The sequence below is a fragment of the Nyctereutes procyonoides genome, unplaced genomic scaffold, assembly GCF_905146905.1.
Source record: "Nyctereutes procyonoides isolate TBG_1078 unplaced genomic scaffold, NYPRO_anot_genome, whole genome shotgun sequence".
In the NCBI taxonomy this organism is placed as follows: Eukaryota; Metazoa; Chordata; class Mammalia; order Carnivora; family Canidae; genus Nyctereutes; species Nyctereutes procyonoides.
The window spans coordinates 2988265-3060353 of NW_026575139.1; the positions used below are offsets into that span (position 1 = coordinate 2988265).

Below are 72089 nucleotides of genomic sequence, written 5' to 3' on the forward strand. Positions count from 1 at the left end.
CCTTGGGAGATGGCAGCAGAGCCACCTCACCTGCCTCGAGTCTGCGCAGCACCTCCCTTCCTGGCTACTGTTAGAAGCTTTCTCCCTGACTCGGACATCGTGGAGCCCCTGTTACCCCGGTGGCTGGCGGGCTGGCCCACTCCGCTGTGGCCGTTGTGAATCCGTTTCTTCTCTAGCCTCTACTTCCACGGTGATCGTGGGCGTGCGTGTCTCTCCAGTACCGTGAGCTTTTCCAAGGCCCACCGCTGTTTGGACAAGTGAGTCTGGGCTGCCGACCTGCACAGCCCAGGGACCCTGGGGCACCCCCCCCCCCGCCGTTGCTGCGCCCTGCGGAGGGGCTGCACGTGGCACGGGCTCCAGAGATCCAGCCGTGAGCCAGCGTGATTCCCCGGGCCCCCAAGTGACTTCTGACCTTAATCCACCCCTGCGGTAAGATTTATTAATCACTACGCTCGAGACAGCTTTGTGCCAAGAAGTTCAAAGCGTCTTCCAGCCTTAACCCGTTCATCCCAGGAGCATCCCAGGGAGAGCTGAAGGTCTGGCCGGCCTGGGCTGTCATTCATCCGTCGGCTACTGCGCGCACACGTCGGGAGGGGGCCGGGCCGACCCTGGCGGCGGGACTTGGCCTCAGCGCCCTGCTGAGTCAACCCGGCAGGCTGGAAAAGAAGCCCGAGTTCCCCGGCCTGGGCCTGGGGCCACGTTGCCAGCGCAGGCTTCCTTCCTTACAAAACAGCCATTGTCCACAGCTCCAAAGACGCACCCCCCTCCCCACCATGGCCGGGCGCGTAAGTGGTTGTCACTATCTAGGTGCCAGCAGCACCAGGGCGGTGTGCGCCGAGCTCGGAAGAGAGGCGCTTGCTCATCGGGCAGCAAAACACGGCCCTCGCCCTCCGTGAGCATCCGTTCAGAGCCCGGCCTCCCCCACAGAAGGGCTTGGCCTCCGCCGACCTGGCCACCTGTGCGAGAGCGCCACAGCTGTGCGATCCCCAGGGGCTACCTACCGGGGCAGGGCTTCTCCCCGGGGTGCTCGGGAGGGCCCCCCCCATCCCAAGCAGCTGGATGAGGAAGAAACAACATGTTCTTTCTCCCATCTATCTCGCCCCTGGGTTCTCAAGCTTCTACATTGTTTTTCGTGTTCGGCCTCATTTTCGTCCAAAAACTTGGTAAAGCTGGAGAAGACTCTTAAACCTTTTTCTTTCCCTTTCTTTTTCTTTTCCTTTTTCTTTTCTTTTCTTTTCTTTTTTTTTTTTTTCATAAACAAGTGTGCTTTTCTGGCCAGATGTTTCTTTTTTCCTGGTTCTTACGGGGCTGTGCCATTGAGCTGTCCGGCTGAAACTGAATAAATCTTTGTTTTACGGCTTCTTTGGTCCTTTACAAACTAAGGACCTCAGGGAGGAGTCAGATCTTTTAATCCTTCTGGTCTTAGCCTCGAATGACCTCGCAAGTGCACGGTTAGCTCAAAAGTCTCAGGGATATTTTCGTCGTTGACCTGAGAGAGCCAGAGTCCGGGACCCTCATATTGGAAGGGTTAATCGTGCCCGGAATGTAATAAACTGGCACCGCGGGCCCCAGCAGGTGCCCAGAAGATTAGAGAGCATTCCTGTTTCCACCAACGGCAGCGCCTTGCGTGATTAGGTGCACCTTAGCGGCGACCTAGGCGGCAGCTGCCCATCTCCGGCTGGACGCCCCGTTTCCAGCTGAGCCCCAAGTCGAGCGGGCCTCCCTGCGGCCCCTCGAGGCTCCACGCTGTGGTCTCCTAGGGGGTGAGTGGGGGGATAGGATGACACGGCAGTAGGTGAAAGCTTGAGGGATGGCGAAATGTTTTCGTGGTTCCGGGAGAGCGGGCTCATTTCAGCTATTTTTACTTCTCAAAGGACCCTGGCAGAGGGACAGCCTTGTAAAATCTGTTGTGAGATGCAGCTGTGGCCAACCGCCGAGCACTCCAAGTGTAGGAGAGAGCAGGCAAGCAATCTGGGCCTGTGTTTTGGACAGGTTTTCATCTGGGAGGAGAAAACGCTATTGCTCAATCTTGGAAGTTGGGTTTTAGATCCCGGCGGCACAGCAGACCGCAGGGCTGGCCCCGGGCCGGCCGCGGGCGAGACTGCAGGCGGGGCCGTGCCCACGGCTCGCCCGCGCCCCTCTGCCTGCGGGTCTGCCCCCCGCCCCGCAGCCGGGACACCCCACGAGCTGGACGTCTCCTTAGAACATTCAGCAAAACGCGGCCGCGTCCTTCTCCCTGCAAATGCACTGTCACTGTGCCTTCTCCTGTCCCCCTCCCGCAGGCGTGGTGCCCCCGCCCCGCCCGTCCTGTCACCACCCCTCCCCACCTCCCTCTCCACTCCGTCCTGTCCTCCCACATTGAAGCCACTGTCCAGTCACGTCGACTCTACCTCCGTGGAGTCTCCATCACCCAGGCCCTGTCACCAGCCTCCTGCTGGCGCGTTCCACTTCGGAGCTCTTGGGACATCATCTGTCTGCCCTGCTGTGGACCATGTTTCCTGAGCTCAGCCCTGACTGTGGCACTCCACGCTCATCAGTGGCTCCCTATGACCATGGACATGGGCCAGTCACCTCCCTCATGGTTTCAGGCTCTTCACCACGCCCTAAACTCACCTTTCTGGACAAGAAGTCGCCTTCCTAGGGCCCTGGCCACACCAGACAGAGGCTCCTGCTATCCCCACCCCTGCCTTTGCTCCCTTTAGTTCTTCTACCTGGAGGGGACCCCTGCCCTGACCTTTTGAATGTCTAGAGAGAGGCTGCGAGAGAGGAGGTGGCTCTGCACACGGGCAGAGGAAAGTGGATGACAGGCCTACTCAGCTCTGAAACAAAAAGAAACATAGAGTCCCAAGGAAAACCGAGGAAGATATTTTGATAGGGCCCCTCTCGTGCATCCGCCCGGCGTCAGGGACACGGCAGCCCTGAATCGCAAGCCGCTCCATTTCAACTGCAGTGCGGAGAGGATGCCCTGGCCTCCTGCCTGAGCCTGAGGTGGAAGGACAGAGGCCACAGGGATCCCGTGGGACCCGGGTACCACCTGGGAAACACACGACAGAAACTGAGCACCCGGGGTCTTCAACACTCTTCGTCCCAGGAGTGCGGTGGGTGGGCGAATCGCCACAGCTCCTTGGCAGCTCCTCCAGTCGGAAACTGGGGTCTATTCCCCGCTTACCCCCATGCTTGAATCTGGGCAGCCTGACCTGTTCTGACTGGTAGGGTGTGGTAGATGAGGCTGTGTCCTTGGAGCCTTGTGCCCCCTCCCCTGTCCCCCCAGGTCCCTCTCTCCACCTCCCTGCCCAGAGATGAGAGACCACAGGGAACAGAGACCAGCCCCCCTGGCTGAGGCTCCCCAGCCAGCAGGCCCCTGATGGCCCCACACAGGGGCACGGCCCCGTTCGATCCTGCAGCCTCCAGCGGCCTCCCGGCTGACCACAGCCACGCGAGGGAACCCAGACCAGAACAGCAGCACGGCCAGCCCACACAATGGTGAGCCTATTTGTCTCAAGCCACTAAATGTCCAAGTGGTTTGTTAAACAGCAAAGCTAATAGTACGGGAGCCACTGTGCATTCAAGGCAGGGTGTGTGCTCATGATCTGTGCTGTGCTCCAGGGATCCTCAGGGGTTGGGCCCCCGTACCTTGTTTCTTAAATGGTAAAATTCAAATGACATAAACATTACCATTTTGACTATTTTAAAATGTATGATTCGCTGGCATTCAGTGCATTCGTGATGTACAGCAATCACTCTTAGTTCCAGACCTTTTTCATGGTCTTCAAAGGAAACCCACGCCCATTAAGCACTCACCACTGTCAGCTGCTATCCTGTCCACCCTCTCCAGCCCCCGGCAATTACTAACTACTTCCTGCCCCTATACATCTGCCAATTCTGGGCATGTCATGTAAATGGAATCATACAACCTGTGTTCTTTTGTGACTGGCCGCTTGTACCTCACACAATGATTTCAAGATTCATCCGTGTTGTAGATGAATCAATACCTTATTCCTTTTTGTGGCTCAAGGGCCACTGTTCCTTTCCAGGCTGTCTGGCTCTGTCCCCTTATTGGTCGTGTGCACAGGGATGGCCCTGATGTGCTGGGTACCCCTTGAGGCGTTTGGCCTCATTCACTCCTGCCGGGCACCTGATGAGCTTGGGCCTTCTCTTCAGATGAAGCCCTTGTTGGCTGAGGACAAAAGGCTGCATCTGGATTGGTCCTCATCACTCATGAGAAGTGGAAAAACCACTCTGAGAGCATGTCCTGCTCGTGGTCTCTACAACATTTACTTCATTTGATGCTCAGTGAATTTGTTGCCACTGTCTGATGTACAGTGGTTTTAAAATGATGCCCAGTCTTCAACCCCATGAAAGGCTTCCTTTGACCAGCCCCTCCTCTGACTCCTGTTTACATTTACAATTATTACAATTACAATTTACACTAATGACCAATTTACAATTAAAGACTTATTTACATGTGCACGTATGAAAACACAGATAGAAAAAGGAAGCAAGGCATCGAGGCAAGGGTACATGGTAATGAGTCAGAGGAAAAGTTGGTGCACTGACAGACGGGCTGCCTGGTTCATACAACCACCAGAGCTGAATTCCTGGCGCCCAAAGCAGAGAGAAGACTGTGCATTCACAGGACGGCTTTTCCTATTTGTTTTCCTCTGGCTTTGGGGATTCTCCTCTGTGCCACTGGCTGGAAAATCTGGAGTGTATCCAGGGCCACCAGGTCATGGTTCCACTGACCTTTCAGTAACCCAGGCAGGCCATTGGCTGAAGGACGCATGTGTGGTTGTACAGGTGGGGGGTTCTTAAACTCTTGCTCCATATCACAGGAAATAGGTAGGGCTCTCTGTAAAGACATAGCAGTTCACAGAGCACCAAGGAGGGGAGAAGATCCTAGAGACCAAAATGGGGAAAATCCTTTCATGTGGGCACAGTAGTAGGTACAGAAGGAAGAGCCAGAGAGCCCCACGGAGGTTCATGTAGCTTTGGTTGGCCGTTGGTGCATCTGTCAAGTATAAGCCCGCTGGATCTCCTTGAAAATGGATGACATACATGCATGTTTTTCATCTTCCTTTCCATATTTTCTTTTTTAAAATCAAAGTAATATTGTTGTGGACAAGTGGAATTAATGACCAAACTTATTGCCATGAATTAAAAAAAGAAAACATGGGATAATTGCCTCCATATAATAAGATTTTAAAATGGAAAGGGACCCCAGGGATGTCATGGCAAGAGAAAAGGAAATGAGACATGAACTTGCAGAACTCAGGAAAATGTGGAACAGACAAGAACGGCCATGAGCAGATATGAAGGCCACGTTGGAAGCAGCACACGGAGCAGATGCTGCCGAAGCTGACAACACGGGGAGGTGTGTGGAGGATAGGACTGAGGAGAAAGTGAACAACACAAAATGGAAGGAAATAAGGCATTTGGAAGGATTTGAGTGTGAGGAGGTGGTAGAGAATATCCCAGATGTTTGTAACCAATGAGAATAAAGAACAAAAAAGCTAAGATTATGAAAGAAAAATAATTACAAATGACAATTATAACTTAAGAAGTATTTCTAGAAGTAAAAGGAAAACCCGAGTCTACATATTGAAAGGAAATATCATGTCCCAAGGGAGATAAATATGGTGGTCTACACTACGGCCTTCCTGATTAAAGTCACTACATGTCAGAGACAAAACAGGAATCGAGGAAAGGCGATCAGGTTAGGTGAAAAACCTGGAAGGGGAAAGGCATCCACGGGCTCTGCTCAAGAAAGCCATTTTATACCTAACCAAACTGTCACGCACGTATAGAGGCAACAGAATGGGTAAGGGCCCAGGAAATATGCTTCGTGTAAGCCTTTCTTGAAGAAGCTACCGGAGCTAAGACATTAGCTAACCAAGGGAAGAAAGAAAAGACTTGGCTCTGGGTGTTGAATCCACTTAGCTCTAGGGTTAAGTCATAAGAAGGTGATGAAAATATCCCAGCAGAGAGAGAAAGTGAGTCGTGTGGGAGAGGAGCAGAGAATGTCTGGAGCCATGGCCTGCAGGGGATGTGGAGAGACGGTTCTGGAACACAGGTGGACTTGCCTTCAGGTTGGGGCATGAAAAGTTCATCGCTAGAAGTAAGGGTGAAGACTGAGTGTGTGGGTGTGGTGCTGGCACGTGGTGGAGGCGAGCTTGGCCACGGTGGAAGATTTCTTCTGGTTGCTTCTGGTTGCAGTGTCTGCTGAGCTGGAGGGAGAAGGCAGAGGGGCCGGCGTTGCAGGAGCGAGGGGAAGGCATGAGACAGTCTTTTCCAGTTGTGGTGTCTCATTTATTGGTTGATCCACCTACCCAGTTAACGATTTCCAAAATTGTGTCTTTCATTTCTAGACATTCCTTTTGGTTTTTTTTAAGCCCTGCATGGTCATTCCTCTCACAGGCCTTTGTTTGCTTATCTTTAGGAGTTGATCCTGGTTTTCTTCAAACATGCCCTATGTACCTCTCCTATATTCTGTTTCTACAGATTCTAGTGGCTTCAGGCCTCGGGATCTATGCCACGTTGTCTTTCCTGCTGACTGCTTCACCTGCCTCCTGGGCCTCCTTCCCCCTTTGCCTTTGGTCTCCAGCTGCTCTGGGCTCAGTTCACTGCCAGTTTCCTTTTCACTAGGGTGGGGGTGGGTGGCTGTAGGGAGTGGGCATTGGTCTTCAGAGATTCCACCCACTTCCTGTGAGATGAGCAATGCCTCAGAGAGGGTTTCTCCCTTCTTCCTTTGTAGATCTGGGATCTGGCTGTTTCACAGTGTTCCCCACAGTCTTTCAGAAGTGAAAGAAGAGAGCTAGCTTTCACTTTTTACCCATGGAAACTTGTACCATAGTTATGTATCCCCTACCAGGGTAAATAAATAGAATAATCTGTTTAAAACGGCGCGTGTTAGCAATCGTGCCCCACTGATTTACAGAACAGCAAGTCAAACGTAGCTCTGAGCAGACTGTGTGGGGTATTTGAACCCACGGCCTCCTCCTCCCATCACACCACACTGTTTATGCGTCTGCTTTGCTCCTCTGCGTCTATGGCCTCACTCACCCTGATGACTTTTCCTGAAACAGGCCTTCTCTGGTCACACCTTGTTCATGGGTAGCCCATTTCTTAAACCCTTGGCTTAGCTCACCTCCTCCAGAAGTTTTTCCTGACCCCCTTGCCTCTTTGCCCTCACTTTCTCTCTGTTCTCCTTGCGTCCTGCACCACCTGTGGGCTCCCTGGGGCCAGGCTGGAGCTTCCTCTCCTCTCTTACCTTCAGGTAGTGTGGGACCCAACAAAGGGCAAACATATATTTTGGGGGGATGAATGGAGTATCTAGAGGACTCCTGGTTCCTGTTCAGTTCTACCCACCTCAGATTCTCTCTGATGTTTATGAAACAATTGCCTACAAAAGCAAAACACTGACTCCAGAGAGGCATGCATTCTGGAACTTGCCCGGCCCAGGGAGCTGGGGTTCCTGGCATCCAGAAGGGCGTTGGCAGGTGGTGTAAGCCATATCCCCACGAGGGTTCCTCTGGCGATGCTGATCTGGGGACTGATGGGAATGTGGGGGAGAGAAAGGAATGCTCATTTAGGAAGGACTTGTGGTTACTGGGGGCAGGGTCAGACGGGGCTGCACTCAGTCTTTCTGGAACCTACTGAGGGACCCCATCCAAAAGAGGAGATACTGCATGAGTCAGCGCAGTTCTGGTCAAAAGCTTGGACCCATTGACGTGGACTTTTATCCCCTGTTTGGCATCTCAGGGAGCAAACAAGGGATTATTACAATTGTATCTGCCTGTCCTTGTAGACACTCCTTACTGGGAAGGCTGATGCTGGCCTGACCTTTTCTGTACCCTCTCGCTGTGGGTCTTTGGAGGCCAGAGATGACAATGGCTACCTTAGAAGACCCAATTTCACTCCTGAGCTGGAAAGGGAAAGATGTATCAGGGCTTATTTGGAGATACTAGCTGTTCACTGCTCTGTTCCCCTTTTCTGAGCAGCTGGAGAGATGGCATCTGGAAGAGATGCAGGGCCATGTTTCCAAGCTCCTGGATCTTTAAGATCAGCTGTGTCTGCATCATCCAGAAGGAAGCATTGTTCCTGCCCTTGTTTGAGACCTATTCCCACCCCCATGCTTGTTATCTATTCACCAGGTGTGTTTCTGGGGCCATGCATTGTGCTGTGCACAGAGTTGTCCACAGTGTCCTGGGAGTGACCCACATGATGGTGCTTAGACTAGGTTGATCGTGAGTGCCAGTCAGACTGCAGGCAGGCATCCCAGGTCCTACCATGCATCACAGGAAGATGTCTAGAAGGAGCTGACTTTTGAGCTGAGTTTCCTCAAACCAACAGCAGTTAGCTGGGCAAACAGGGGTGGCGAGGGGAGGAGAGGAGAAGCTTGTATTAATCTGAGTCCTGTGGAATAGGCAAGGCTGGGTTTTCCAACACCCACAAATATGCCAAGCTGGCCCCAGGAATGCCTCTAAAATCCTCGTTTCCTGCTTAGAGACTATTTCTTAATCTTCAACATGAGCATAGCATCACTATTTAACAGAAGCATAGATATAAGTTTTAAGTTGTGTTTTGTAGTTTTATTGAAATATAACTGAATTATAATAAACTTTCCATATTTAATGTATACAGCGGATGAGTTTTAACATATGTTTATGAAATCATCACCACAGTCAAATGGTGAACACAACCATCACCTCCTAACTTCCTTGAGCTCCTTTGTAATCCATCCCCCCATGCTCACCCACCCTCGGATAACCACCAATCTACTTTCTGTTGTGATAAATTAGTTTGCATTTCCAGAATTGCTTGTAAATGGAATCATCCAATTTGTATTGGATGGAATCCAATGGAATCCAATTGGATGGAATCATCCAATACATCTGACTTCTTTCATGCAGAATAATTATTTTAAGCTTTATGTGTCTCTGTAGCTCACTCCTTTTTATTGCTGAGTCATATTCCATTGCATGGCTATGCCACAATTTGTTTATGCATTCATCTGTTGGGCATTTGAAATGTTTCCAATTTTGGCTATCCCAAATAAAGCTGCTGTGAACACTCATATCTAAGACTTTGCATGGACATATGCTTTCATTTCTGTTGGCTTATTACCTAGGAGTGAAATGGCTGGGTCACATGGTACATGTATGTTTAACTTTTTAAGAAACTGCCAAACTGTTTTCCCAAAGTGGCTTATTTATTGTATAGCTGTGTAGAGTTCCAGAAGCTTCTCCATCCACCCTGGGACTTGGTGTGGTCAGTCATGTCTTTCCTCTTTCATTTTCTCTCTCTCTTTCTCTTTCTGTCTTTCGGCATGTGGTACACTTGCTTATTTTAATTAGCCATTGCATTTTTCCCCTTTTTTAAAAATTGAAGTATAATCGCCATACAGTGTTATATTAGTTTCAGGTGGACAGCACAGTGATTCGACAATTCTATACATTACTCAGGGCTCCCCTCCAATGGTAAGTTGGCTCGCCATCTGTCACCAAACAACATGGTTACAATATTATCGACGATATCCCCTATACTGTACTTTTCACCTCTGTGACTTGTTTTATAAATGAAAGTTTGTAGCTCTTAATCCAATTCACCTATGTCACCCATCTCCCACCTCTGACAGCCACCAGTTTGTTGTTTGTTCTCTGTATTTATGAGCCTGTTTTTATTTATTCATTTTCTTTTTATTTTTAGATTTCATATATAAGTGAAATCATATGATTTCTGTCTTTACCTGTCTGACTTATTTCACGTAGCATTATACCTTGTAGGTCCATCTATGTGGAAGATGCCAGTCAAAACCACAACAAGATTTCACCTTATACCTATCAGAATGGCTAATATCAAAAGGACAAAAAAAATAGCAAGTATTAGTGAGGATGTGGAGAAAAGGGAACCCTCGTGTACTGCTGGTGGCAGTGCAAACTGGTGCAGTCACTGTGGGATATAGAATGGAGGTTCCTCAAAAAATTAAAAATAGGACTGCCATATGATGTGGCAATTCCACTACTGGTATCTACCCAAAGAAAACAAAAACACTAGTTGGAAAACCCAAATATCTACAACATTATCTGCAATAGCCAAGATATGGAAGTAGCCCAAGAGCTGATCAATAAATGAATGGATAAAGAAGATGTGATACACACACACACACACACACACACAAACACACCCCATGGGAGTATTACTCAGCCATAAAAAGAAGGAAATCTTGCCATTTACAAAGGTATAGTTATTTTTTTAATTTAGTCATTCTAGTGGGTGTGCAGTGATATCTCATTATAGTTTTATTTTGCATTTCCATAGTAACCAATAATGTTGAGCGTATTTCCATGTGATTATTTGCCATCTATATGGCAAAAATACTTTTGATAAAGTGTGTAATCAGATCTTTTCTTCATTTTTATTGGTTTGTTTATCTTATTGACTTGTAAGAGTTCTTTATACTTTCTAGATTTGAGTCCATAGATGGATTTATGCTTTCCAGATATTTTCTCTCAGTCTGTGGCTATTAATTAATTAGTAGCTATTAATTTCACAACACTGTTTGAAGAGCAAAAAGTTTTATTTGGATATAGTCCAATTTGTTTTTTCTTTTATGTTCCATACTTAGTGTAGTGTTTAAGAAATCTTTGCCAAACACAAGATCAGTAGAATTTGCTCTTATATTTCCTTCTATTTTTTTAAAAAGATTTTATTTATTTATTCATTAGAGACACAGAGAGAGGCAGAGACACAGGCAGAGGGAGAAGCAGGCTCCATGCAGGGAGCCTGATGTGGGACTTGATCCCAGGACTCCAGGATCATGCCCTGAGCCAAAGGCAGAGCTCAACCACTGAGCCACCCAGGTGTCCCTTATATTTCCTTCTAGAAGGGTTATAGTCTTAACTTTTACATTTAGAACCGTGATCTATTTCGGGTTAATTTTTCTTATGGTGTGAGATATCAAAGTTCATTTATTTTTTAACTTTGTATATGGTTGTCTAATTTTCCAGAATTAATTATTTTAAAAACAGTCGTTTCTTCAGTACTTTACCTTGGAACTTTTGTTGAAAATGTCTATCTCTTTTTTTTTTCATGGTGAAGAATACCTATTTATTTTTTTAATAATAAATTTATTTTTTGTTGGTGTTCAATTTGCCAACATACAGAATAACACCCAGTGCTCATCCCGTCAAGTGCCCCCCTCAGTGCCCGTCACCCATTCACCCCCACCTCCCACCCTCCTCCCCTTCCACTACCCCTAGTTCATTTCCCAGAGTTAGGAGTCTTCATGTTCTGTCTCCCTTTCTGATATTTCCTACCCATTTCTTCTCCCTGCCCTTCTATTTCTGACCACTTTTTTCTGCTGCACTGACCTGTATGTCCATATATATATATATATTTACATGATACTGTCTTAATTACAGTAACTTTGCAATAAATCTTAAAAACTTATCAGTTTAGGTTTAAGCCCTCTGACCTTATTCTTTTTTTGAAAGTTGTTGTTTTGTGTGTATGTGTGTGCACGTGTGTGGCTATTCTTAGTTTTGTATTTCAATATAAATTTTTTAGTTAGCTAATCAATTTCTATAGCAAACCTGCTGAGCTTTGATTGGGATAACATTGAATCTGTACATTAATTTGGGGATGACTGATATCTTAACAACATTGAGTCTTCTCCATGAATTCAGTGCATCTCTCTATTTAATAGGTCTCTTTCTCTCAGCCTTTCTCTCTATTTCTCTCTCTTGTTGTTTTCAGGGCACATAGTTTGCACATTGTCAAATTTAACCTCATGCATTTAATGTTTTGATGATGTCATAAGTGATTTTATTTTTTAATTTTGATTGCTTTTATTTCTTGTTAATAGGTGAAAATACAATACATTTTTATCAACCTGTATTTTGCAGACTTGGCAAACTCACTTATTAGTTCTAGTCACTTTTGTTTTACCTGGTGGATTCCTTAGAATTGTCTATGTCATGTCATGACCAAATATGGCAATTTTACTTCAACTTTTTCAATATGCATGCATTTCATGCCTTCCTTTTGCCATTCTGCATTAGCTAGAATTTTGAATACAGTGCTGAATGAAAGTGGTGAGAACAGACATCCTTGCCTCATTCCTGAAATTAGGGGAAAGCATTCAGCCTTCCACCTTTAGTGATATTCCTTGTAGCTTTCCTGCAGGTGCTCTTTCTCACATTGAGGAGATTCTTCTAATTTTAATTTGCTGAGAATATTTGTAAGGCATAACATGTTAGATTTTGTGAGATGAGTCTCCTGCATTTATTGATGTGATAATATGTCTTTTCTCCTTTATTCTGCCAATATGGTGAATTACATTGATTTTCAAATGTTAAAGCAACTCTGTATTCCTTCATAAACCCCATTTAGCCATGATGTATTATCCTTTCTCTATATTGTTGGATTAGATATGCTCAATTTTTAAAAGAAAATTTGCATCTATGTTCATGAGGGATAATACTCTGGAGCTATCTTATAATATCATTTTCTGGTTTTGGTATCAGGGTAATGCTGGCTTCATAGAATACGTTGGAAAATGTTCCCTCTTCTTTAGTTTTTTGGAAGGATTTCTGTAGAATTAATTTTGCTTCTGTCTTCAATACTTGGTGGAATTCTCCAGTTAAGCCATATGGGCCTGGGATTTTCTCTGTGAGAAAGTTTTTAACTACAAATTCAATTTCTTTAATAGATATAAGACTAGGGCACTCAAAACAAAACAAAACAAAAAGACTTGGCCATTCAGAATATCTATTTCTTTTTGAGTGAACTCTGAAAATTTATGTCTTCTAAGTAATTTCCTCATTTCATCTAAGTTACTGAATTTAGTTATATAAAGTTGTTCATAATAGTCTCTCATTATTATTATTTTTTGCCTGTAGGATTTGTAGTGATGTCTCTCCTCTCTCTTATTTATGATACTGGTAATTTGTTTCTCCTATCTCTTTTTCCAGATCTGCCTGGCTAGAGATTTATCAACCTGATACAACTTTTCAAATTCCTTGCTTTTGGTTTGGTTGATCTTCTCTACCACTTTTCTCTTCCCTATTTCATTTATTTGTTATTACCTTTATTATTTCTTGTTTCTTGCCTAATTTGTGATAAGTTTCCTCTTCTTTTTCTCATTTCCTAAGATGGAAGCTAAGGTCATTGTTTCAAGAACATTCTTATTGCTAATTAGGTGATCAGTACTATAACCTTCACGGTAAGCACTTTCAGCTGCGTCTTACACATTGGGCATTTCATGTTTTAATTTTTCTTCATTTCAGAATGTGCTCTAATATTCTTCATGATTTCTTCTTTGGCATGAGTTATTTAGAAGTATATTATTTAGTTTCCAAATATTTAGGGAATTTTTTCAGATATCTTTCAGGATTGATTTCTAATTTAATTTCATTGTGGCCAGAGAATATTCCTTGTATGACTTGAATTTTTTATAAATCTATTCATTTTTTTGTCCCAGAATAAGACCTACCTTGGTAAATGTGTATATGCACTTGAAAAGAACATATTCTTCTGCATTTAGGTAATATACTCTATAGATCTCAAATCAGGTCAAATTGGCTTACAGTATTGCTCAGGATTTCTTTATCCTTATTAATTTTCTGTGTACTTCATCTATCAGTTATTAAGAGAAATTTCTGAAGTCTCCAACTGTAATTGTTATATCTTCTTGATGAATCGACTCTTTGATCATCATTAAATGATTCTCTTAATCCTTGTAATACTCTTCACTTTGAAACCTACTTTGTCTGATACTACTATAGCCACTCCAGCTTTCTTCTGATTATTCTTAGGATGATGTATTGTGTTTCCATCCTTTACTCTTAATTTATCTATGTCTTTTTAATAAAAATGGATTTTAGACAGTATGTAGTTTGTTTTTGCTCCTTTATTAAGACAATCTATGCCTTTTGTTTGAAGTGTTTAGAGCATTTACATTTAATGTGATTATTGATATAATAGACCTTAAATCTATTATATTTATTCTTTTTCTATATGTCCCACATACTCTTTGTTCTTTTTTCCTGACTTCCTTTGGATAAATTGAGTGATTTTTATTATATCAGTTTATATACTCTGTTGGCTTATTCATTCTATCTCTCTTTTAAAGAGAGAGAAGAAATAGAAGTTGCTCTAGGGTTTATAATATAGATTTTCTTTTTAGCTATAAAGAAAATATAGTTGCTTTCATTTTAAAGTTTATTCCTAATTTTGGATTATACACTGTATTTTTTATGTAATAAAGGACATGATATCTCATAAGCTTAAAGTATATGCATCTCACACTTTATTTTTTTTTTATTATTTATTTATGATAGTCATACAGAGAGAGAGAGAGAGAGAGAGGCAGAGACACAGGCAGAGGGAGAAGCAGGCTCCATGCACCGGGAGCCCGACGTGGGATTCGATCCTGGGTCTCCAGGATCGCGCCCTGGGCCAAAGGCAGGCGCCAAACCACTGCGCCACCCAGGGATCCCGCATCTCACACTTTAAATGACTAATGGAGGGGCACCTGGGTGGCTCAGTCCATTAAACATCCAGCTGTTGGTTTTGGCTCAGGTCATGATCCTGTCATTGTGGGATCAGGCTTTGCATTGGGCTCTGCATTCACTGTGGAGTCTGCTTGGGATTTTCTTTCTCCCTCTTCCTCTGTCCCTCTCCCACTGCATGTGTGCATTCTCTCTACGATAAAGCAATAAATTTTTAAAAAAGTGACTATTGGATTTCTTGAAAATTTACTTTTTAAAGGTATAAATGTACTTTAAAAGTAAGTTATTGCAGTCTATCTTTGAGTAATGTTAGAACTCTTCACGTGTAGCATAACAATCTTACAAGGCTATACTTCTGTTCCTTCCTTTGCAGCCTCTATGCTAATTGCTGTCATGCCTTTATATCTACTTGTCTTTTAAACCCCACAATGTATTATTATGATGTTTACTTGAAAAAGTCAATTCTCTTTTAAACAATTTTTTTAGATAAGAGAAAATGTCTTCTGTATTTACCCAGTAATTACCATTTCTGCTGATTTTTTTTTTTGCTATACAACTAAATTTTTGATACCATTTGTTTTTCTGCTCAAAGGACTTTATCATTTCTTGTAGTAAAGGTCTGCTGGTAAAGAATTTCTTTAGCTTTTGTATTCTGAAAAAGTCCTTTTTTTATAACTCTTATTTTTGAAAGATATCTCTATTTCTAGGGAAATAACTCTAGATTGGCAGTTTTTAAACTTTTAGACATTGCTGTATTGTCTCCTGGCATGCATTGTTTCTGATGAGAAATTGGTCCTCACATTTATATTTGTTCCACTGTACATAATGTGCCCTTCTTCATGACTCCAGCTGCTTTTCAAGTTTTCTCTTTATAAGTGGTTCTGGGAAATTTTATTACAAAGCACTTTTCTGTAGTTTTATTCCTATTTGTTGTATTTGGGGTTCATTTAGCTTCTTGTATTTTGGGGCTTATAGTTTGCACCAAATTTAGAAACATTTTCAACCATAACTTCTTCAAATATGTTTCTTCTCCACCTGCCTCTCCTTCAGGGACTCCAATTAATGTATATTAGACTGAGTTTTTCCCAGTGTTCACTAATACTCTTTAGTTTCTTCTCATTTTTTTACTCTGTTTTATCTTGGATGGTTTCTCTTGCTATTTAGTCTTTAATTGCACTAAATTTTTGTTCTGTAGTGTGTAATCCTAGAACTCATGTTTTTTTTGGTTCCTGCCAATTCCATTTGTATCTTTTATATATATTCCACATATCTTTGCAACATGCTTATGTTCTCCTTTACCCTCCTAACATACAAAATCTAGTAATATAACTATTTAATACCTTTTCTACCAGCTTTATTATCTGTGTTATTTTTGGGTATGTTTCTCTTGGTTGCTTCCCCGTCTCCCCTAATTATGAGTCATGTTTTCCTGTTACTTTGTATTCTTAATATTTTTTTGATTGGAGATTTAATTCTACATTTTATTTTGTTGGGTGTTGGATATTTTTATATTCCTTTAAACACTCTTGAGCTTTGTTCTAGGAAGCTGTTTTATTACTTGGAAATAGTTCAGGCCTTTTGACCCTTACTCTTCAGCTTTGTTAGATAACACCAGAATGGCCATTAGCACAGGATGGATTTTCTTGAGGCAGTATCCTTCTGAGTATTCATCCTGGTGCCCTATGAATTACAAGGTTTCTCTGCTATTTCTAGCTTCAGAGTTGTTTCTGCCTTTCCTTCCGGGTGACCCTTTCCAGGCCTCACATGTGAATGCTGACAGGCACTCAGCTGAAGTCTCTGAAGAACTTTCAATCTCTCTCTTCCTGCGACTTGCTCCTCCTAAGCAGCTCCTTCCTCTCTCAAATGCTGCCCTGCAGCTCCAGCCTCCTTGGCTTCCCTGGATTCTGAGCTCCATCTGCTCATATGACAGAGAACCCCAAGCTCTCTTTGGGCAGCCCATCCTGCAGTACGGCCTGGAAATGTAGTAAGTGAGAGCAACCAAAGGGCACACCTCATTTGTTCCCATCTGGCAAGGATTACTGTCCTGTGCTGTTGTCCTACATCTGAAAATTATTATTTTATAATTTTTTTAGTTGTTTTATCTCATTCTCATTTAACGTGGAAGGGTAAATCTGGGACCTGTGACTGTGTCATGGTCAGAAGCAGAAATTCTACATATGCATTTTTTAATAGTGATAAAACATATATAAAATCTACCACTTTAAAAAACACTTGAGGGGCACCTGGCTCAACGGTTGAACATCTGCCTTGGGCTCAGATCTTGATCCCGGGGTCCTGGGATCGAGTTCTGCATTGGGGTCCCCACAGGGAACCTGCTTCTCCTTCAGCCTATGTCTCTGCTTCTCTCTCTGTGTCTCTCATGGATAAATAAATAAAATCTTAAAAGTAAAATAAAATGAAATAAAAACCATTTTAAGTATGCAGTCCAATGTCATTAAGCACATTCACGCTGTTGTGTTGCCATCACTACCATCCATCTCCAGAACCATTTTTTCATCTTCCAAACTAAAACCCTGTCCCCACTAAATACTGCCTCCCCATGACTCCCTTCCCCAGCCCCTGATACCCACATCCTACTTCCTGTATCTATGAATTTGACTGTTCTACCTCACATAAGCAGAATCATAAAATATTTGTCTTTCTGTGACTGGCTTACGTCACTCAGCATAATGGCCTCAAGATTCATCTATACTGCATGACATGTTGTGTGTCAAAACCTTCTTTATTAAGTTTAAGCTGAATAAGAGTTCATTGTATGGACAAACCACAGTTTGTTTATCCGTCTACTGATGGACATTTGGGTTGTTCCTATCTTCTGTCTATTGTGAATAATGCTGCTGTGAATATGGTTTGAAAATATCTGTTTGAATCCTGCTTTCAGTTCTTTGGGGTGTACATCCAGAAGTAGAATTGCTAGATCATGTGGTAATCCTGTTTAATTTTTTGATGAACCACCAGGCTCTTTCACAGCAGCTGCACCATTTCCCACCAGCAATGCCCAAAGTTCTGGTTTCTCTACATCCTTGCCAACATCTATTATTTTATGTTTTTTTTTAATAGTAACTATCATCATAGATGTGAGGCATATCACACGTGTGCAATCTGTAAATTTTTCCCCTGCAAACATGAAAGAATGGCCTCTCAGTTAAGCAGGGCAGGAGGATGATGGTCAGGGTGCTTTCCCGGGGTCAGGGCAGTAGGATCTGAGTGCAGCACCCTACATTACTTTTAACCTAGTGAACTGCAAACTCTCTGTGGCCCCAGAGATGTGGCCTCCGTCCTTGGCACCCATCACGGTGCCCTGCAAGCCCTAAGTACTATGTAAGTGTTGCTTGGTGGGAGGAACGGTAACGTAAACAGCAGGCAGCTTTGAGGACTGTGTTGTCCAGTAGTGTGTGGCCACAAAGGAGGTGGGCCGGAAAGAGGGGGCAGATGGTGCTGGACATCTCCTGGGGCCACCTTCCTACAGCCTTCAATGTGAAACTCAGGTGCTTGGTCTTTCCTCCAGGAACTAATGAAGGTTTTTAAGTAGGGGTTCATCGGGCTATACTTGTGTGGTTCAAAAGTCACCCTGGCCACCGCAGTTCGGAGGGCATTTGAGGAGACACTGTAGGAGACCAGTGAGAATACGAGGGGTAGAGAATCGGGTTGGCTCCACGGCAATGAGTGGAAAGATGGGAGAGCCCCCCATACACGGTGGCTGGGCCCTGGCCCTGGAGATCCTGTCTCCTTGTGCACAGCAGGTGCAGGAAATGCAGTCCGTGTTCGGAAACTCACAGATTATACGAAAACAGACTAACGTGTGAGAGGAGAGAGGAGCCTGTCTCAGCCTGGGCAGAGAGCTCTGGTTTCTAGAATCTGTGAAGGTGTTAAAAGGAATTTCTCAGAAAGTATAGTTGCTCATCTTGGGAGCTCAGCAAATGAGGAGGATGAGATTATCTCTGCTGCTGAAAATGTGTTCGTCAGGTTTCGGGTTTCCCTGTGTCCTCTCCCTATATGAAGATGACAGCTTGACACCATAGAAAATATGAAGTCGAAAACCAGAAGACTTCCACTTGTCTTTCACTGCGGTGCTAATGGCTTCTTCTGTTCTCAGATTTGTGTCTGCCTCTGGGTAATTGGCAAAGATGGATGTGCCATCTATCTCAAAAAATTAAAAACACTTGAAGTAAATGTGAGTTATAAGTATGCAATTATTATTTAAATGAAATAAACCTTCAAGTTCCAGAAACTGATAATTTTGGATTCATTCAGCAATGCATAACACATATAGCTTTAGGTTGGTGGATTTCTTTAAAAGGATAGTCAAGTTCAAAGAAGGGAACTGGAAAAGATAAGATTACATTGATGGGAAAACGTGCTGCCCCCACTCTGTGGGTTTCCGTTTCAGGGCATTTTACATAATTAAAAGGAGCTCTGTGACAAATCGCACCACCCAGTACACCCGTGACAGACATCTCTGAATTGCCTGGGGGGATGAGCCGGCTCCTCGGTGATGGGTAAGTGGCCCTGTTCCCTCCTTCTATTTGTTCTCTCTCTCTCAACCAGCCCCTGCCTCCCACCCTTCCTCTCCCCCACTCCCCCCCCTTAAGATCCCACTTACCTATTGCTTCATTCTTCTGGAATTATTTCTACCACTTATGAGGACTGGTAGTCATGTTCTCATAGCAATGACAGATGTCCAAACCACTTCCTCCTTGGAGAGTTTCTCTGCTTTTGAGAAAAGGCCTCTGGGTATTTGGAGAAGGCATCATCCGGGGAGTGGTGCAGGGCAGCTAGCACCTTCATTTCTAATGGTGTTTTTGTGATGTTCCCACAGGAAGACGTGGAGCTCTGTTGGGGGGAGAGGGGGAAGGCTTAAAACGTTGCCATTAATGCTGATGGAGCTTTTACTTATAATTGAATGAACAGTCCTAATTTTATAAAATATGGTCATTAGAAGCTCAGAGTTGAAATCTTCTGTGTATTCTGAAGCATAGCTAAAATATAACAAATCTAATTGACCTCTCTCAAACAAGCAGAAACCAGAAAGTTCCATGGAAAACATTTACTGGTAAAAAAAATTTTTTTTTAATATTGGGAAATGCAAATCAGTTCACTGTTCCTTACAGAAGAAGCATCCCTTTAGGGAAGAGACCTCACTGGATTTGTAAGGCCACATCAAGAGGCCACACGTGATTCTCACATAGAAAACATGGGCTGAACCCTGGACATCTATGATTCAGGGACACCTATGTCTCTTAGGGAGAAGTTGTGGGTCAGACGAGGGGGCTAGTGGCGTGCCCTGGGAGTCAGAAGACCAGGTCCTAGAAATGGGGCATTCAAGCCAGGGGGAGGAGTCAGAACCACATGAAGGGGATGTCGAATATTTCTGTGGATGGGGCTTTTAAACCCGTAACTTCTTTCCACCATCAGCCCACCTTCAATATGGTCCTTTCTTTGGACCCAACTGATGAACTATTTATTTTGGTAATTTATTAAGTATTTATGGATGCTGGGGAGCACCAGGGTGGTTCAGTGGTTGAGTGTCTGCCTTTGGCTCAGGTCGTGATCCCGGGGTCCTAGGATAGAGTTCTGCATGGGGCTCCTCAGAGGGAGCCTGCTTCTCCCTCTGCTTGTGTCTCTGCCTCTGCCTCTGTGTGTGTGTGTGTCTCATGAATAAATAAACAAAATCTTTTTTTAAAAAGTCTTTATGGACGCTGCGTTAGCACGGGGCAAGTTGTGGTGAACAGGAGAAAGTGAATATGCCGCCATGTGATGGCGCTTACCTTCCAGCCGCAGAAACGCCCCCCACACAACTAAGTAACAATTAATGACCCTGCCTCCGTTGTCAGTGGTCACCTGCAGGAGAGGGCTGGGATGGCCTGGGTTGAGGGACTCTAGCCCAGATGAGGGTCCAGGAAGGCAGGCAGCCTTCCTTGGGGAGTCTGCATTTGAATAGGGGGTGCATGAGTACAGGGCAGGGAGGGGTGTTCCTGGTAGGTGGCACGACCCCGTAGGGACCCTGATGCAGGGACAAGAGGCCTGGATGGAGGGAGTGGCTGTGACCCGGGTAGGTGGGTGGTGCATGGAGCCAGCCCATAGAGGTGCCGCACAGAGGCGCACCTGCCCCACTGGGCTGGCACAACTCCTCCGATCGTACAGTTGGACCAGTTGAGCAGTTTCGCCAGCAGGGTCGGGACATACCTGGGGATAGGATGGCGTGGCCCAGGAGCACAGGACACCTGCGCTGTCCTCGCAGCAGCAGCAGCACGCTGGCACACATCTTCCGGCCACGGCCTCTGTGCTCCGCATGCTGGAGGCCTCTCTCCGGGAGGATACATGGCAGCCGACGAGGAGTCGCAGTGTCTTCTTCGTCCCTGGCATCTGTTCCCGACACGCCATCTGCCCTGTACAGCAAGCCCACGTCTTTCTTCTTGTTCTCTCTTCTCTACTTCTTGTTTGGACCGCGCGTGGAGGAGGTCATTGTGAGCCAGGGAGATGTGTGCGGAGGGAAGGGGGCTTGGGAAGTCACTCCCTGGGCTCTCTTCTCTCCTCTCCTGGGTGCTCTTTGCTTGTGAGGCCCATCTCCGCTTTCCAGACCCAGCCTTCCAGATGGCCAGGATGATGCAGGGAGTCTGTCCTTCCCGACAAAGGCAGGGGGCTCGGCGGCACTCCTCTCGGCACAGGTGAACCCGGCCCCAGAGGGCTGGAAATGTGGGTGAGATTTTACATGGACCCTGGGAATCACCTTATGTTACCTAATACAAAAAAAAAAAATCCTACAAGCAAACTGGACAAAGATGCTGATGAAACCTGTTTTCTTCTCAAAGCGTTATCAGTGACACGCCATATGGTTTTTGCCAAATCATTTGGCTGCTGTAAGATTTTTCTATTCCCAATTGTAAAACTGAGCTAATAGAATTTGCCACCCCGCTGGGACATCACAAGCACTGATCAGAATATCTATAAATGCCTTTGAACTCCTTGGGAAAAAACACTCCGCCAAAATACCAAGTGAAATTTATATAAATGTCGTCCTAACCCTGGATCTTCATTTTGAAAGTGGGAATTTAGGGCTTATGTGGACACATTTATTATAGTCCTCACAGAAATTACACAAGACTGGATGCCCTGAGTTTTCATTTTTTTTTTCTTTAAACAAGACCATGAAATGTTCTAGGCTGAGGCTCAGAAAATGTTCAAACATAAGCCCCATTACAAAACCTAGTTTGCACGTAGGAGGCTTTCTGGGGCGCTGGGGTCCATTCCCTGTGCCACGGCCACTGGGGCCCTGCTGCGGTTCTGGGTTCCCTTGAACCAAAGGCAGGACCACCTGGTCTGTCATCCCTGAATCTCTGGGGTGTGCTGAGATGTATCATCGTAAAGCTCAGACATTTCCTTTTCCTTTCTGGGGTGGGAGGCAGGAGGAGAATCAAGGAAAAATTTCTACCGACAGATCTGCAACGGTTCACCCTTTAGGAAGACCCAGGAATGTTTATTTGACTCCCTGATACAGCTTAATTATACTTAAGTCCATGTGTTTACTTCGCAGATCTCCAAAAAGAGTAGAAAAGATCTAGCAACCCCAAATTAGTTTAGGAACCAGCATGTCCCTTGCTTTAAGGAACACAGTAAACATTTCAAAAGAGCATGCCAGCTCATTATCCAACTCTCTCTCTCCAGTGACTTCAGAGAGAACAGCGGTAGTTAAGCAATGTTTGCCAAAAGCAAATCTGGGGACGGGTGTTGATTTTAAAAGAGAAGGAAAGAAGAGCTCGCTGCTCCCCTGCAGGTTTTCCCGGCTCGGCTCTGCGGCGTGGAGGCGAAGGCCGCGTCTGCAGACTTCACGAGGAACTACGGCCCCTCCTTGACCTCCCTGCTGTCGGGGGTCCCCGATGGGTGAATGAGCGGCCGTGTGATGTGTCAGGACCTTCCCTGAGAGGTGAGACACTGCTCCCCAAGTCTGGGGACGGAAGAATGGATAAACAGTTTTTACTTGCCCTCAGTAGGTTCTCACACTCGAACCTGGACGGTTGGCCCCGTGCTCGGGAATCCAGGCCCCGTAAGGAGTGAGTATTTCTGTGCTTTGCACCAAGACACCCCCCTGCCCCCAAATATACCCTCCTTACTTATTCTGGAAAAACGTAATGAACACATCCTTTGGCTGTTGGAGATTCTGGTTTGTTTAGCAAGAAATAACTTTCTGGCACAGTAGAGTCCCACAGCAAAGAAAAGCTATTTTGCCATACGCGTCTGGATACCGAGGGCAAAAAAAAAAAAAAAAAAAAAAAAAAATGAGCATTAGCATTAGCATCCCCCCTCCCAGTAAAAGACCCTACAACCGAAAAATTGTGCAAAGGCAGTTCAAAGTCTGCCCCATTTCTTTCTAGGGCTTCCAGTCTTGTTCTTTCTTCCGCCCTGGGGAGTAGGAAGACCGGAGCAGCTGACCAGCCACCTCTCTCCCTTACCTCCTGGTGATATTTGAAAATCTTCATTTTGTTTCATAGGTCACAGGTCAGCCCGTCCATGTGGATTCTTGTAATTGCACAGGACGGGCTTTGTGTGGGCCGATTACATCTTTTCTTTCAGACCCAAAGGGAGCCATTCATTAGGACGGCGCTTGAGCCTAAAGCTGACCTGCCCCATCTGAAGGCAGATCGCCCATGAAAGCCCCCGGCGTTACTTTATTCCTGGAATCTTAATTACAAGGCAGCACCAGGACGGATGTATTAAGTAGCTTCAATTCACCCGGCCCGGCAGCCAATGCGATGGCGCCCTGAAGGCTTGGTGGCAGATAACGGCTGATGCGGAAGCGAGGTTAGAAACCCACCCCTGGCCTTGAGACCTTTGCAAACTCTTCCCCTCCTGCAGGTGCATGGTGCCCCGGAGATCAAAGGGAAGCGAGGTCTCAGGTGCGCCCTGGATCTCAGCCTCCCCATGTCCTAGAGGACGGACCCTCGGTTTTCCAAGTGGGAGGGCGGGATGGGGCAGGTGACACCCAGTGGGCACCATGCGTGTCTCACAGTGAGGCTGTGACCTCGGGCCAGACCTCAAGACCATCAGCAGGGAAGCAGCCCACCTCTTCAGAGTCCTTTTAGACAGACCATCACCTTGGGGCAGATGTTCTTGGTCTTTTCTTGTCGCTTTTGCCAACTTCTAATTTAAAGTGTGTTAGGCGGGTCCCCACTGCCTTGGGAGAGGCGACAAGGGGCCTCCCTGGCATTTCAAAGGCCGCCCTCCTTTTCTATGCTGGCTCACAGAGAAGGTTCTGGAGGGAGGTGGGCATGTTCACACAGAAGCTCTGGAATCTCCCATTAGAGAAGGGGTTGAGGTGGGACCCCCTTCCCTTTTGCTGCTCGGGGATGGACAGGCGGGCCTAGTGCCGCCTCGGGCTGCTGACAGGGACAGGTGCTGCTGATGCCAATGGAGGGAATGCAGGATGACACATGGGGCTCTGTATGGTCACGGCAGCATGTGCTGGACTTGGGAGGGTGGCTCAGTGGGAACACTGGCTGTCGTGCAGGGTGACCCAAAGGGGTCTTGCAACTAGGAACCTACTGAGGGAACATTGGCATGATGCACCTGCAAGGGCATCCTCTTGCTTTGGGCAAATGCCCTTTAGAGCAGGCTGGGGCACGATGGTGCTCCCCTCCCCAGGTAGTGGGTGCAGTCGCATCAGCTTCTCACCAAATACAGATTCAGTGTTCACCTTTCTCCCCTTTCCTCTGGGCCACCAGGGAGTTTGCATGTGACAGGTTGCAGACAGGATGCTGTGGACAAGTGCAGCGGGGGCTGGTGCGGGGCGGGGGGCTGTATGTGCCATGGAGAGCAGGGCGTGAGCAAGCAGCTGCCCCCCGCATTTCCCGGAGTGCTTGGCCAGGTGCTGCATGTCATCCTGGTCCCAGCCAGGGCCCCCTAGGGGATGGGGCCCGAGCAGAGCCTGCCAGCTTGCTCACTGTGACCGATGCTGTGTTTAATGTGGCAAAGGAGTCACCAGGGGCCAAATTCACGGATCACCAGAACCAGGTGGCAAGAGCCAGGCTCAGATGTGGCTTTCTGGAAGTGAATGGCTAATGACCAACCTCTGACCTGCTCCTGCCCCCCAAGAGTGCTCCAAAGTTAAGCTGCAATTTCAAAGAGACGGTCTCTGGGGATTTAATTTGAGTAGGAAAGGCATAGCGTTAGGCCCGGTGGATCTCTAACACCTCTTCTCTCCCCGGTCCAGCCTCCCTTCTCTCCTTCCGTGCTGCTGGTGGGGAATCCTGCTTTTCTGTGCTAGCGACCCCCCACCCCCCATCCTCAGGCACCCCATCCTCACATTATCACATGCACGGTACCTAAACAGGCTGAGCCTCACAGTTTAAAAATAACATGCCTTTGCAAAGAGGTACATCTGGTCTGAGATGCCAGCTGTGAGATCAAATGGGAATTGGGGATTACTTGTGTTTTCCAGTTATTCTGGCCCTTCCCACTAATTGTGGGGTGCAGATCCACTTAACCAAAATGGGTTTTATTCGCCGTATATCCCCTCAAATCTTTCTGGAACAAGGATAAATCATGTAAATGAGGTAATCCGGTAAGAATAAATCAAGTAAATAAATCTCCAACACGGGCAGTTGAACACAGACATCCTCGCAAATGCCTTCTCTCTTGACAACATCTGGAGCCCAGCTCCACGAGGAATGCGTCAAAGGGAAGCGCGGGCCGGGGGGAAAGAACTGCACGTCAGCCAATTGAGCCTCTCGATTTACGGTGCTTCAAAGAGTTGTTGGCTCTTAATGTCCTTCTGCAGTCGCTGCTGCTGGCAGGGAGTGAGGGAAGGGCTGTTTACACCTGAGCACCACCGGGGGTGGGGTGGGGGGAGCGCCGCTGGCGTGGGGGTCATGCTAGCGACGCCTTCTGAGCCCGCGCTAAGGCTGGCGGTGGAGTGCACCCCAGAGGTGCTTCCTCGTCTCGTTGGTTGCTCATGATGACCCTATAGGCAGGTGCTCCCTTCCCCTCTCTGGGATGACGGGGGTATGTGGCCAGCTGGTGCCGTGACACTTCGGGGTCACGGCAGGGGTGTGACAGAGCGGAGCTGGACTCACGTTCAGCATTTTTGTTAGATGAACTGTGTCCTCCCCAAATTCGCGTGTTGAAGCCCTAACCCCCTCTGCCTCCGAACGTGACCTTATTCAGAAACAGGGTCGCTGCAGATGTAATGGGTTTCGATGAAGTCATACTGGAACAAGGTGGGTCCCTAATCCAATGTGTCTTTATCGGAAGGGGAAGTTTGCATACACATGCACAGGGGGAGATCACCACGTGAAGATGGAGGTGGAGAGCCAGAGTGGGGGGCGGGGGGTGGGACGCTGTCACCAGCTGAACAATGACAGAGGTCACCAGGAAACACCAGGAGCTGGGGAGAGGCCCAAACAGATCCCCCCTCAGCCCCGGAGGATCCCACCCCCCGGCACCTTGATCTCAGACCCACAGCCTCCAGAACTGTGGGGGGGGGGCACTTCTGTTATGGAAGTGGCCCGATTTGTGGCACTTGGTTACGTTGGCCCTCTGCACCCTGTGTCCCTGAGCTCAGGTGGGCTAGGTGACAAGGAGACACATCTCCGGACGGAGGTGGCGGGAAGAAGGGAGCAGTTTTGCTTCTGGGGTCCCGGCAGCAGGAGCAGATCCTTGGTTGCCCTCCACTGTCAGACTCCTCCTCCTCCTCCTCTACCCTGGGAGGGGGGCGGTGAATGTCCACTCTGGGGGTTCCCTGAGCATCTATTCCTACCCCTGCACTTGGGCTGAGTTTCTTCAAGGGGGTTCTCCCTGGAGGCTGCTGGCTGTGACCCCGGGCCTGGATGAGGACAGTCAGTGGCCACGCACAGGAGAGAGGCCCAAAAAGAATCATTTAAATGCACCCCACCTAGGGGCTGTTGAAAACGTCTATAGTTTTTAATCATAGAGGGATTTTTTTGTTTGTTTCCTCCAGAAAACTCACCTCTTATTAGAACCGAGTCAACAGGAACTCGCTTGGACTTGGGTGACCGGGGAGGGCCTGGAGACCTGGGTGGGGGTGGGAGGAGGAGCAAGCCCCGCAAGGGGTTGCCAGGCAGGGGTCTGCTGAGCTGCAGGAGCCCCCTTGGATGGTGGTGGATCCGGGGTCATCGGGATCCCACGGGGAGCTCCTCAGGGACGGGTTTAGGCTCAGGCATGGAGCTGACGTTCTGAGGCGAGGGCTGTCGTAGTGGGGGTGCTGGCAGGGGCTTCGGGATCTGAGAGGCTACACTTTGGACTCTCGCCTGAACCCCTAGCGGCAAACCCTCCACATGTCACTGCCACCCCACCTGTGCACGGGGCCGGGGGTGCCTGTCCTGGGTTCCTGGGGTGTTAGGTGGAAAGCTTCAGGGCCCAGCCCTTACTGTGAACGCTGTGACCCCCTCTCCCTCTGTCTCCCCAGGTGGCCCCTGGAAGGGGGAGGGGGCAGGTGCAGGTGCAGGCTCCGTCTTTGCCCTGTTGGGCTTTTCTCTGAGGCCTTGGACAAACTGCTCGCGCCTCTGGTCTTGTTCCTCACCTCACCCGTACAGCGATGTCTGAGGTTCCTTTGGCTCCAGCAGGGTTTCCCGGGAAATTATGGAGGTGCCGTCTGGGGGGTGCCGGCCCGGGGAAGTCAGGTCCAGGTGCTTCTGGGATTGAACCGAAATCTCCACTTCTAGGGTTAACAGGCCCTCTGGAAGGAGATAGCAGCTCCCCGGGTGCACGTGTGTGCATGTCTGTGTGCATGTCTGTGTGCGTGTGTGTGTGCACCGACACCGCGGAGCCCTTCCAGCCGCGGCCGTGGAGAGCGGCCACGCTCTCAGGATGCTGATGATGCAGCTAGCACGTCAGGACAAGGTCAATATTTTTGCAAGCTTAATTCGGTGGTTTTAGTCCTTAACGCTGTTTCAACCCAACGGACTGCTCTCTACAGATACGGCGGAGATTCCAGATGTCAGAGTTACTACGTCCCTGGCCTTCGCCTCAAGCCTAGCGTCTGTGGCATAGAGCTAGGGGCTATATTATATATTTTCTTCTGTAGCAAAAATGGGAATCTTTACTAAAATAACTAAATATCGGGGTGCTTGGGTGGCTCAGCGGTTGAGCATCTGCCTTCGGCTCAGGGCGTGATCCCGGGGTCCCGGGATCGAGTCCCGCATCGGGTGCTCCGCAGGGAGCCTGCTTCTCCCTCCGCCTGTGTCTCTGCCTCTCTCTCTCTCTCTCTGTGTGTGTCTCATGAATAAATAAATAAAATCTTTAAAAATAAATAAGTAAAAATAAAAAACCAACTAAATATTATTTAACATCATGATGCAAAAGTGACCGCTGTATGGCGCAACTCTTAAAGAAATTTTATATCTAGGTAATTTTGACAGTTTATTAATGGTGGATGGCGTCCGCCCGTTACACCCCTCGTGTCACATGGCTCTGTGATTCGTGTTCTCCGCAGCTGAAGTGGCAGCGATCTTGGGACCTACATGGGAGTCTAGGGGTTGGGGGTGGGAGATTTCTCTCTCCCTAGTCTCTGCTGGTGATATTGGGACATACAGGCCTGTCTTTCCAGCATCTTTGCTCTGAGCCCCCCAAAGCCAGGGGAAAGAGAGAGACAGAGACAGAGATGGATGGAGAGAAGAGGTAGAAATAGCTACTCCCGGTCACGGGGTACTTCTGTGCCTTTAAGAGCATAAATTCCTGCAGCTTTCCCCCCGAGAGGACCGAGCAATTTTCCAGTCTCAGAAAGAAGAAAGAAGATTTCCCGCTCCCAGTAGGAGCTTGCAGGGGCTCTGTGCAGCTCTGGAAATTGCATAAAATGTCAGTGCTGTAGACAGGCATATACATTCAGCGCTTCTAGCTGGTTCCCTAACAACCCCTCTGGGGTCCACGGCCTGCCTTAGCGACACGCCGCGTTAGCAGTACAGCCCAAGATGCCAGTTTCAAAACGCTGCGTGTTTGTGGCACAGACCAGCTCGTGAGGACGTGTCGGGATTTTAAGGCGGAGTGACCGGGACCGCCTGGGCTGAGCGTGACCAGGGGACAGTCACCTGGCCCCTCGTGCGGTCTAGCTCGGAGAGTGTGTCGGCCGTGGGGTCCCCTTTCTTCAGCAGGACTCGAAGTCCGTGGGGGCATGTCCTGTCCTGGGCTTCATCGCTCAGCCTCCTCTGCACCCCCGGGACCTGCACCTTAGACGCGGGGAGCCTCAGCTCGTGGCTTTGCTGTCAGGTGCCTGGGTGCGGAGCGCGCGGGCAGAGTGCACCCCCACCTGCAGAACTAGGGGTGATTTTATTCTCACTGTGGGGGCCTTCCAGAGGAGGACCACTGCTTTTCCCCCTCTCTCTCTTCTCCTAAACTCTTACTCGAAGTGTGATGTGCAGAAAAGTGCGTATGTGTGCCTGCGACAGCCGGGCAGACCTTGGGCACCCGGGTCAGGAGACAGAGCATCCCATAGCCTCAGGACCCCTGGGCTCCCCGCAACCCGTTCCCACCAAGGGAAGCCACCGGCCCCACTTCTAACCGGGCAGATGAGCTTTGCCTGTTCTTGTACTTTACATAAGCGAACTTCTACAGTATGTCCCCTTATGTCTTCCTTCTTCAGTTCCAGCATTTATGTTTGTGAGATTTGGCCGCATCCTCGCGCGTCGTGCTAGAGCGTTCCTTCCCGTTTTCACACCGCGATCCATTGTGTGGCTGTGCCCCAGCGGGCCTCTGCTGCCAACGACGAGGAGCTACTAGTTTCTACTTTGGGGCCGAACAAATACTGCTGCTGGGAACATTCTAGTTCGTGCTTTTTGTCGAACGTCTGTGAGCCTTTCTGCTTGAGAACGCGCCTGGGAGCCTGCGAGGACCTACTTCAGCTGGAAGGGGTGGACTCAGCCGCGGAGGCCGTGTCCACGACACCCTGCCTGCGGGGAATGACTTGTGTCTGCGCCGCCACAACTTGGCCGACGTTGGGTGTTTTCGTGCTAGACCTTTCCATTGCGATCGCCTCCTCTGTTCCCTCCCCTCTCCTCCTCTCGCTTTGCCTTCACAAACATGGCCATTTTGTTTTGACAAAGGTGTAAAACAATGCAGTGAAGAAGGAGTAGTCTGTTCAACAAATGGTGCTTGAACAACGGGACATCAGTATGTAAAAAAAAAAAAAAAGAGAGAGAGAGAGAGGAGAAAGAAAGAAAATGAATCTTGACCTTAACTTTTCCTGTATGCTGCTTGCCTGTGTGCGTTCTTTTCAAACGAGAACGTGTGTTCTTTTCAAAAGTGCTTTCCACTTTTCAATTATAAAAATCGTGTTAGCAACGGAGTCTCAGTAGAGTCCCCAAAGCAGAGCTCATGGGGCTACTTTCTCCGACTTCAGTGAAAAACAATCAGAAATTAGTATAAAAAGAACTTGAGCTCCCAGAGGCAGAGGGTTTCTTTGGTGTTCCGCAGCTGTGTCCCTAGAGTCTAGAATAGTGCTGGAGACCTGTTTTTGAATTAATGAAAAATATAAGCAAGCATATCAGTTAGAATGCATTCAACAGAAATTAGCAGAGGACCTAAGGAAGGACATTTATTGTTCTTTGAGTGTCTAGAGGTGGGTTTTCCAGACTCCATTCAACATCTTCATTGAGGATCCAAGCCCTTTCTTTCCTTCTGCGCTGTGTTCTCTTTATGTTGGCTCTCTGTCCCCACAGTCCCAAGATGACAGCAACGATTATTATAGCATTAATAATTATTAATATTGATAATTAATTAATAATAATATTAATAATATTGATTATTACTATGGTAATGGCACTTTGTATGACTTCCTTGGTGTCATCCATTGTTTTGAGCCCCTTTTTATATTTTCACTCATTAAATTATCATACACTTCTATAAGATTTTCCTCTTTAAATGTGGGGAAACTGAGGCAGAGAGCTACGCAGTGACTTGTCCAAGTTATAGAGCCAATAACGGATAGAATGGGAGCTGAGCCCAGGCTTAGCCCACAATCTGGGTTCACCCTCTAAGCTGTGCCGCGGCACCAGGTATTTACTGTCAGAGCCAAAGCAGGACAAAACGGGCTGGATGGTGTCATGTGGCTGCCCTGGGAAAGCAGGCTGGCACTGTGAGTCACTGGCGATGGGAGACAGAAGCCCCAGGATGTCTTCAGACAAACCATGGTCCCTGCCTGAGAGCTGGGCAGACTGCCACCCCGAACAGAATGTGGGTTCCCTACACAAGGGAGAAGTAGGAAATCCAATCAGTCCTGGGGAATAACCCCTCTGCCACCTTAAATTAAAAAAAAAAAATCCATCCACTTGCAAATTACAGAACAATTTTCTAGATAACTTGGGTGGAAGAGCAAATGAAAAATTATTTAGGAATCATTGAGAAGGGATGAACTGAAGTGGACCCCCACTTTAGGAAAAACCTAAAGAGAAAAATAACCCATGGGAGAAATGGAAGAGGTGACCTGAAGACTTCCCGTGTCAACAGAACAACGATGATTGGCAGAGAACAGACCCAGGCCACTTGGCAGGCGCGCTCTAACTCCTTAAGGAGTGGGCGTCACCTGTACTATATAAACTGCTCTACAGAATAGAAAAAGATGATTTCCAGCTCCTTTGGTGAAGCTAGCATAATCCTGACACCAAATCCAGGCAAGACTAGGACAAAAAATATTTTTGGCCACCCCACTTACAAAAAATTCCAACAGAAACCTATGAGAGAAAACGTGGTCGTGTGTTGGAAGACCACATGTATCCGGGGAATGAAAGGAAGGTTCCACTTTGGGGAGTCCCTTCGTGCAGTCCCCGATCGTATCTGGTGAAAGAGAAACGTGATGTGACCATTCCTTCCCCTGACCTTCCAGGGTCTGCCCTATAGCTTGCATTTCCCGGACTTCCCTGCAACCCGGTCCCTGTTTAGTTTCTGCTAACTCACTGGTCTGGGAAACAGGAGAAGCAGCCGGGAGGGGGTGGTCTGGGATGTGGGACAGGGACAATGAGCGCCGTTGAGCAGGCCACAGACCGCCTGACACCGGTGACACCAATGTGGGGAGACGACATGAAGGCACCCTGGTAGCTGTGCGACTCCTAGACTCCACCCCGAGGGGTTCTGCAACATAGAGCAGAATTCAAAATATTAGGGACCGAGGGTCCCTTCCAAAAGATATACCTCCCTCTGTCAGCCAAAGTAAGGGAGAAGCGTAGGAGTTCCTCTTTCAAAGAATTCTAATTTAGATACTGCTTGTATTTGTGCGTGTGTGCACGCGTGCACAACAGTGCGCATATTTTTCTGAACGTTGTTACAATAAATTCACGTTTTCAACTTTTGTCTGCCTTCTGATTTTGTAGTGATCCCCCTCCCCAAGGAATGATTTACATTTTCATGAAATCAAAGTTATTAACTCTTTCCTTTACGGTATGAGATTTTGTATTTTATTTAGAAAGTTCTTTCTCATCATAGGTCTACGTGCTCTTTAGTTATGTTTTTTTTCTAGTACCTTTATGGCTTTTTCTCTTCAATTACATCCACCTAGGACCTTTGTGGCTTTACTTCTATTCAGATCCATCCAGGATTTAATTGGGAAGAGAGAGTAAGAAAGACATCTAAGGTTTTTTTTTTTCCCCCTAAATGGCTAGCCAACATGATTTCTTGAAAACCCATCTTTTCACTCAGCTAATTTGAAATGCCACCCATGTGTTTTAAATCATGTTTAAAATTCTCATCTGCATATGGGATACACTCAGATTTTCTTGGGGCTTATGGATAACATTTTTGGAGAGGTGCCTCATTTACTTAAACAGGTTAGTGACTTGTAGGAGCCTCTAGCTCTGTTTTGAATGCTTCTGTGTTCAGTAGTTGGAATATAAAGAAGATCGACACTCCAGCTTCAGGTCTCTCCAGGCAATGGTAGACACTATCATTTATTGATATTGAACAACTTTACACTGGCTCGGTTGCTTTACAAACATCATCTAATTTAGTCTTCACTGTTTATTGATTTATTCAGTGAATTTCAGAGGAGACGCAGCTACGTGAAAAACACTGGGCTCAGGTCAGTCAGATTAATAAGCTAGACTAGGTCTCTGCCCTCACAGAACCTGTGGCATGCCAGGTACCATAACTGGGACCGAGTCAGGGTAAGCACATGCCGCTGTGTCTCCCACCGATGGATGCTCAAACCTGGAAGACTGTGTGCAGTAGCTCTCTGAAGACTCCTCAAAGAAATGGCAGCAGGCTGACTGGGGAAAGCTCCCCATCAGGGAGCACCTATCACCCCCCACTTTCTCCTTTGAGTTCTGGCCTGGAAACTTGGAACAACAACCCTAATGTGAACAGGAAAAGTCCCAAGGAAAGCCTTCTCTTTCTGGTGTGAGGGACCACACGGTCCCTCCCCTCCTGTTGGTGGCTCTGGGCTGGCCCATGTGAGAACTGCAGCTCTGTGACTGCAGACCCTCCCACAGAAACCATGAAGGTCAGGGGCGATGGTACATCCTTAAATCGCTGAAGGAACATGGAACACACCCACTGAAAACATCCTTTAGGAATGAACATGAAATAAAGACATTCTCAGCAGAGGGAAAACTGGGGGAAGCTCCAATAAGCAGACCTCTTGCTTGTTTGATCCCCATACCTCTCCTTAATGCTCATAAATAAAATCTGCAATGACCACATCATGGCACCTGCTAGCTTCATCCTTGTTTCTAGGAATAGCATTGCATCTTTCAGACCCAGAAGACTGCAAATCTGATGAGCCAGCTTTAACTCACTGGCCTGAGGCCACGCATCCCATTGACGACAGAGGGAGATTGGGACTTTGAGTTTCGAACGTGTCCACCCAGTGACGTTGCTATATGGCAGTGTGGACTGGCCAGGGGCATAGCTGCACACAGTGCAGTCAGGATCTTGTTTTCGTAGATACGCATTTGTCATTTATTGATCAACTCGAAACCTTTATGTTTAATTTTTATGCGTTTGGTTGCTCCTCTAATTTGGCTTTATTGCAGTAAATGCCATAGTGAAGGATTTAATTGCAAGCATAATTATTTGTGGACATTAAGGAACAGAGTTTATTAATTCACTTTGGAGAGACCGTATCCCTTTCAAAAGTAAACTACCCATTGAATATGGGTCTGAAATTTTTATTAATCAAAGATATTAAGGTATAAGTCCGTGAGGTTTGACAGATGTGACTTGTGGTAGCTACTGCCACAATCAAGACTGAATACTTTCCCTCCATAGGTCTTTCGTGTCCCCTCCACCTCTTGCCATGACAGCCACTCAACTGCTCTTTGTGCAAAGATGGAATCATATGTTATATATGCTTTCAGCTTGGCTTATTACATTGAGCATAATATTTTCGGTATACACCCATGTTGCTGTGAGTATCGCTATTTTTCATCTTATTGCTAAGTGTATTCCAAGCATGGATACGCTATAATTTGTTTATCTATTCATCCGTGAATGGACATTTGGATTGTTTTGAGTTTTGGGCTATTGTGAAAGAATATACTTCAAATATTTGTGTCTAAATTACTTTGCGGACATATATTTCTCTTTCTCTTGGGCAAATGTCTGTACATGGAATTTCTAGGTCATAGGGTAAGTGTGTATTTAACCATGAAAAAATGATCAAACTGCTTTCTGAGCTGCTTATACTATCTTACATGTACAATAGCACGGACATTTTTGTTTGTTTGTTTGGTTTGTTTGGTTCTGACGGTTCCGGCTTGTCCATCTTTCCAAGATGTAGTATTATGTAGTGGCAGCTCATTGGGGTTTTTACTTGTATTTCACCTAGGACTCATGATGTTGAGGGTCTTTTCATGTTGCTTATTAGCCATGTATATATCTTCTCTTGTTAATGGCCTGTGAAAATCTTTCATCCATTTATAAAATTAGCTTGTTAGTCCTAAATTTTAGAAAGCAACAAGAATAGAGCTGAGACCAGGCTCTGGAGGCCACTCACAGACCCATGGACAGGCATACCCAGGATCAAAGGAAAGACACCACACAGGCACTTTGACCCTCACACGTCCTCCATGTGGACACGCAGGGAGACAAAAGGGTACACGCTCTGGGTATGGACAACACACCTTCACACAAGGATGTGCACACTTGCACGTGGACGTGATTAAAGATAAAGATACCCTGGTGCTGATGTGAGACCACCGCCCATGCTTCAGCTACCTGGACAGGGGGAGACGGGGATGAGGGGAGCAGGTGTACAGGTGGTTGAGGACATGGTGAGAGATTTCTCACCCTCCCCAGCTACAGACCAGCAGCTCTGAGTCCTTTCTGCAGGCCTGGGACAGGCAAGCAGGAAGATCTGACCACAGGAACTACTAAGGAAGAACCACAGAGACATGGAAACATGTTTTCTGGAAGAAAGAAGCCAGCCTAGAGGGGAAGAGGTGTCAAGAGGGAGGTGTTCCAGGAGGCAGAGCCCAGGGAGAACCGGGTTGGGGCAATCACCTCTAGCCTGATACCTGTCACCACTCCCTGGACACCCCCAGGGCAGGGGCAGGTGGGGGCCATCCTTCAGGGATGGTCACATACAGTGAGGACCCTCTGTCTGTGTGGCCACCATGGATGTCAGATAGCTCGAATCAGGCTGGGCTGAGGCTATGCCAGGCCCTGGGCTGGGGATGAACCTTTAAGATTTTTTACTTTAATTAATAGACTGGATATTTTTAGAGCAGTTTTGAATTTACAGATAAATTAATTGGAAAGTAGAGTTCCCATATACTCCCTCTATCTGGCACACAGTTTCCCTATGATTCCCATCTTGCATCAGCGTGGTGCATCACTTACAACCGACGAGCCAGTCTTAGTACATTGTGATGAAGCAAAGTCCTTAGTTAACATGAGGGTTCACTCTTGGTGTTGTACATTCTATGAGTCTTGAGAAGTGCATAATGGCACATGGCCACTGTCACGGTGTCATACAGAATAGTTTTCAATGTCCTGGAAATGCTGTGCTTCACCTACTCATCCCTCCTCTCCCCCCACCAACCCCGGCAACAGCTGATCCTTTTACTCTCTCCATATTTTTGCCTTTTCCAGAATGTCATATAGTTGGAATCATACAGTATGTAGCCTTTCCAGATTGGCTTCACTCACTTAGCAATACTCATTTACGGTTCCGCCGCGTCTTTTTATGGCTTGATAGCTCATTTCTTTTTTTTTTTCCTCTAGTTTTATTGAGAAATAATTGGCATGCATCACTCAGTGAGTTCAAGGCATACAGCATGATGGTTCAATTTACTTACATTGAGAAATGACTACCACAGTATGTTCAGCTAACATCCATCTTCTCGTAGAGATATACAATAAAAAGAAAAGAATAAAGCAAAACAATTCTTTTTTGTGATGAGGACTCAGGAGTTTACTCTCTTACTCATTTTTTTAAATTGAGGAATAATATTCCATTCTCTGGATATACTACAGTTTATCCATTCCTCTTTGTATATCTTCTTTGGGCAGGTGTCTGTTCAGATCTCTTGCCCATTTTTAATTGAGTTGTTTGGTTTTTTATGGTTGATTTTAAAAGTTCTCTGTATATTTTGGATGCAAGTTCTTTACTAGATAACCATTTTGAAAATATTTTCTCCCAGTCTGTAGCTCATCTTTTTATCTCTTCGTGGTGTCTCTCATAGACCAGGAGTTTTTTCATTTTAGTTAAGTCCAACTTATGGGTATTTTTCTTTCATGGCTTGTGCTTTTAGTATTGTATCCAAAAGGTCGTCACCTTACCCAAGGACGTTTGTATTATCTCCTGTGTTATCTTCTGGAAATCTTATACTTTTGTGGTTTACATTTAGGTCTGTGATCCATATTAAGTTTTTTTTTAAGATTTTATTTATTTATTCATGAAAGACACAGGGAGGCAGAGACATAGGCAGAGGGAGAAACAGGATCCCTGCAGGGAACCCAATGTGGAACTCAATCCCAGGACCCCGGGATTATGCTCTGAGCCAAAGGTAGACACTGAACCACTCAGCCACCCAGGTGCCCCCATCTTGAGTTATTTTTTGTGAAGGATGTAAGTCTGTATGTAGGTTTATTTGTTTGTGTGAGGATGCCCAGTTGTTCCAGCACCATTTGCTGAAAAGACCATTTTTCTCCATTGAATTATCTTTGCTCCTTTGTCCAAAATCAGTTAACTGCAGGGACACATGGGTAGTTCAGTGGTTGAGTGCCTGCCTTTGACTCAGGCCATGATCCTGGGGTCCTGGGATTAAGTCCTGCATCGGGCTCCCCACAGGGAGCCTGCTTCTCCCTCTGCCTATGTCTCTGCCTCTCTGTGTCTCTCATGAATAAATAAATAAAATCTAAAAAAATCAGTTAACTGCATTTGTGGGGTCTATTTCTGGGCTCTATATTCTGTTCCATTATCCTATTTGTCTGTTCTTTCACCACGCCGTACTATGCTGAGTAGTACAGCTTTATGATAGGTATTGAAGTACCCTGACTTTGTTCTCCTTAAATATTGAGTTGGCTAGTGGAAGAGTCTTTTGCTTCTACATGTTTTCTTTAGAATTAAATTGTTAATATTCACAAAATAACTTGCCTGGAATTGTGTCTCATCTAAAGATCAAGTTGTAAAGAATCGACAATTTAACAATATTGTCTTTCTATCCGTGAACATGCAGTAGTCCTCCATTTATTTAGATCTTTTACTTCTTTCATTAGAGTTTTGCTGCTTTCCTCATATAGATCTTCAAAATATTTTGTTGGATTTATACCTAAGTATTCCTCTTTTTTTTTTTGGTGCTAATGTAAATAGTATTGGGTTTTTAACATCAAATTCCAATTGTTCATTACTGGCATACAATAAAGCAATATTTTTTGCATATTAATTAAACTTGCTATAGTTGCTTGTTAGTTCCAAAAGGCTTTTGTTGATTCCTTCAGACTTGTTACATACACAATCATGTCGTCTTCAAATAAAGTTTTATTTCTTCCTTCCTATTTTATGACCCTTTTATTTCCTTTTCTTGTCTTATTATATTAGCTAAGACTCCTAGTACAGCGTTGTAAGGGAGTGATGAGAGGAAGATATCCTTGACTTGTGCTTCATCTTAGCAGGAAAACTTCTAGTTTTTCACCAGTAAGTATGTTAGCTCTTCATTTTTGGTGCTTGTTAAAAAATGAAGAGCTAACATAAAGAAGTTCCCTTCTATTCCTAGCTCACTGAGAATTTTTATCATGAATGAGTGTTGGATTTTTTCCCAATGGTTTTTCTGCATCTACTGATATAATCATAAGATTTGTCTTCTTTAGCCTGTTGATGTGATGGAATTACATTAATTGATTTTCAAATACTGAACCAGTATTGCATTCTGGAATAAATCCCAGCTGGTCACGCTGTATAAGTCTTTTTATACATTGTTGGATTTGATTCGCTGCCATTTTATTGAGGATTTTCCTATCTATGTTCATGATTTGTATTGCTCTGTAGTTTTCTTTTTTGGTAATCATATCTTTCTCTGGTTTTTGTATCAGGGTAATACTGATCTCATAGAACTGAGAAGTTAGGAAGTATTCCTTCTGGTTTTCCTTTCTGGAAGACATAGTAGAGAACTGGTATAATTTCTTCCTTAATTGTTTGGTAGAATTCATCAGTGAACTCATCTGGACCTGACATTTCCTGTTTTGAAGGTTATTATTTACTGATGACTTTTCTTTTCTAGATACAAGCCTACTGAGTTTATCTATTGCTTCTTGTATGAGTTTTGGTAAAATGTATATTCAAGGAATCGTCTGTTTGATCTAGGTTACCAAATTTGTGAGAATAGGGTTTTTCGTAATATTCATTATCCCTTTAATGTTCATGGAATCAATAGTGATGGCCTACCTCTATTTCATTTCTGATGTTAGTCATTTGTATCTTCTTTCTTTTTCTTAATTAGGTTAGCTAGAGTTTAATGAATTTTATTGATCTTTTCAAAGAAGCAAATTTTGGTTTTGTTGATTTTCTCTACTGATTTCCTGTTTTCAATTTTACTGATTTCTGCCCTAGTTTTAATCTTATTTCTTTTCTACTGCTTACTGTGGATTTGACTTATTCTTTTTCTAGTTTCTAAGGTGAAAACTGAAATTAGTGATTTTAGATTTTCTTTTCTAATATATACATTCTATGCTAAAACATTCCCTCTAGTCACTGCTTTTGCTGCACCCCACAAATTCTGATAAGCTGTATTTTCATTTTCATTTAGTTCAAAATATTTACTGACATCTCTTGAGGCTTCTTCGCCTCATGTGTTATTCAGAAGTATATTGTTTAATCTCCAGGTATTTGGAGGGGGGTGGTTTCCAGTGTCTTTCTGTTATTGGTTTCTTGTTTAATCCCACTGTGGTCTGAGAGCGTATGGTATTATTTCTATTCATTTAAATTTGCTGAGGAATGTTTTATGAAATGGAGTTTCGTCTATTTGTAGACTGGTGAGTATCTCATGAAAAGAATGTGGGATGACGTATTCTGTAGATATCAGTTAGATCCAGTTGACTGATGGCACTACTTCAGTTCAACTATGTCCTTGCTGACTTTCTGTCTGTTCCATCTGTCCATTACTGGTAGAATGGTGTTAAAGTCTCCAACTTAATAGTGAACTAATCTATTTCTTCTTGTAGTTTTAGCAGATTTGGCTTTATATGTTTTGACACTCCATTTTCTAAGTGCATACACATCAAGGATTGCTACATATTCTTGGAGAATTGACCTTGGTATCATTATCCGATGCCCCTTCTTAAAAATCTCTGATCATTTCCTTGCTCTGAAGTCCTCTATGTCTGAAACCAATATAGTTCCTTCAGCTTTCCTTTGAAGTGTTAGCATTGTGCAACTTCCTCTATCCCTTCACTTTTAATCTGTCTGAGTCTTTATATTTAAAGTGTGTTCCTTGTAGACAGCTTATAGTGGAACTTGGGTTTGTCCATTGTACCCCTCGCGGTCTTTTTAATTATATTGCATTCAGACCATCCAGGTTTAAAATGATTATCGATATAGGTTTTAGTCTGTATGGACTGCTGTAACAAAATACCACAGCCTGGGTGATTTATAAACAACGGAAATGTATTGCTCTCATTTCTGGAGGCTGGAAGTCTGAAATCTGGTGTCAGCCTGTTTGGGTTCTGTTGAGGGTTGTCTTCCTGGTTCACAGCCAGCCCCTTATCACCATGCCCATGCACAATGAAAGGGGCTACAGATCCCTCTGGAGTCTGTTTCATAAGAGCACTAATCCCACTCATAGGGCTCCATCCTCATGATCTGAGCACTTCTCAAAGACCCATCTCCTAATACCATCATCTCTGAGGCTTAGGAAGGAATTCAATATATGGATTTTAGGGGGACACAAACATGCAGACCATAGCAACCGGACTAATAGCTATCATGTTTGTTCCTGTTTCCTACTCATCGTCCTTGCTCTGTGTTTCTTTTTGTCTTCCAGTCTTTTTCTTGAATTCTGTAGTTTTAACTGAGCATTTCATGATTCCATTTTCTTCCCTCTTTGCATATTAATTATATTTCTTTCTTCCTCTTTTACTCTTTTAGTGACTATCCCAGAGTTTACAAAATGCATTTGCAACTAGCCAAAGTCCATTTTCCAAATAACACAATACTGTGTATGGAGGAGAGCAAGTATTTTGTTAGCAGAGTATTCTCAATCGCAAATCTTTTCCCTTCTAATATTTCTGCCATTAACTTCACTTTTTCATAAGTATAATCACCAAATACATTGTTGCTATTATTTTGAACAAACTGTTGTTAGTTCAATTAAGAATAACAAAAATACTTTTATTTTACCTTGTTTTATTCCTTTCTTTATGCTTTTTTTTTTTTTTTGTAGAGTCAAGTTCCTGATCTACATCCTTTTCCTTCTCTGAAGAACTTTTTGAACATTTCTTTCAGGATAGGTCTTATAGCAACAAATTCTCTCAATTTTTGTCTGAGAAGGTGTTTCTACTTCACTTTTGAAGGACAACTTCACTGGACACAGAATTCTCGACTGGTGGATTTCTTTTTACACCTTAAGTGTTTCACTCTCTTCGTGCTTGTATTATTTCTGTTGAGTAGTGCAGTGTGATTCTTATCCTTGCTGCTTAGTGAGTTTCTGTGTACTTTCCTCCCAATTACTGAGAGAGAAATATGGAAATATAAAATAATTGTGCATTTTCACTTCTCTTTCCAGTCTCCTTAGTGTTTTTGCTCACTTATTTTGACACTCTGTTATTAGAAGTGTACATACTTTTGTTTTGTCGTGTCATATTGATGAAATGGGCATTTTATCATTATAGGATGTCCCTCCTGAGGTGCCTGGGTGGCTCAGTGGTTGAGGGTCTGCCTTCAGCTCAGGTCATGATCCCGGGGTCCTGGGACCAAGTCCCGCATCGGGGTCTCTGCAAAGAGCCTGCTTCTCCCTCTGCCTCTCTCTGTGTGTCTCTCTTGAATAAATAAATCTTTAAAAAAATGTCCCTCTTTCCTCTAGGGCTATCCCTTGCTCTGAAGTCTACTACGTCTCCTATTGACATGGACACCCAGTTTTCTTATTATTAGTGTTTGCATAATATCTCTTTTTCCATCCTTAGTGACTTTGTACTTAAACTAGGTTTCTTGCAGACAGCATATAGTTTGGTCTTATTTTTTCTTTCTTTTTAGAATGCCTTATAATTATTTTGTCGAAAACCCAACATGATGTATCTGGTAATAATAACTGAGGTGAATAGGCTTTTAGTGTGAGGGTTTATGTTAATCTGGCCAGGAGTTGAGCTGTGTTTGTTGTAGATGTAAGTTCCAAAGGCTTCAAATTCTTCTAGCGTCCTTCTTTTTATTTTTCATGTAGTCTTTGGTTTTCTCCAAGGACTGCTTCCTAAGTAGGGTTTGTGCCTTGCAGCCCTGTAGGCTGTCATCCACTGGCATGATACCTGTTGCTGTGGTGGTGAGGTGTGGAGAAGGGAGAGGGAGAGCATTCTGTAATCTCGTGATTAAATTTTAGTGGACCTGTGTCCCTGGCCTGTGACCCTCACATATGTTTCTTGGCTTTTTTCCCCTTCTCCTGGACTTCAGTGAGACGGGAAGGCTAGAGGGGGCTATTGCCCTGCATCCTAACCCAGACACAGTTCTGATAAGGTCATTTCTCCTGCTGAGTAGCCCTTTGTTATAGAGATGCCCTGAGAGTATTTCAAAGGGTTCATTTTCCCCTCTCCCAGGCTGAGAACAGGAGGGGATTTTTCTTGGTTCTTCAAGGTGAGAACATGGTGGGACTGGAGATAAAATCCACTCAATTGTGCCTCCCCCTGCCATTTCCCATTCTTATGCTTGTCCACACTCAATCTCCGGCAATTTGTCACAATTACCACTTAAGTATGCCTCCCGGTTTATGGCTGCAGTGGCTTCTGCTCCTCAGGAAAACGGATCTCAGCTGTGACTGTGTCTCTTGTCTCCCCCATTTTCAGGTGGTAGTTTGCCCTGTGACCTCAATTCTCTGATGGATGATGGATCCAACAAAAGACATTGATTTTCACTTTGTTCTTTTTTCTTTTTTTTCTTTTTCTTCTTCTTCCTTTTTTTTTTTTAAGTAAGGATAGGAGTGATTACTTGCAAGCACTTACATGTCAGAGCTGAAATAGGAAGACTCAATTCTTAATTTTTTTATCCAGTCTGACAATCTTTGCTTTGAATCAGTGCATTTAGACCATTTATGTTTTAAATTTAATTATGTAATATTGCTATTTGTTGCCATCCTGTATATTCTTTGTTCCTTTTTCCATTTTTCTGCATTCTTCTGGGTTGAATAATTTTAGCCTCTCTTTTTATCTCACTTATAGGCTTATTAGTTGTACCTCTTTACTTCTTTTAAGGTTCACCTAGAGTTTATGATATGCACAATTAATTTATTATAGTCTATCTTAAAAGGATGTATCGATTCATGTATTCAGTAAAAAATATAAACTGTATGTTTCTATTTCTCCCTCATGTATTTTGTGTTACTATTGTCCTACGTATTATTTCTACACGTTAGAGACTCTACAAAGTATTACCAATTTTGCTATAAGCAATCAGTGATTTTTTTTAAACTTTGTTTTTTAGAGATGTTTTAGGTCCACAGCAAAATTAAGAGGAAGGTACAGAGATTTTTCATATAACCTCTGCTCTTGCACATGGATAGCATTTCCCATTATCAACATCCCCCACCAGAGTAGAATATTTGTTACAATTGATGAACCTGCACTGATGCATCATGATCATCCAAGTCCATAGTATACCGTGGGGTTCACTCTTGATGTTGTATTGTTGATGGGTTGAGACGGATGTTTAATGACATAAATCCATTATTATGGCATCATAAAGAGTATTTTCACTGTCCAAAAATCCTGTGTTCCTCCTATTCATCCCTCCTGCCCCAAGACCCAGAACCACTGATATTTTATTGTCTTCATACTTTTGCCTTTTCCAGAATATCATAGAGTTGGAATCATACAGGATGCAGCCTTCCCAGATTGGTTTCTTTCACTTGGTAATATGCGCTGAAGTTTCCTTGGCGTCTTTTTGTGGGTCATTAGCCCATTTTTTATATTTTCTCTCTTTTTTTCTTTTTCTTCTTCTTCCTTTTTTTCTTTTTTTTTTTTAAATAAGGATAGGAGTGATTACTTGTAAGCACTTACATGTCAGAACTGAAATTGGAAGTCTCGATTCTTACTTTTTTTATCCAATCTGACAATCTTTGCTTGGAATCAGTGCATTTAGATCATTGATGTTTATTTTTTTTGATCATTGATGTTTAAATTTAATTATGTAATATTGCTATTTGTTGCCATCCTGTATATTATAGCACAGAATAATAGCACAGAATATTTCATTGTCTGGTTGTACCCAGTTTATTCAGCCATTCACCTACTGCAGGCCATCTTGGTTGCTCCAGAGTTTTGGAATTATGAATAAAGGTGCTGTAAAGTTCTCTGTGCATGGTTTTTGTGCAGATATAAAATTTTTTTCTCCTTTGGGTAAGTACCAGGAAGCCATGATTGCTGGATCACATACTAAAATCATATTTAGTTTTGTAAGAAGCGTCCAACTAATTTCCAAAATGACTGTGCCATTTGGGTTTTCATCAGCAGTGAATGAAAGTTCTTGTTGCTCCATATCCTCAACCAGCATTTGGTATTGTCAGTGTTCTGGATTTTGGCCGTCTAATAAGTGTGTAGTGGTATCTCGTTTCCCTGATGGCATTTGACGTGGAGCATCTTTTCACATGTTTATTTCACACTCGTACATCTTCCCTGGTGAGGAGTCCGTCAAGGCGTTCAGCCCATCTTTTAATGACACTGTTTGTTTTCTTTTTGTTCAGTTTTAAGAGCTCTTTTTTATTTTGGATATAAGCCCTTTATCAGATACATGTTTTGCAAATATTTTCTCCAAGTCTGTGGCTTGTTTTCTCATTCTCTTGACATTGTTTTTTAGCAGAGCAGAAGTTTTTAATTTTAATGAAGTCCAGCTCATCAATGATTTCTTTCAAGGATTGTACTTTTGGTGTTGTATCTAAAAATTATCTTTGTAACCAAAGCCACCTAGGTCTTCTCCTGTGCTATTGTCTAGGAGTTTTATAGTTTTGTGTTTACATTTAGGTCTATGACCCATTGTGAGTTAATTTTTGCAAAGCGTGTAAGTTCTGCATCCAGATTGATTGTTTTGCTTGTGGACGTCCAGCTGTCCCAGCTCCATTTCCTGAAAAAACTGTTTTTGGTTCATTGTATTGCCTTTGCTTCTCTGTCAGAGATCATTTGACATAATTTACGTGGGTCTTTTTCTGGGTCCTCTATTGTGTTTCGTTGATAGAATAAACAATTTACAGGAGAAAATAAAAATTATTAGGGCATATATACTTAGCCTTCCTAAACATCAGAGGAGTATGATTTAAAACAAACAAGAGAACATTTCATACTAATCAGGTTGACAAAAACTTTAAAAGGCTGACAATATTAAGAGTTAGTGAATACAAGGCATAAAAGGAATTCTCATACTCTGCTGGTAGGAGCGTAGATTAATTCAACCACTTTGGAAAGCAATTTGTCAATATCCAAAGCAAAATTGGAATTGGAAATGCATGTTTGCAAAGACTCAGCAATTCCCATTCTAAATCTATTACCTAGAGAAGCTTGTGCATAATTGCAGCATTGTTTGTAATAGGAAAATAAATTGGAAACAACCTAAGTATGCACACACACACACACACACACACACACTCATATCAACAAAGTTCCATCTCAAAAACATAATGTTGAGGGAAAAAGCAAGCTTCCTTTGCAATATCATTCAAGAAAATGTGTAAACACACACTGCAAATTATTCATGGATATCTCATTCTGCCCGTGTAAACATGAAAACAGCACACTGGAAAAACACACCCGATTCAGAAGGGTGAAATTCAGGTTACCTACTGGGAGACGATGGCCCGGGAGTAAGGACAAGAAGGCAGCATTATCTAATATTCTGTTCCATTTATAAAAATGTCAAGCTGTTGTGACAAAATATTACCATTCGTCAATTCTGGGTGGTGGCCACACAAGTGTTTGTTGGCCATTCTCTTAATCCTTGTGCATCCCCTCAATTTCCTATAAAAGAAAGGAAGAGACAGATCCATCTTGGCCGTATATAAAGTGCAGTGAAAGTCAAATGACAGCAGGGACTGGCATCTGATGGCTTGACTTGCATCCCTGTTGGCTCCTGGCTCTCTGTCAGTTGGCACAGGCTGTTTCCCTTTCTGTGCCTGCCTTGGTTTTCCCAACTGGAATCAGGGCTGTATAGTTTTCCAAATGTAGATCGCTACTGAGTCCTGACCAGCATGTGTTTAATGGAATGGACTCAAAAAGATTCGGAAGGTAGCGGTGCGTCACATTCCCTGGGCCCATGGAGAGAAGATCAGAGTTAGTGTTTAACTGGGAGAGAGCTGCTACTTGGGAAGATGAGAAAGTTCTGGAGATGGATGGTGGTGATGGTAGCACAACAGGGCGGATGCACTTAAATGCCGCTGAAAAAAATGCCCTTTAAAAATGGCCAAGGTGGGCAGCGCGGGTGGCTCAGCGGTTTAGCACCACCTTCGGTCCAGGGCATGATCCTGGAGACCTGGGATCGAGTCCCGCGTCGGGCTCCCTGCAGGAGCCTGCTCCTCCCTCTGCCTGTGTCTCTGCCTCTCTCTCTCTCTCTCTCTCTCTCTCATAAATAAATAAATAAATAAATAAATAAATAAATAAATAAATAAATATTAAAATGGCCAAGGTGGTAAATTTTATGTTAGGTGTATTTCAACATAATAAGTGCCCGCATAAAGAGCCAGCAAATACCATTTCGTGGACTTTTGCTGCTCATCTACTTAAAAAGACTGGAAACTCAAAACCAGCCAGGGAGGGAGGGGCTGCTTTTAGAAGGGCGAGCCCAGGACCCCAAAACTTTTGTGCTTCTCTGCCTTTCCCCCCTCGCTGACCTGGTGCCCCTGCAGCCACCTCCAGCTGCCAGGAGCCTCCTGCACGCCCGGCTCTGGGGCCCTGCTCTTCTCTCTCCCACTTAGCCAGGCAGCAGGATTTAAATGTCCCGTCTCCCGAGGAAGAAATGCATTCTGTTGAGAGCAGCGCCCGTCACTGTTAAACGCTCGTCATAATGATGATGGCCATTAGTCTGCCAAGCTGGAGCGGGGGCAGGAGGAGGCGAGGGGACGGGCCTGCGCGCCCGGGGAGCGGGGCCCACGGAACAGGAGCACGAATGGGGCCGCAGAGCCTCCGCGCGCCGCTTTGTCAGGGTCCATCAAATAGAAAAACCAGCCTGGGGCTTTTAATGTGCAGTTTGGAGAATTAGTTTCAATTAGCAGAGAGACATTTTAAATCTCGAGAAATATTCAGCCTTCATGTACTCCATTTAGCACTTAAAACCCACTCTCGGCGTTAATAGAATCATAGTATGGGAAGGCGAAGGGACCTCAGGAAGGATGCGGGGTGACCTTTCCTTGCACCGGGGCCCTGTGAGACTGATGGCATGTGGCAAGGCTGCTGAGAGGCCTAGCGGGCCTTAGAGGTGGGCTGGGGACTCCTCTTCCCTTGGGTGGAGCCGGGGGGCTACCTGTGGTCTCTCCCGCTGTGTGCACAGTCGTGGGTGCTTGTGTGTGTGCACATGCCTGTGCGCCTGTATTTGCCAGGGGTGTGGGTAGGAGATAAGGGGCTAATGATCCCCCTGGACGTGATCCCACCATGAATCTACCTCTATCTCCAGACTTCTGGGGACCCACTAAGTCATCCGTCGCCTGGGTGCCTCTGAGCTGCACCCAGCTCCAAGTTTTCCCAGCTGTGGATCATACCCAGGCCAGGCCTGAGTGCAATTCTCCTCCCCCCTCTCCGCTCTCCCAATCTGCTCCTGGGGCTGCGAGAACCATCTCCATAGCACCTTCCTTACGGGGCATTTTGAAAATGGGATAAAGGATGAAAGCGTGGACTGCATTGCGGGTCCTTAGTAAATAATGATGGCTTTTTATCTGCCCGCAAGAACCCTCCGAAGACGGCCTCATGGCAAGATGTGGCCTCAGCTCCATCCCATCCCATTTTGTGGCATCTGGAAACAACAGGCAGTGGGAAAGCAGATCCAACTTGTCTGCATCACTTACATCACTGGCCCCTCTTGCTAATAGGCTTCATTTTTTCTCTTCTTTTCCTCTTTGCCCAGAGGCAGTAATGCTTGTCTTTAATCAGTGTAAGGTAATTGAGTACCCTCACATCAGCCTGCCAGGAAAAATGAGCCATTAATTTCCTGGAGGTTCCAAGAAAACGTTTTTATTTGTTATACTACAAACATATTGAGGCTGCTGGTCTGGAAAGAAAAATAAAACTCGGCTAAGTCCCCTGTTTACCAAAAGTGGCTTGGTAAAAATTTAACTGCGGTGGCCCAGGCTACCTTTTCTCTGTGTGACACGCTGGTGAACTTCGTTGCAATCGAGAGAGCAAAGTGCGAGCCTGTTTACGACCAATATTTCTGCCGGGGAACCCGTTACACCGTATATGGTTGTGCAATTTTCAGCTCAGGAATCGCGCGGGTAAATAAAAAACAAGACTTAGTATGGGTTTGGGTTTTGTTTTCCCTGTCGTTGGTCCTGGTCCTCTCCCCACCTTCCCCGTCAGACCCGCTCTGTGCTGCTCCCAGTAGAAGCTTCTGGATAAAGCTGCCAGTCATTCGTACGGCCCTTAGGGGACACTTTCACCTCTCCCTGACGGGCAGACAGCCTGTTCTGATGACTGGCCCTCATGGCCCGTCCACACCCGTTACTCAGAGTCTTGCTGTCCTATGAGAATCACCAGTGCCAGAAAGTTCCCTGGCTGCTTGGGAAGAATTGCTGTGTCCCGCCCTTCACCTCCTCGGTCGGTCCCTCAGACCTCCCTGGAGAGACCTTGGAGGACCTGTTCACATCAGGGGCTGGAGGCTGGGGCAAGGGGGAGTGAAGTGACATCACTGTCCCGTCTTGGGGCTGCCGCTCGGGTCTCGACGTGGATGATCCAAGTGGGACTCCAGCCGCAGGGAGGGGAGAGGCAAGGAGGCCGCGGCTCCTGCGCGAATGAATGAGGCTGAGCTTGCAATCCGAGTCGGGTGATCCCTGGCACTCCTCCCTGCTACGGGGAGGCTGTCAGCTCCAGAGCTGCGCCTGGGACGTTGTGACAGCCCCGGCGGCCTGGGAAGGGGCCAGGAACAAGCCAGGCTCCTTTTTTTTTTTACCAGTATTGATCAGACATGAGTGTCGTGCAATGGGGTTTTCAGGGAGCTCATTACGCTCAGTTCCAAGTGTGTGCAGCTGTCTCCCCACCCCAGACACGAAGTGGCCCGTCCTGCTGTGTGAGAGAGTGCAGGCTGGTCACCCTTGCAACCGCTGACACCCCCATGGCCCTCTGCTCAGGGTGGGCCACCGATCCCCCGTAGGGAGACCCAGTGAATTGGGGGCCGCTCCAAGGAGCAGCACCACGGGCCCCTGAATCCCGCTTCCCATTCTCACCATCGACTCCTGGGGATACAGCATCCACTCGGAGCTCTAGCCTGGCTCTGGGGGCAGAGACACCTTAACAGAATCTCGTCAAGCCGCACTTGGCCCGGAGAGAAGGGAGCACAGTGCATAGACTCTTTTCGTTAATTCTGCAAAAAAGCAAATGGGGGCGAATGTCTTCTGCACATTTCTTGACCTAGCAATTATACTCCTAGGTGTTTACCCCAAAGACACAAATGTAGGGATCCGAGGGAGTACCTGCACCTCAGTATGTACAGCAACAATACCCACAATGGCCAAACTGTGGGAAGAGCCCAGATGTCCACCGACAGATGAATGGATAAAGAAGATGTGATAAATAAATAAATAAATAAAATAAATAATAAATATAGATATAGATATATCCACACAATGGAATATTACTCAGCCACTAAAAAGAATGAAATCTTGCTATTTGCAATGACATGGATGGAACTAGAGGCTATGATGCTGAGCAAAATCAATCAATCAGAGAAAGACAATTATCATGATCTCAATTATATGTGAAATTTAAGAAACAAAACAGAGGATCATAGGGGAAGGGGAAGGAAAAATAAGATTAAATCAGAGGAGACAAACCATGAGAGACTCAATCATAGGAAACAAACTGAAGTTACTGGAGGGGAGGTGGGTGGGGGGCCGGGGTGACTGGGTGATGGACATTAAGGAAGGCACGTGATGTGCTGAGCCCTGGGTGTTGTATGCAACTGATGAGTCACCGACCTCTACCTCTGAGACTAATCATGCGCTGTATGGTACCCAACTTGAATATAAATTTTAAAAAGCAACAGAGGAAAGCAAAGAGGAAATGAGGACAGAAATGCAAATATCATAGCACTGAAATTGCCAGAGCCCATTCGGCAGAGCGTTGGCCCTGTCTAGTGTCCTCCCTGCCTCCGAGAACCCTGCTCGGGACCTTCTCTGGAGCTGGATGCTGGGGATGGGGAGGACCAGGAGTAGGGGGCAGTCCCAAAGCAGGCATGCTGGGGGTCAGCCCAGGGTGCAGGGGGCAGGTGAGGGCACATCTGTCGGGATGCCTGGGTCAGGGGGTAGGGAAGTCTGGCCCAGGAGCCAGGACACGGGGTGATGTAGGAAAGATGTTAGGGTTCAAGGCCACAGCCAAGAAAGAATTCTTGAGATGTCTTTGGTGCAAAAAGGTGGTTTTATTAAAGCACAGGGACAGGACCCGTGGGCAGGAATAGCTGCACTGGAGTCACGAGGGGGGGCCCATTATATACTCTCAGTTGGGAGGGGTCAGGAGAGTGTGAGTCTCTCAGGAATTTTGGAAGTGGGGTTTCCAGGACCTGCAGGGGGCTAGCTGTTGTTGGGCAAAGGTTTATTACCGTCTAATAAAGCCTGAGGCATGAGACCCTTCAGCTGTACATCGGTGGGCCGTGTGCTGGGGGGATGATCGCCAACGTGCATTTTAGGGGCTTTAGAGATAAAGGAAGTTCCTAAAGGAATGTTTATATATTAAAGCAGACTTACAGGATCCTTTAAGATCCTGGGGAGAGGTGGGGCCAAGATTGCCTTTTGAGCTCAACAAAGTACTGACATGGAGGCAGGTGAGTCCCTAGAGGAATGTCATTGCCTGTTTCAGGGGCTTGTCAGAGGTCTGTAGGTCATAAGGAAATTTAATAATTTTCCCTTCTGTTTCCCACACCAGGGGCAGGTATGAAATGGCAATGCATTTCAGAGAGCCTGACCCAGAGAGAGAGGCCAGCTTGGAAGCAGTCCTCCATAAGGAGAATGTGATGCCAGAGACACCGATGGTCTTCTGAAACCATCTTTTTTGGTTTTGCTAAATTTGTATCGGTTGACGGATTGATTAGTTGATTGACTGATCCATGCATTCACCGAGCCCCTGCTGTGTGTCCGCTCCAGCTCTGAGCACTCAGTGATCAATCAGCCGCCCACCTCGCATCCGGAGAGATGGCAAGACACACGGTTCCAGATGGTGACACCAGAAACAGCCACACACAGCTGTTTCATCACCAGGTGATACAAGCCGCCCCCTCCAGGACCCCCCACCCCATCTTGGGTCCTCATGGGCTGCCGTGTGCAGGGTTTGGGGGCAGCCTCGGCCCTGTCTGTCTGCAGAGCATCTGTCTTCAGGGAGGAAGTTGGCCCGGGGAAGTTACTCTTTAGCATGGCCCTGAGATATGTGGGTGGGGGTGGAGGACAGAGCGAGGCCAGGGGCAGGGTGAAGGCTGGGACTGGTCTTACTCTATCTGGACACATTTTAAAAGCTATGAGTTGGGACGTCTGGGTGGCTCAGTGGTTGAGCGTCTGCTTTCGACTCAGGTTGTGATGCCCGGGCCCTGGGATCGAGTCCCACATCAGGTTCCCAGCATGGAGCCTGCTTCTCCCTCTGCCTGTGTCTCTGCCTCTCTCTCTGTGTCTCTCATGAAAAAAATAAATAAAATTTTAAAAAAGAAGCTATGAGTTTATCAGCTTGCTCTTTCAGCCATGACTGTATGTCCTGTCGAAATAACAGCATCAGGAGATCTCTAAACGATCTGGAACCCACAGAAGGATTGCCTTCTCCCTGTCCTGGGGGAGAAGGCTTTGGTCCTGGGTTCCTCTCGCCAAGACAACGAATCACCACTGACTTGGAGGCCGTAGTACCTTATAGTCTAGAGGCCAGGGGTCTGAGGTGGGTCTCACCGGGCAAAAAGCAAGGGGTTGGCAGGGCCCAGTTCCTTCTGGAGGCTCCAAGGGAGAATCTGTTCCCTTGCTGTTTCCAGCTTCTGGAGGCCACATGTGCCCCTTGGCTCGTGGTCCCTCCTCCATCTCCAAAGCCAGCAGTGGCTGGATCCTGCTCATCCTGCTCGGCCTCCTCTCCTGCCTCCCTGATTCCCATTTATAAGGACCCCGGGGATGCCACAGAGTCCCACTTGGAGAAGCTTGGGTCATCCCCGTATTCTCAGGTCACTTCATCAGCAGACTTAAATCCACTTCAACCTCAGTTTCCCCCTCGCCACGTAAAGAACATATTCACAGTTTCAGGCAGTTCTGAAGGAGGCTCCTTGCAGGGCCATTAAGCCCACCTCAGCCTCCCAGAGGGGTGGCATTTAAACTGACTCTGGAAGGGAGAGCAGAGCTCGCTGGGGACAGGCCAGGAGGCCAAGTGAGGGCTCCCAACCCTAACAGAGCAGATCCCCCAGGTGTCTCCTTGGGAGGCGGGAGAGGCGGGCGTGGGGGGCAGAGGCTGGACATGGGACAAGTCACGCAAAGAGGAGGGGGGCCCTGGGAGAGAGCAGCCTGGGGGCAGGAGGGCAGGGACATAGCGGGGATCCCGGCGAGCCCCCACTCCCAGCAGGTCACCCAGCGCCCGTTTGCAGAAGGGAGCTGCCTCTGGGAGCAGGGAAGGGTGCTGGGCAGGGGAAGCCCGCCAGACATCAGGCATCATGCTGACGGCGTCTACGCACATAATAAAGCCAGCCGGGTTGGGTCCAAAGGCACGCACTGTACTCAAGGCATTTTAAATTTTGCCAAAACCCCAGGGTCCAAGCCAGAAAGAAGACCTCCAGTTGGAGGCAGGGGGTGGGGGTAGGACGAGGGCGGTGGGCACTGTTGTAATTGTTTCGTAATACACTAAATTAATTTATTTGTTTTGACTTGCGCCTTTTAAATAGGGTTTCATCACATAATGTGCTTTCCATCTTCTCCTGTTACACGGGTAGGAGAGCTTGTATTTGTTTACTTGTGGGATGCCTCCCATCCCCAAAGTCCCATCGAACCAGCTGGACAGGGAGGTAGTATTTTTATAGCCTGTGCTCTCTGGTGCCTCGCTTCCCTTCTCCATTCTCGCTGGCCTTGTTGATTTGAACGACCGCCACGACCCCAGAGCAAAGTCCATGCGGGAACATGTGCCTGTCTCCCCCATCCTGTAGACGCCCCCCCCCCGACCCAGGCCCGTGGCAGCCAGATGACAAGCATCCCCGTGGGTACCAGGCGTGGAGGTGGAGGTGGAGGGCACCGAGGCATCAGCATGGGGGGGGCAGTGAGGTGCAGGGGAGCATCCCGAGGGCCACAGGTCCCAGCCCAAGGCTCAGCCCCCCTTTGTGGCTCCTCCCAGAGCTCAGCAGGCCCACAGACCCCACCTGTCTTCTGCAGCATCTCCAGGGGTAGGTTCAGGGGATGGAGCCGGCCACCCACGATGGCTTCCCAACCTGCCGCTCCCCCTCCTTCTATAGATGGGGAGATCGAGACCCAGACAAGTGGTTCGCTCTCATTCGTTCCACTCATAAGCATCGATGGTCACCCTGTGCCCGAATGGGAGAGCGCAAAACCAGGGCCTCCCCGTAGGGACCCTTGCAAGAGCTCACTTTCAGGGACACCCCCGTGGTCTGAGCGCTTCTCTCTGTACAACTGTTCGGTGGGTCCCTGCTGCCCGGAGGTTAGAGCCCCTTCGCCGTCTGACCCTTTTCTCGTCCAGGGCCCTCTCCCCGTGCCCCTTAGTGTCACTCTCAGACCCTAGGGCAGTGGCACTTCCTGCCATCAGGCACACACACCCCCATGCCTTCTGCAGACCGGCCCCTCTGCCAGGAGTCGTACGGTACTATTTTCAGTTTTTTAAGGAAGCTATGTACTGTTTTCTACAGCAGCTGTGTCATTATACCCACCAACCGTGCAGGAGGGCTCCACCAATATCTCACATCCTCATCAACACTAGTTACCTTTCGTGCTATTGAGAACAGTCACTGTAACATATGCGGGATGATGTCTTCCTTGGGTTTGATTTGCATTTCCCTGATGATCAGTGATGGTGAGCACAGTTTCATGTACCTGTCGACCGTCTGTATGTCTTCTTTGGAAAAATGTTTTTCCGCGTCCTGTGCCATCCAATTTTTAATTGAATTATTTTGTTCCTGTTTTTTTTGCTATTGAGTTGTATGAGTTAGATAGATAGATAGATAGATGATAGATAGAGAGAGAGATAATTAGCCCCTTATCAGATATTTGCTTTGTAAATATTTTCTCCCATTCTGTAGGTTGCTTTTTTCATTTTGTTTACTCCTTCTTTTCCTCTACAGAGGCTTTTCAGTTTGAGGTAGTCCCACGTGTTTATTTTTTTCTTTTGTAGCCTGTGCTTTTAGTGTCTTATCAAAAAAAAAAAAAAATCATTGCCAAGACCAATGTCATGGTTTTTATTCTGTTTTCTTCTTGGAGTTTTACAATTTCAGGTTTTACATTTAGTCTTTAATCCTTTTGGAGTTAATTTTTGTGAGTGGTATAAGATAAGGGTCCCTTTACATTCTTTTGCATGTGGATATCCAGTTTTCCCAATACCATTTATTAACGAGACAGTCCTTTCCCAATTGTGTATTCTTGGTGCCCTTGTCAAAGATGAGTTGACCATATATGCATAGGTTTATTTCTGGGCTCTCTGTTTTGTTCCATTGGTTTGTGGTTTGTTTTTATGCCAGTATTATACTGTTTTCATTACTGTAACATTGTAATATAGTTTAAAATCAGGAAGAGTGATGGCTCCCACTTTATTCTTCTCTCTCAAGTTTGCCTTGCCTGTTTGCGGTCTTTTGTGGTTCCATATAAATTGTAGGATTTTTTAGCCAGACTAACTGAGAATGAAAGAGAGAGGACTTACATAAATAAAATTATAAATGAAAAAGGAAGCACTACAGCCAACACCACAGAAACACAAAGGACCATAGAAGACTAATATGAACAACGATATGCCATCAAGTTAGATAATCTAGAAGAAATGGATAAATTCCTAGAAACATAAAATCTACCAAGTCTGAATCAGGAAGAAATAGAAAATCTGAATGGGGATGCCTGGGTGGCTCAGCGGTTTAGCACCTGCCTTCCACCCAGGGCATGATCCTGAAGTCTTGGGATTGAGTCCCACATCGGGCTCCCTGTGTGGAACCTGCTTCTCTCTGCCTGTGTCTTTGCCTCTCTGTTTCTGTGTCTCTCATGAATAAATAAATAAATCTTTTTTAAAATTTTTAAAAGAAAAAAAATCTGAACAGATCAAGATGAATAAGGATATTGAAACAGTAATAAAAAAAATCTCCCATTAAAGAAAAACCGTCTCCCAGGATCAGATGGCTTCATGGGTGAAGTCTACCAAACATTTAAGAAAGAATTAATGCCAATCCTACTCAAACTCTTCCCCCAAAATAGAAAAGAACACTTTTAAATTCATTTTACAAGACCAGTATTACTCTCATACCAAAGCCAGATAAGAATACTACAAGAAAAGAAAATTATAGGACACTATCCTTTTTAGGCTCAAAAATCCTCAACAAAATACAAGCAAACCATTCAACAGCACATTAAAAGAGCCATACGCTGTGATCAAGTAGGATCAAGTAGGATCAAGTAGGATTTATCCCTAGGATGTGAAGATGGTTTAACATACACAAATCACATGTGACATACCACTTTAACAGAATGAAGGATAAAAATTTTATGATCATCTCAATCAATATAGAAAAAGTATTTGAAAAAATTCAACATCCCTTCATGATAGAAACTCTCAAGAAATTAGGTATAGAAGGAATGTACCTCAACATAATAAACGCCATGCGTGACAAGCTCACAGCTAACATCATACTCAACAGTGAAAAACTGAAAGCACCAATTCCCTTCTGAGAATATTATCTTCCAATCCATGAATATAGTATATGTCTCTATTCAATTTAGGTCCACTTTGATTTCTCTTATCAATGTTTTATCGTTTTTAGTGTAAAGGTTTCACATTTCCCTTGTTAAACTTATTCCTAAATATTTCTTGTTGCCTTTTCCAGTGAAATTGTTTCCCCAATTTTATCTTCAGATTCTTCATTCGTGGTCTATAGAGATAGGATTGATTTTTTTGGTTTATTGATCTTGTACCTTGTGACCTCACTAAACTAGCTTCTTAGTTCTCACAGTAGTTTCATAGATTCCTTAGTATTTTCTATATGAAAGATCATGTCATCTGAGAAAAAAGACAATTTTGCTTCTTCTTTTTTTTTTCCAAATTGTATGCTTTAGGTTTCCTTTCCTTCCCTTATTGCAGTGACTATAACCTCTAGCATAATATTAAATGTAAGTGGTAGGAACAGGTATTCATGTCTTCTTCCCAGCCTTAGACAGAAAACATTCATTTTTCTCACAATGAAGTAGATGCACTTTATCAGGTTGAGGAAGATCTCGTCTATTCCTAGTTTTTTGAAGACTTCTATACAATAAAGGGTATTATATTTTGTCAAATGATTTTTATTGACTCTATTGATATAATCGCTTCCCCCCTTTATTCTCTTAATATGGTATATCAATTGACTTTTGGATCTCAACCTACCTTGAATTTCCGGGATGAACCCTATTGCTTATCATGCAAAATCATCCTCATTTGTAACTTGGACTAATTTGCTAATATTGTGGCATCAATTGCCACATCAATTTTCATGAGGGATATTGATCTGTGATGGTTTTGGTCTGTGATGTGATATTATCTTGTGATGTTTTTGTCAATCTTGGATACCAGGGGACTATGGCTTCATAAATAAAATTGTGAAGTACTTTATACCCCTCTGTTTTATGAAATATTTATTGAAGAGTTGGTATTATTTTTTCCTTAAATGTTTGGTGAAATCATCAGTAAAGCCATCCTGGTTTGGGCTTTATTTTTGGAGTTTTAAAATTACTAATTCAATGAATTTGCTTAGAAACTTTCCTTTTCCTTTTTACTGAATTTAGATATTTTATGTTTTTCTAGGAATTCTTTTCATTTAAGTTAAGCGCTTTACATAAAATTGTTCATAATCTTCCTTTAGTTCCTGGAATCCTATAGTTATGTCCTTTCTTTCATTCTTGATTGTGTTAGATTTTTCTTCCTTTCCAATATAAGATTTTTAAGTCTAAAATCTCTCTTTAAACATTTAATTGCATCACATAAATTTTAATGTCATGTTTTCTATTTTTTAAATTCTTTTTAATTTTTTTCTTTGGCCCATGTATTATTTAGAAATGTGATGTTTGATTTCCAGGTATATTAGTGTTTCTCTTATTTCTTTCTGTTATTGATTTAAATTTAACTCTGGTATGGTCAGAGAATATACTTCAGAGTATTTCAATTATTTTAAATTTGTTGAGAATTTTGTTATGCCTAGCATATGATATATTGGAGAATGTTACAGGTATGCTTGGAAAAACTGTATTTTCTGCTCTTGGGTGATTTTTCCCATGTGTGTTAGCTAGCTAGGTTCACTGGTGATAAACTACAGCTTTTTTTTTTTTTATCTGGGAAAGACTTTATTTCTCTTTCTTTCTTTTCTTCTTTCTCCTTCCTTCCTTCCTTCCTTCCTTCCTTCTTTTTTCTTTCTTTTTTTTTCCTTTTCTATTCTCCTTCGTTGCTGAAGGACAGCTTTGCCAAGTATTTTTGTTTGGCAGTTGTTTTCTTTGATATATGAAACTACCATTACTTTTTTTTTTTTTTTTTTTTTTGGTTTGTAAGGTTTCTGCTGAGAAATTTACTGATAGTCTCATGGTTGCTCCCTTGTATGTACTGAGTCACTTTTCTCTTGCTGCTTTCAAAATTCAGGCTCAGAGGAGGGGAAATGCAGAGTGTTGTTCAATTGATGTGAAGTTTCAATTATGCAAGATGTATTAGTTCAAGATATGTGCTTTACAGCATAGAGCCGATAGTGGACAATATAGTATAAACTTAAAAATTTGTGAAGAGATTAGACCTCATATTAAGAGTTATTACCATACACACACAGAGGAACACAAGGACACTTTTGGAGTTGATGTATTTATCTATTACCTTGATTGTGACAATGGTTTCATAGGTGTGTCATATGTCCAAATGCATAAAATTGTATACATTAAATATATGTATTTTATTGTATATCAAATATACCTCAGGAAAGTTGTTTAAAAAAAAAGCAAAAGTATAAGAGTCCTGAAATAAGGAGAAGGAGGAAGAGGGAGGGAGAAAGGGGAAGAGGAAGAGGAGAAGGAGGAGGAGGAAGAAGAAGAAGGAGGAGGAGGAGGAGGAAGAGGAACACCTGGGTGGCTCAGTGGTTGGGCATCTGTCTTTGGCTCAAGGTGTGATCCTGGAGTCCCAGGATCGAGTCCCACATCAGGCTCCCTGCATGGGGTCTGCTTCTCCCTCTGCCTATGTCTCTGCCTCTCTCTATGTGTCTCTCATGAATAAATAAAGAAAATCTTAAAAAAAAAAAAAGATGATGAAGAAGAGGAGGCACCTGGTTGGTTTAGTTGGTTAAGCATCTGCCTTGGCTCAGGTCGTGATCTCAGGGTCCTGGGATTGAGCCCCGTGTTGGGCTCCCTGCTCAGTGGGGGGGCCTGTTTCTCCCTCTCCCTCTGTGATCTCTTTCACTCTTACATAAATAAATAAAAATCCTTTAAAAAAGAAGAAAAAGAAAAAGAAGCAGAAATGCCGAAGAAAGTTCTTTAGGATGGATGCATCTATAGATAGAAACTTACACCTAGGGGCACCTGGGTGGCTCAGTGGTTGACCATCTGCCTTCGGCTCAGGTTGTGTACTGGGGTCCTGGGTTCGAGTTCCACATGAGGCTTCCTGTGGGGAGCCTACTTCTCCTTCTGTCTATATCTCTGCTTCTCTCTGTGTGTCTCTCACAAATAAATTAATAAAATCTTAAAAAAAGAATCATGCTTACATAAGGGAGTAAAGAGCACTGAAAATAATAAATACTAAGTAAATAAGGAGATTATTTTTTCTTAATTTCTTTAAAACTAGTGATTGCTTTTATAACAATGCAATATGTTTATTACATATAGAAATGAAATATACACAGTGGCACAAAGGATGGGAAAGGGTCATATAAAATGTACTGTTGTAAGATTCTTTTATGTGAAATAATGTAATATTAATTCAAGGTGAATGTGACTACATGTTGTAACTCTTATAGTAACCACAAAAAGTATAATGCAGAGATGTACCCCAAATCCAAAATGTGAGATGGAATGGATTGCTAAATATAGTTGATCAAGGCTGGAAAGAAGGAACAAACAGAAAGAATAAAAGGGATAAGTAGAAAACAAATAGCAAGGTGGTTTATTTAAACTTGACCGTATCCATGGTTGCATTTGATTTAAGTAGTTTCTACCAGAGATAAAGAGGGACACTTCATACCAGAAGTGTCAGCTCATTAAGAGGACACATAATCCTAAGTGCATTTGCACCTTAAAACAGAGCTTCAAAATTCAGGAAGCAAAAATTGGCCAAGAATAAGTATATCCAAACTTGGAGTTGAGGCCTGTAACTTTCTGCCTCCAGAAATTTATAAAAGATGTAGATCAAAAATCTATAAGCTGTAGAACATTTGAATGACACTCTCAACCACGTTGATACAGTTGGCATTTATAGACTGCCACATCTAATAAATTCAGAACACACATTCTTTTCAATTGCCCATGAAACATCATCAACAAAGAACATATGCTGCGTCATAAAGCAAATCTCAGTGTATTTCAAAAAGTAGGATTAATGGAGAGTAAGCTCTCTCTGACCACAATGGAATTAAACCAGAAACCAACATTGAAAAGATAACTAGAAGTCCTCTAATGTGAGAAAATGAAACAACACACTTCTAAGTAACCAGTGGGTGGAGGAAAATGGCAACAGAAATTAGAAAAACTCTTAAATTTGATAGGAATGAAGACACAACATTTCAAAATCTGTGGGGTGCACAGTTATAAAACACCTCACCAGTGTTCCTTAAAACTATCAAGCTCAATAAAAACAAGGGAAATCTGCAAGACTTTCACAGTTTAGAAGAGCCTTAGGAGACACGATGACCAAATGTTGTGTGTTCTTGTTGATACATTGGAGCAGAAGGACATTAGGCAAAAATCAAGGACATCCACATAAAGTCCGTATAGACTTTGGTTAATAATGATAATATCAGTTTGGTAGTTAAGAGAGATCTTTCTCTTAAAGATTTTATTTATTTATTCATGAGAGACACACACAGAGAGAGAGGCAGAGACACAGGCAGAGGGAGAAGCAGGTTCCATGCAGGGAGACCGACATGGGACTCGATCCCGGGTCTCCAGGATCACACCCTGGGCTGAAGGCGGCGCTAAACCACTGAGCCACCCGGGCTGCCCAGTTATGACAAATCTATCACAGATGTGTATGTGCATTTACATCGTACATGTAAGATATTAACAGGGACAGGACTTTGGGTATATGGGAGCTCTTTGTACTGTCTTCTCAACATTTTTGGGAAACCTATAAGTATCCTTAAAATTTACAGGTTTATTTCAAAAGATACATGGGATCCAGCTCAACCAATTTTAGAGAAACATCATAACTTAAAATGCTAATGTTAGAAAAGAATAAAAATTTGAAATCAATGACCAAATTTTCTGTCTTAAGATAGCAGAAGAATGAATTAAATGGAATATGGTCAAGCAATAGAGAAAACCAACAAACCCAAGAGTTGTTTCTTTGAAAATATTAATAAAACTCCTAAACATCCAGCAAGATTGATTTTTTTAATGGAGAAAAAAATCACCAATATCAGGAATGAAAAAGGAATTATCACTATTGTGTTATAGACACTACTAAGACAATAAGAGAATATCATGAGCAGATTTATGCAAATGAATTTAACAACCTACATGAGATGGAAAATTCCCCTGAAAAACTCAGCTTATTAAAGCTAAGACAAGAAGAAACAGAAAACCTGAAAATCCTTACATTTATTTATTATGGAACATGAACTTATAATTTAAGGCTCACAAAACTCCAGGCCCAGATGGCTTCGTGTTTTTTATCTCTATCACACACTTAAAGAAGAAATAATACCAAGACTACACTTTTTCAGAAAATAGGCACAAATGTTTCCCAACCCATCTTATGAGGCTCAGTGTACAACTGATAGCAAGGCCTGAACAGGGTATTAAGGAAAAAGAAATCTGCAGACCCGTATTACTCAGGAAGTAGATGCAAAATTTTCCAACAAAATACTAGCAAATCAAATCCAACAGTATATAAAATGATAATAAATAATGACCAGATTAAGTTTATTTCTCCTGAAATAAACATGCATGTTGGGTGAGGCTTTTTAAATTGAATAATAATTGACATATGACATAATATTAGTCCCAGGTACACAACATAGTGAATTGACAATTGTATGCATTACATATAATAAGTAGTTACCATCTGGCACCACACACAGTTATTACAACATTATTGACTGTATCCACTATGCTGTACTTTTTAGCTCCATGACTTTTTTTTATAATTAGAATTTAGTGCTTCTCAATCCTCTTCCCCTATTCTTTTTTAAGTTTTTTTTTAAGATTTTTATTTATTCATGAGAGACACAGAGAGAGAGGCAGAGGCATAGACAGAGGGAGAAGCAGGCTCCCCGTAGGGGATGCAAGACTGATGCAAGACTCGATTCTAGGACCCTGGAGTCATGACCCGAGCCAAAGGCAAACACTAACCACTGAGCCACCTAGGTGCCCCCCTTCACCTATTTTGCCCATCCACCCACTCATCTCCCCTCTTACAACCACCAGTTTGCTCTTTGTATTTATTAGCCTGTTTCTTGGGTTTTTGTCATTGTTTTTGCTGTTCTTTATTTGTTTCCTTATTTGTTAATTTGTTTTTTAGATTTCACATATAAGTGAAATCATATGGTATTTGTCTTTCTCTGACTTATTTCCCTTAGCATAATGCCTTCTAGGTCCATCCATGTTGTTACAAATGACAAAATTTCATTCTTTTCTATGGCTAAAAAACATTCCACAATACATAAAGGCATCCTCTTTATGTATTCATCTATGGATGGACACTTAGGTTGATTCCATATCTTGGCTACTGTAAATAATGCTGCAATAGACATAGGGGGGCACATATCTTTTCAAATCAGTGTTTTTGTTTCCCTTGGGTAAATACCCAGAAGTGGGATTGTTGGATTATAGGGTAGTTCTATTATCAGTTTTCTGAGGAACCTCCATATTGTTTTCCACAGTGGCTGCACCAATTTGCTTTCACATCAAGAGTACAGGAGTAACACTTGTTACTTGTCTTTCTGTTACTACCCGTTCTGGAGGTCATTGCCATTGCAATAAAGCAAGGAAAGAACAAAAGACAAAGATTAGAGAGCAAAAAGTAATTTTCTTTATTCTCAGTTGAAATGATTCTATCTGTGATAATCTCTAAAGAATTTATGAAAGAACAAAAAAAATCCTACTAGAACTGGTAAGTAAACATAGCATTCTAAAATTTAAAAATGAAAATTTTAACATAAAAATTTAAATTCAATTTAAAAATGAAATGCAAACAGTATCATTTAAAGTAACATAAGGGACACCTGGGTGGTTCAGCAGTTGAGTGTCTGCCTTTGACTCAGGGCATGATCCTGGAGTCCCGGGATCGAGTCCACATAGGGCTTCCTGCATGGAGCCTACTTCTCCCTCTGCCTGTGTCTCTGCCTCTATCTCTCTCTCTCTGTGTGTGTCTCTCATGAATAAATAAATAAAATCTTAAAAAATAAAATAACATAAATATTAACTTCTTAGGAATAAATTAAACAAAATGAAAACTGAAAATATTGTGTTCATAAATTAAAGAAGACTGGAATAAATGGGGAACTACAGAGTGTGGACTGGGAGACTACTTGTTATTAAGGTAGTGATGAGTCTCTCTATATTGATCTACAAATTCAACACAATCGCAATCAATATCTCAGCAGACTTTCTTTCAGAAATTTATAAATTGATTCCAAAATTTGTATAGAAATAGACTTCCTTTTCCAGCAAAGATCGAATAACAGGGATCAAGTTTATTATTTCATCTGAAATACAGCAACAATAGCAACAACACGAGAAAACACAAAAACATGTTTTTCAAGACTTCAGACAGCAGGCAAAGAAAGACAGTGATCCTTAAGAGATGGGACACAAATGAGGTGATTCCCACATTGTCCCAGCTGATGACCTTGAGATAATGTGTAGGTTGTGATGCAGTTTTGGGGAGCCCAGGTGGAGCAGCTCAGACTCCCTGAGTTGAGGAGCTCAAGATGAGAGTCCAGGTAGACTGAGGAGCCTCGCAGAGTATCAGAAAGGAGAGGCAGTATCAAGAACCCCAGATGTGTGCACAGGCTCCTGAGTATTCAGCTCAGTGTTGATCAGCATATACATGTGAGGAAACTACCCAAGGGTGGGGACAGTGCCTGGTGCTCCCAAGAACTGGGAATATTGCCTCTTCCAGTGGCCAGGCTGGAAAATTGTCGCAATTCATGGAGCTTTAAAGTACTTGGGTCTTACCTGAGTAGTGGCAAATAATTAGCCCTAATGAGGGCTAAGACTAGGGTGAGGCCCCTAGTGAGCCCCCTACAGCACAACTTTTAAGGAGGTCCTGCACTTGCATGGCCATGAGCACTCGTTAAATTCTGCACCCCAGGCACTTTGCTTTCTTCACCATCATACCAGCCCTGGCCCTTGATTTAACACAGCTCAGGTCGTACGTGACAAATCATAAGACAAAACCCAAAGGATCAAATAGTTTGTAAGCAATTTAACTGCATCTCAGAGCACAGCTGAAGAATATTTATAGAAATCCAGCACCCAACGAGATAAAATCCCCAAGGTCTGGAATCCAACTGAAGTTTATCAGGCATGCAAAGAAGCAGAAAAATAAGTCCCATAGTGAGAAGAATAATCAATCAGTCAAAACCAACGCAGAACTGTCACTGATGTTAGAATTAACAGATAAGGGCATCAAAGCAGTTACTATAACTGTATTTCACATGTTTAAAAGTTACTCAGAGGGGTGCCTGGATGGCTCAGTCAGTTAAGCATATGACTCTTGATTTCAGGTCAGGTCATGATCTTGGGTTGTGAGATCGAGCCCCACAGCGGGCTCTGTGCTGGGCGTGGAGCCTGCTTGGGATTCTCTCTCTCTTTCCCTCTGCCCTTCCCCGCCCCTTTGAATGAATGAATGAATGAATGTTAAGTAGAGTCATGGAGAATACGAAAGACCCAAATGGAAAACCTAGATATGACAACTACGATGTCTGTGATGAAAAATATACTGGATGGAATTAACAGCATTTTACACATTGCAGAAGAAAAGAGAGTAAACTTTCAGATATAGCAATTTTAAAAATACCCCAAATGCAATGCGAAGAGAACTCTAAGTGGAAATTGTTGTACCTTTAAGTAGTCTAATATACATGCAATTGGAGCCCCTGGAAGCGAGGAGGCCCCTCATTCATGGATCAGAAAACTCAATAAAGTTAAAATTCCAATTGATCCCAAATTCGACTACAGGTTGAATGCAATCACAATAAAAATCCCAATCAGCAGTGTTTTTAGTTTTTGTTTGTTTATTTTGTGGAAATGGAAAGGCCTATTCTAAGACTTACTTGGAAATGCAGAGGGGCGAAAATAGCTGAAACATCTTTGAAGCATAATAATAAATTCAAGAGGCTAACTCCACCTGATTTCAAGAGCTATTAAAAAACTATAGCGTGATATTGACCACAAGATAGACAAATGGGTTGATGGGACAAAATAGCAAGTTTAGAATTAGACCCACAAATGCATAGAAAATTGATTTTTGACAGAGGTTTAAAAGTGGGGAAATGGATGGTCTTTTCAACGAATGGTGCTGGATCAATTGGACATTCATATCTCATAAATTGAATTTTGATCCATAACCTGCACTGTGTATAAAAATTGACTCAAAATGGGTCTTAAGCCTCAATGCAAAACTTAAACCATTAATCTTCTGGGAAAAATATAAGAGAAAATCTTTGTGACCTCGAGTTAGGCAAAGATTTCTTGAATGTGGCATTAAAAGCATGGTCTATAAAAGAACAAATTGATAAATTGTACTTCATCAAAGTAAAACTGCTCTTCAAAAGACACTGTTAACAGGATGAAAGGACAAGTTGCAGACAAGGAGAAAACATTTTCAAAGTATGTATCTGAAAAAGAGCTTGTTATCTAGAATATATAAGAACTCTCAAAACTCAATAATAAGAAAACACAGCCTAATTTTTGAAATGGACAAAAGATTTGAATATACTTCAACAAAGAAGACAGAGATGGCAAATAAAGAGTTGAATATATGCTCAACATCACTAGTCCTTAGTAAATTAAAAATTAAAAACATCATGAAATACCACTGCACACTTGCTAGCGCGGCTGAAATGTAAAAGACTGACCACACCAAATGCTAACAAAACATGTAGAGCAACTGAAACTATTCTGCACTGCCAGCGGGAATGTGAAATGGTACAACGACTTTGAAACACCATTTGGTACTTCCTTAGAAAGTTAAACATAAAAAAAAAAGAAAGTTAAACGTATCGGTGCCATGCGTGTTGGCCTCTCCATTCCCAGATATTTACACATCTGAAGAGAAACTATATGTTGACATGAACACTTGTACACAAATGCTCACCCTGCGTCTATTGGTAACACCTCCAAATGGGCAACAACCCAGTTCTCCAGCAAAATGGGAATGGATCAATAAATTTTAGTACATTCATACAATAGAATACCACTGAGTAAGCAAGGAATTATTGATACCCTTAACAATATGCATAAATATTTTTAAAATTACATGAAATCCATCAGACCAAAAAAAAAAAAAAGCATACATACAGCATGATCCCATTTCTGTGACTTCTAGGCAATACATACTGACTGTAGTGCAGAAAGCAGATCAGTGGTGGCCTGGAGGGAGAGTTGGGAGAAATACAGAGATTACAAAAGGAGCAAAAGAAAACTTTTGGGGGTAATGCACGTGCTCATTTTCCTGACAGTGGTGATGGTTTTACAGGTATATACATATATCCATCCTGTCAAATTGTACACTTAAAATATACCCAGTTAATCGTACATAAATAATTATATCTCAATGAAGCCATTAAAAATTTACATGGAAATATAAAGGACCGAGAGTAGCCAACACAAGCATGCAAAAGATAAACAGTGTTGTTGGACCCACACAACTTCATTTCAAGAATTGCTATAATGCTACAGTAATTATTTCAGTATGGTATTGGCATGTGGTTAGACAAATAGATCAATGTAACAGCATATAGAGTCTAGAAACAGATTCGCGGGTATATGCCAATTGAAATGTGATAAAAAAGCTCCAATGTAGTTCCACGAGGAGAGGAAACTCTTTCCAACAAATGATTCTGGGACAACTTGATATTCATATGGGGAAAAATGAATCTTGATTCCAATGTCATACCATACAGAAATTATTTTGATGTGGATCATAGATCTAAATTTAAAAGATAAATCATTGGAAAATATCTTTGAGACCTTGGTGCAAGCACAACTTCTTGGGTTCCAAAAATGGTAACCATAAAAGGAAAAAATGATAAACGGGCTCTCATAAAAATTAAAGATTTCTGCTCTGCTCATGATAAGACTCCTTTAGTAAAGTGAAAATGCAAGCAACACGTTGGGAGAAAATATTTACAATACATATATTTGAAAAAAGGACTTATATTCAGAATATATACAGAGTTCCTACAAATCAAAACTAAAAAGATAGCCATATAAAATAGGAACAGAAGATTCACATAGACACTTAACCGAAAAAAAAAAAATACACACACACACACGAATGGCCAACATCTTAGGTCCTCAGCATTTTTAGTGATGAGAGAAATGCAATTGAATACTACCATGAGCTGAATCCATTTCATACCCACAGAATGACTAAAATTAAAAACTGACAACATCAAGTGTTGATGAGGATAAGGGAAAACTGGGCTTCTCATAAATTGCTGTGAAGTCTCAAATGATACAACTACTGTGGAAAATCCTTTGACAATTTTTATAAAGTAATATACACTTACCCATGATCAAGCTATTCCATTCTTAGGTATTTACCTAAGGGATATAAAAACACGAAACTGTAAAATATTTGCGTAGAGCTATTTGTAGGAGTTTTGTTCCTAATAGCTAAGAACTGGAGACAGCCCGAAGAGCCATCAACAGGAGGATGGATAAGTGGATTGTGGCTAATTCATACAGTGGGGGAGTACCCTGCAGCGAAAAGGAACGTGTGATTGCTACATGCAACAACATCAGTGAATATCCAAGGCATTATGTTGGGTGAATAAATATAAAAAGAAATGAGGGGATGCCTGGGTGGCTCAGCGGTTTAGCGCCTGCCTTCGGACCAGGGCATGATCCTGGAGTCCTGGGATCGAGTCCCATGTCGGGCTCCCTGCACGGAGCCTGCTCCTCCCTCTGCCTGTGTCTCTGCCTCTCTCTCTCTCTCTCTCTCTCTCTCTCTCTCTCTCTCTCGTGAATAAAGAAATAAAATATTTAAAAAATAGAAATGAGTATATACCATATAAATCCATTCACGTGACGTTTTGTGACAAACTAGCTGTTGTGGTAAAGTTAGGACGGCAGCCAGAAGGGAGCACGTGGCAGCTGTCTGGGGTGACAAACAACGTTTCCGTGTCTTGATTTGCGAGTTAGGTACACGGTGTACACATTTGTCAAAACTCATTGAGCTGTGCGCATTTAACCACATGTAAACCAGGCCTCCATAGAAAGAATATTGTGGGACAAATAGAACAATCACAAACGTGTATTCTTCTAATGAGATAATATCAGAATTCAAGAAGCCACCACCAAAGAAACTATGGGGAAAACTAGATAAATAGACAATTAAAACTGTCATTAAAAAAGTCCCTCTAAGAACCAATAGATCAAGCAGTCAAAAGTGTCAAGCAAAGATACAGGAGGCTATAAGAACACAATAAACTTGAGTTCTCAAGAAATTGAAATTGCAAAGACATTCCCCTCAAGAAACCCTCAAGCACAGATAAGCTTTACATGAAGTTCTGCGGAAACAGTTAATGATCAGATAAACATTCTTAGAGAACTCGTTCCAGAAACAAGAAAATAGAGAAAAAAAAAGGAGGGGGGGAATCTGCCCAACTCATTTTATGAGGCAAAAATAACATTTATTCCAAGTTCAGATATGGCCAATAGAAGAAAAAACTAGGTCTACTTCACTTATAAAAATAGAGGCACGATTCCAAAGAAGCTGCGAGCTAATTAACCCTGCAGTGCATTCTGAAAAGTGACGTAGTCGAGTTTATTCTAGAAGTGCAAGAACATGTTAACACCAGAAATTCTGTCAGTGTTATTTATGACCGTATTATTGGTCTAAAGGAACAAAATGGCTCTCGATAGACACAGCAGATTATCCATGAGGTTCAACAGCTTCTTGGGATTTTTAAATATTCTCAGGAAACTCTGAATAGAAATGGGTGTTCGTGATGTGATCGGGTTTTCGTACATTAAAAGTGTACAGGAAATCTGATTCTCCGTAGGTAAACTGTAGATGTCTTTCTGTTAAATTGGGGAACAAACACGAAAGCTCTGGCTTGTGCTGTAAGGAGGGGTCCGATGGGAAGAGACACAGCTGTCGGTCTGCGTAGACCATCTATCATCTGCACAGAAACCCACCGGAGTGAACAGAAAATTGGTTGGAACTAATAATAGAGTTTAGCAAGATTGCTGAACACAAGACCAACTTACTAAAATTAGTGGCTTTCTACACCAGTATTAACCAATTAGAAATATAATAGAAAAAGAGATACATTCACCAGAGGAACAAAAATCTATGAAATTATCTAGACATCAAGCCAGAAATAAATGCAGAAAAACTTTTTAATGGGGAAAACATGAACGTTTGAGAAATGTAGAGGATGAGAAGAAGACACGAGGAAGTTGAGAGAATTGAGAGCATTTGGAGGGTCACATTGGTCTGCCCAGGCTGTGGCCATAAACCTCGATAGGCCGAAAGCAGAGGGGGGGCCCCAACAGCAGATGTATTTCTCGCTGCTCTAGAGGCTGGAAGTCCACACTGTTGGGTTCTGGTGAGGGCGCCCCTCCTGGTTTGCAGACGGCTGCCTTCTTGCTGGTCCACACTCAATGGGGAGAAAGCTCTTAGGTGTCTCTTCCGGTGAGGGCACCAGTCCCATCGCAGGGGCCCTGACCTCATGACCTCATCTAACCTTTATCACCTCCAGACACATCACACTGGGGATTAGGGCTTCAACATGTGCATGCTGGCAGGTGGTAGGGGAGCTGGGGCTGCGGGGAGGGGGACACACAAACATTTAATCCATTAATAGACACGAAGGGCAACATGACTAAAATGGAAACATAGGTGCCTTCAATAGAAGCTTACAGTCGTCACTCATTCTGAATATACATAAGCCATTGATGTCCCCAAATTACTAAGTCAGTTCTGGGAAAGAAGAGCGCAGGGTTGTGGGGTGGTGGTGGTGGCTCCACCTACCTGCTAAAGAGATATCCTACAAAGACAACGGATTCACAAACCGCCATAAACTGTAGCGACTTACAATTTAATCTGTCGTGTTGTGGCTCTGTGGGTCAGAAGTCGGGCATGGTTTGGCCAGGTTCTCTGCAGATGTGGGCTCCTCCGTTCCTGTCTGGGAGCCCCCAGGGAAGAACACACTTCCATGCCCATTCATTTTGTTCCCTGAATTCAGTTCCTTCACCGCATTTCCTTGCTGACTGTGGGTCGAGGCTGTGCTGAGCCCCCAGAGGCCACCTGTGTTCTTTGCCAGGTGGGCCCTCCTTCCTCTGAGCCACCAGTGGAGAATCTCCCTCACCTGTGGCCCACTCACATGGAGAATCAGTCTTCCAGGAAGGGCCCAGGTCTTTTCAAGGGGCTTGCTTGGTCTGGTCAGGCTCCAGTGGAGAAACTCCTTTTTGATTGACTCAAAGACAACTGATTAGTAACCTAATTTCAGGAGTGATACCCCAACAGAGGACACTGGGGAGGGGACTGTGTGCAGCAGATGCACCAGGATGGGCTCTTGGGGCCATCTTAAAATTCCTTATACCACACCGTAGTAACAAAAACAGAAGAGAGAGCTTAAAGCTAGGCCCATTAGATATGGAAACATAGCATTGGATGGAGGTGGGGTCACAAACCAGAGGGGAGAGGATAAATTATTTAGTTTTCAGCCTAGGGAAAATTGACTCACTATTAGAAGAAAACATTAGATTGAGTTCCCAGCACCTCGTACCACACATGGTAATCTAGATGGGCTAAATGTAACCATATGTGATATATATAAAAAATATAAATGTATATGTGTGTGTGTGAGGAATAAAATGGTAAAATTAATAGATGGGGGCAGGACTTCTGAAATGAGGTCCTTTACAAAGCACAACCCGCAGGGTGAGTTGCTCGTGGGTGGAACTGCATTAGGATTGGAGACATTGGCCAGTGGGAAGCAGACTCAGCAGTCACAGACAGGTGGCACATGGTAATGTGACATTTACAAAGTTGGATTTGAGCCGAGATTACCATCTACAACACACAAGGGCCTCTGACGAGTCAGTAAGAAAAAGATGGGTGACCCGCAGAACACAATGGACAGTTCGAAAGAGGAAAAGCCTGGAAAGCTAACAAGTGTATGAAGGGACAGTCACTTTCAGAAGGGATTCAGGGTGGGGTGGGGTGGGGGAATGCAACAATAATACTAAGACAGGAACTTCGTGAAAAGATTGGTTGGGTGATGCAGATGTCGATAGAGACTTGAGGAAACAGGTCCCTAATGCACAGCTGCGGAGCTGGGAGGCAGGCAGCCGCGTTGGGTGGGGGGATGGTCCTACAGGGTGCCTAGCGCTGCACTCGTGTGGCCCGTGACTCATTGGTCCCCCTTCTGGGTATCTGCACGGGGCCAGGGACCAGAGGGCGGGTGGAGGGGCCTGTGCTGCAGCCTTGTGATGCAGAGGACAGCCCGTGTGCATCTCAGGGACGGAGTAAGAAGATGACACATAACGTGGAATTCCGTAGCTGCAAGAGCCACTGACGCGGCGGTGTACACAGCGACAGGCAGCACGGACAGATTTTTAAGGCATATTGTTGAATGAAAAAAGTAAGAAACAGGAGCTTTATAGTTCAACAAAATGTACTTACAGCTGAAACAATACTTAAAACACCCAAAAGTCACACGTTTTCTAGTTAAACATAGATTCAAGGACATATCTGGAACATTCCAGTGAGCGCCTCGGGGGGCGAAGGGAAGTTAGGTGTGTGGATTGGGGACAAAATGAAGATTAGTGGCATGGGCAGCGGAGTAGTGTGCCGTGAAGCAAGGAGTACGATGAACCCAACTGTCAGGGCGTCAGATGCAAATTTAAAAATACCTAAGTGAGGTCCCGGGGCTGGTTTTCAAGGATATGCCCAACTGCGGAGGTCTTGTGGACACCCCCAGAAAGCCATATGTTTCCTGCCTTGGGCACTCTTCTCTGCTGGAACCTGTCCTGTGCCTTCCTGGGGGGGAAGGAGCGTGTCCTGGGGTGTGAGGAACATGGGTCAGGCATGTGGGGAGCCCGTGGCGGGTTCTCACATTGTTCTAGTTGCTGTCCCTCTGCTGGGGGATTGCGTTCTCCACCCGGTTAACATCAGGGGGACCACACTGACTCGACTCGGGGTGCCTGGGGGGCTCAGTCAGTTAAGCATCCGACTCTTGATTCCAACTCAAGTCATGATCTCAGGGTTGCGAGATCGAGCCTCACGTTGGCTGAGCTGAGCATGGAGCCTGCTTGGGATTCTCTCTCTCCCTCTGCACCCACGCCTCCCTCCACTTGTGCACGTTCTCTCTCTCTCTCTCTCTCTCTGTCTCTCTCAAAAAAAAAAAGAAGTAAATAAACAAATGCATGGTGGGGAGCCACTGAAATGTGTGTGTTGGGGAGTGCTTGCTTCTGGAGCTAACTTCACTGAACCTGATGGGTACAGGATGTCTGCTGGGGCCCTGGACCCAGTTTCCCTCTTCTCTGTAATCCTGAGAGTTTCGAGTTGCTGGAGTTGGAGACTAGAGAAGGTTCCAGCTCCCTTTCCAATCCCCCATGCTCTGCGGGAGGGGTCGGGATTACAGACACTCACAAGGCTCCTGTCCAGAGAATGTGCGGTTGTGACAGCCGCCCACCCGCCCCGAGGAAGAGACTGCCAGGTCCGGACATGAACAAGAGCCTTCTTGAGTGTCCACAACCAGGAGCTGGAGGCGAGGAGCTGAGTGAGGGCCCTTGAGGATGGTATCAAGAGCAGGAAAATGAGGTGGTGACTAAGGTCCACCCACCTAGGCGGCAATTATTTAATTTTCCTGGAAAACCAGCGTGTCATCGTGATGAATACTTGGCTGATTTCAGGGCAGATTAGTGCACTTGATATGAAGTATGTTCCCATTTATCACTCATCAAGCCTTGCTGAAAGCGTACGCTGATTAACCGGCCAGGTCGGTTAATCCTTGTCGTGTGGGCTCCCCCACAACCTCCAGCCCCCACAAACCGGAGGAACTAGCAGTGGGGTGGCAGGGCAGGGATGGGGGGAGGTTAAATTTTCTTCATTTTCAAGTTCATAAGCTTCAACTTTTTTTTTTTTTGCTTCAACTTTCATCCTCTGGTATGGCTTGATTGTATCCCCCCACACACACATCTCAAATGCATATTGGGGGGGGGGTTAAGTCCTAACCCCCACTACATGGAA

The 72089-nt window shown here is 44.3% G+C and overlaps 1 long non-coding RNA gene across 1 annotated transcript; it reads left to right on the forward strand.

Annotated features, from left to right (window-relative positions):
• The first annotated feature begins 22310 nt into the window (after positions 1-22310).
• On the forward strand, positions 22311-50853 carry LOC129495868 (uncharacterized). The gene is made up of 3 exons (XR_008661634.1): positions 22311-22455; positions 23103-23330; positions 50211-50853. It is a non-coding gene; the product is annotated as an uncharacterized LOC129495868 (long non-coding RNA).
• The last annotated feature ends 21236 nt before the right edge of the window (positions 50854-72089 follow it).